At 43.5% G+C, this 71,629-nt stretch overlaps 1 protein-coding gene and 1 long non-coding RNA gene across 11 annotated transcripts; one reads left to right on the top strand and one right to left on the bottom strand.

Annotated features, from left to right (window-relative positions):
- Window positions 1-17,390: 17,390 nt before the first annotated feature.
- TRAF3IP2 (TRAF3 interacting protein 2) lies at window positions 17,391-57,422 on the bottom strand. 7 transcript variants are annotated; one of them, XR_006728407.2, is made up of 10 exons: window positions 56,692-57,422; window positions 44,091-44,927; window positions 34,666-34,858; window positions 31,528-31,706; window positions 29,330-29,418; window positions 25,600-25,668; window positions 24,348-24,464; window positions 23,447-23,577; window positions 20,727-20,801; window positions 18,218-18,247 (listed from the first exon to the last, which is right to left on the bottom strand). XR_006728407.2 is itself a non-coding variant. In XM_010965431.3 (9 exons), exons 2-9 carry the CDS (start codon window positions 44,917-44,919, stop codon window positions 18,101-18,103), a joined length of 1,692 nt encoding a protein of 563 aa, XP_010963733.1. In that variant the 5' UTR covers window positions 44,920-44,927; window positions 56,692-57,410; the 3' UTR covers window positions 17,391-18,100. The 7 variants fall into 7 exon arrangements, 6 of the variants coding, with proteins under 6 accessions (XP_010963733.1, XP_074224579.1, XP_045380369.1 ...); XM_010965431.3 differs by lacking the exon at window positions 23,447-23,577 and having other exon boundaries at window positions 17,391-18,247; window positions 34,672-34,858; window positions 56,692-57,410; XM_074368478.1 differs by lacking the exon at window positions 23,447-23,577 and having other exon boundaries at window positions 17,391-18,247; window positions 56,692-57,408.
- LOC123619758 (uncharacterized) lies at window positions 52,406-70,914 on the top strand. 4 transcript variants are annotated; one of them, XR_012508666.1, is made up of 4 exons: window positions 52,406-53,129; window positions 54,496-54,572; window positions 67,763-67,850; window positions 69,486-70,914. It is a non-coding gene; the product is annotated as an uncharacterized LOC123619758 (long non-coding RNA). The 4 variants fall into 4 exon arrangements; XR_012508663.1 differs by having other exon boundaries at window positions 69,481-70,914; XR_012508665.1 differs by lacking the exon at window positions 52,406-53,129 and adding an exon at window positions 53,396-53,505 and having other exon boundaries at window positions 69,481-70,914.
- The last annotated feature ends 715 nt before the right edge of the window (window positions 70,915-71,629 follow it).

Here is a 71,629-nt window from a genome sequence, read left to right as displayed (position 1 = left end):
GAGAATGTGTGTGTGCACAGATGCACACATGTACAGCTGCATTTGAGTATTCATGGTGTTAGAATAAGAGAGATGGTCCAAAAGGGTTTCTATTTTTCATAAACTATTCAATTTTTCCTTCCAACCCCTCACAACCAAAGGGACTAATAGTCCCAGGCTCAAGACTCCAGAAACTATATTATCAAGTGTGTGAAACATGAATACAAGACATTTTTAGTAATAATTTTTACATGGTAGCTATTTTGATGTTAAAACAACTAAATCAAATTGAATAAAGATCTTTGAGAGGAAATGGTTAAAAGGGCACATCTGTTCTTTTCTAAAAGGAAAATCACAGCAAACCATTCCAATTAGGAGTAAATTAAAGAGTGCTACACTTTTCTGGAAGACTTGAGAAGTCAAACCCTTGGCCTTGAGCTGCTTCTCACGCCTACCCCAGCTGACCCTGAGAACAAGTCACTCCTATCTCTGTGTGAATGCAATGGTTGCTGCCAAGTCTTGCCATTCCTCTGCAGGAAAGAGCCAGGGATTTTCACCAGAAGTCCCTCACCAGCATCAGAGTCAGAAGGAGGTGGCTGAGGTGCCAGGGGGCTTTCTGTAGTGCCCCAATGACAGCTTTCTGTCTACAAAGGAAAATTCACTAAACTCACTTAAGCCAAATCAGACATATGAAAAAGTCTCCAAAAGAAGTTTCATAAGCTGCTTTGCTACTAGAAGATTAAGCTCTCACTTCCCAGATTATATTTTCTTAAATATAATTTCCTTGAGTCAGCAGCACTTTTAATCCATGACACTCATTGGTAGACAAGGAAAACAATTCTGCTGTCTTCATAATCAATTTAAAGCTTACAGATGTGACATCTCAGTGCTTTATGTTATGGTTAACTGCCTTATACTAACATCTGATGACTATATATATTTTTAATGTTCTTTAGATAACCTGTGCAGCTGACATGTGGTTAGTTAGGAAACTGGGGCTAGAAGTGAGGTGCCTCAGACAGCTGAATTTGATCAAGATAGCAGGCACTCTTGACCTCTTTAATAGAGTATTTTGCTCTCTTGACAACATCTAAAATCTGCCTGTCCTTCAAAGTCTAGCTCACTTCCTGCCTTCAGCCCAAAGCCTTGCCTGACAGTTTAACTTTACAGTGAGATCTCCCCTCTGGGGCCACCTAAAGCCCTGTTATCTGTGCTGCTGTCATGGTATTTGGAGATGTCATCACATAGTGACATTTATTCACTGACTTTTTTCAAGTCAGGGCCTACTTGCTCTCTCTTCAGCTCCCCGCACAGTGCCTGGCATGGTGCTGAGCACATGTGGATGCTCCGTGGTAGAAGTAACTAGAGTTGACTTATAGCCCTTTTCATCATTTCCCCTGTGATCATATCTAGGGCTAGAATTTGCATTGTTGCTTTTTATTTCTCCATTCACTGGTCTTTAGTGAATTTAGAAGCATCTAGAATGAAAAGCAAATTGGACCACTCCTGGAATAGGTTGGTCACTTGTGTTTTTTGGCTTGGACATCACTGTTCTGTACCATCCATGGAAAACGGGAGAAAAAGACCATCCCTTATGATTGTGAATTAGGGAATTATCAATGAATATAAAGAGAAAGAATAAGCTAACGGAACAGAGAAAAAAGAAATATAGAAAAGGGTGAGAGGAAAAGAGATAGGGAAGAGGTAAAACCCCCCCAAAAAAACTAAAAACAAAAACCCCAGCAACCCTGCTCTCTGATGTAAATATGTGTTTCCTTTTTTAATGACAAAACATAAAGACTCCTTGCAAGTGTGCTTAATGGATGATTACTTGCACATCTTAATAATGTTTGCTCTTTGGGGAATCGTATGCAGAAACAACTGCCTTTCCAGCTTGAATTAGGACTAAGCTGCAAAGGCAGTTACTCTGGGAGAGAGTAAAAGCAAAAGCCTAGTAACACTGACGCATTGTACGTGGCAGTAAGAAATGACAACTCAGAATGAGGCAGACTTCTCTCTTATGTGATCAGCTTGCTCTGCCCTCAATGAGTCCATGAGATTTCGCATTTTATAGGTTGAGCTTCCCACTGGCAGCAACTGAAGCAGTTCATTATACACATTGGTCACGTGATCCACTTCATCACCCAAATGGAACTGGGAGAATAAGTCACCCTAACAAGATCCTTCAGTACACTCTTAAAAACTACTTACAGATGTCCTCTTCCTCTAAGGGGATACAATGAGTTTCCTTGTATGGTGCCACATGATACAGGAAATGCATTATCCCCTTCCAAATTCAGGCATACCAGGAGGAAGCACGTGAAAAGAAAGCAGCTCACAAAAGCACACACAGCTTTTGCAAAAGTCCTGAGAGGAGCTCACACACCAATTTATGATAACAGCAGATAAAATCCCAGGCCTCTGAAGCTCAGTTCATTACAAATGCTAATGTCCACACAGGGAGAGGAAACCACATCAGCATTCAGCATCGACACAAACATGGCTAACGCTTCTTATTTATGGCTGTCACTGAGTCCCCTCAGCAGTACGCCAGATCTCCATTTGTGTTGTAACTTTAACTACTTTATGTGCTTTCATGACTAGCTACGTTACATACCCATAGTCGATTTGTGCTTTCGAACTGTGTCTGGTGAGATCAGCGGCCACACCTTCAGTCTTGAATCAGGAACCATTTTGTTCACATTCAGATCAGGTAGAATGAATGCTTTCTTAGATGTGTTCAGAAATAGTAACACCTGCCATTGTTAAATCTTCCTGTTCCAGTTGGTGTGATCAACTTATCATTCATTCAGTCAGCCAAGAGATATTTACTGAATACCTACCATGTGCCAGGCACTGTTCCATGCATTGGAGATATAACAGTGAGCAGAGCCCAGCCATCATAAAAACTGCATTGTAGAGGGGGCTGGAGGGAGACAGCAAACAAGTAAATGTGTAATATGTCAGAGTGTGTCAGTCAGGAGAGGCTAGTTATTTTGTGGTAATAAACAACCCAATATCTCAGTCGCTCAAAACAAGTTTCTCTCTTACACTGTGTGTTCCTTGCAGGTCAGCTAGGGGCTCTACTCTATGCAGCTTCTCTCTGGGACCCAGGCTGCCTGGAGAACCACCATCTGGAGCGTGGTCAACCTCTGTGGGAGAGGGAGAAGACAGAGTGGTGAACTATGCACCAGCTTACACCTGAAAGTGACAGTGGCACTTCTACTCACATGTCACTGGACAAAGCAAGTCACATGGCTGCACCCAACTTCAAAAGATGAGGGCGTGTAATCATACTGTGTGTGTAGGAAAATCAGACACACTCGAGCAGAACTGTCCCAATGATGACAATTGCTGTGAAGGAAAAAAGCAAGGTAAAGGAGACAGTGTCTGGGTAGGTGGTTTCTACTCGACACAGGTGGTCAGGAAAGGTCTTGACATTTGAGGAGAAATCCTAATGGAGAGAGAGGCCATTTCACTGGGGGTGGGGGCAGCTTCCTGCACAGGATACAGCAGGGGCACAGTGTGCCTGGCGTGTTTGAGGAACATCAAGGAAGTCAAGACGGCTAGAGTGGGGCGAGCAAGGGGAAAGTGGTAGAAAATTCCATCAGAGAGATAAGAGTGTGGAACACAAACTAGCGCCTCATTATTAGGGCTATGGCCGTTGTAAGTTTTTGTGTGAAGATATGATCTGAATTAGGTTTTAAAAGGATCCCGTGGCTGCTGTGTGGAAGATATACCAGAGGACCAGAGGTTGAAGCAGGGAGTAGTTGAGAGGCACTTTCGAAAATCTCCAAGTAAGGAAAGAGAGCGGGTAACGGTCAGACTCTGGATATAGTTGGAAGGTAGAACCAACAGAATTTGCCAATGTCTCGCTGTAAGAGAGAGGATTCAAGAATGACAAGAAAGGTTTGTTTCTTCCAGTAATCCCTAGATACACGTAAGGACTACTTCATGTAGTTTTTGAGAATCTTCAAATTTGGGAAAATCACAGAGCATATAATCTCCCCACTAAATGAATTGGATAGCCAAGTGCAGATATGGATGCTGGGCAGTCTGCTTGATTCATGGACCAGCCAAGGGACTTCTCTGTCACATTGGCCTAATATCTGGTCTCACTTAGGGTTTTGATCCACGTTACTTTATAAAACCAGAGAAATGAGCTTCATAATTACAGGCAAAATAGGAGCTTATGACCAAGTCATTCCAACCTCATCCCGCTCCCCCATTCCTCTGTGAACCTCAGATATCACTACAAAGGAACCCAGCTATCACAACACAAGGTCTGTCCTCAAGAGATGCTGGTATAGTGATGTGTCACCAGTTCTCCTAAAAATAGGTTGACTAGACATCTTAATAAATATAATACAACAACATTGTGCCATTCTTTTGAAGAATGTCTCCCCTCTTTCTGCTCTCTCTGTCCTCCTGCAACATGGCTCTCCCCATCACTACCACCCATTAAATGGCAGCTAGTGCTCCCTGCTAGTGTCCTCTCCAGTGTGGGAGAGCACAGATTGAATGCAGAATTTGCCAACTACCCTAATGAACAGATATGGTCAATGCTGGTTTTAAAAACTATATTTTTGGGGTATTTGCACTCAAAAGCATTCATTCATTCAACAAATTCTTCTTGAACTCCTATTGTGTGCCACCTACTCTTCTAAGCACTGTGTCTATTCATGAGACACAGCCAAGAACAGAATAAGTAATACGTATTGTTGGAAACTGGGAAAACATAGAAAAGTATTAAAAATATATAACTCACTAACTCACCACTGAAACATAACTGCTAGTAACATCTTGTTGCCCAGTCTTTTTCTAAGCATATATATTATTCCTTCCCATTCTTTTGAATAAAATTTACAACTTTGGACTTAGTACGTTTAAAAAAATTTTTTCTTCTTTTAAAAATAAATTATAGCAGATGCTCAGTATTTGTTGAATGAATGAGAGAATTAATTATAGAAACAGTAAATTACAGAGAAGCAAAAAAAATAAAAAGGAAAGTCACCAATAATATCATTGCTAAAAGATAATATCACTATTAATAGTTTGGGTTGTTCAATATGATTTTGAATAATCAACATATTTTTATACCATCCCTCCACAACAAGTGATTTATTTTGTAAATGACAATCTTTTATCCTAGTTACAAAAGCAACATGCCATTGTAGATATTTTGGAAAATAGTGAAAACTGTGAAAGGGAAAACTAAAAGGTATTCATAGTCCCACTGCCCAGAGACTACTGCTATTAATATTCTCCAATCTTTTGGGAAATTTTTTCCAGTTTTTTTTTTTTTGAGCAGTACAATAGGTTAGTTAACAGCCTGGGCAAGTCACTCAGCCTCTCTGAGCCTCAGATTCATCATCTGTAAAATGAAACTAATAATACCCACTTGGTGAGATTGGTGTGAAATTTAAATGAAATAAAATATATAAACTACCTAATCCAACATCTGACATGTAATAAGTGCCCAATATTGTAACTCTTACCATTTTGCAAAATAGTCCTTCATAGCTGGTCAGACTTTATACCTGAATTTTTATCCTCTTTTTAACTTAACATTGAATCTCATTAAATTTTAAAGTTTGAAATGATCTCACATTTTTAGAAAAGTTGCAAGTAACGTACAAAGACCTTTTCTTCCCTGAACCATTTAAAAGGAAGTTTCCAATCTGATTCCTCCATCACCCCGAATATCATAGTGATAGTGCATACTGCCTCAGAGACATTCCCCTGCAACTCCAGTCCAAAGAGCAAGATTGGGAAATTAACATTGGCACACTGGGGTCTCAGACTCCAGTCAAGTTTCTCAGTGGCTCAGTAATGTACCTTATAACAAAAGGATTCCAGTTCAGAACGAATTATTCCTCACATCTCCTTAATCTCCTTCAATCTGGAAGAGTTCCTCTGACTTCCTTTGACTTTAATATCCTTGACACTTTGAAAGACTATGGTCCAGTCATTTTGCAGCACCTCCCTCAATTTGTGTTTGACGTTTGTCACAATTAAGTTATATGTATGTCTGTCAGGAATACCACAGAAGTGACGCTGTGTTCCTCTCATTGTATCTTAGGTAGCACACCTGCTATGGCTACAACAACCTGTGCTGGACCACCTTCCTACACAGAGACCCCTCTCATCCTGCCTGAGCTCTGAAATATCCTCTTCGCCCTGCCTGGACTCCAACACCTCACACTTGGCGATCCCTTTGTAAGAACACTCCCTTTACCCCACACAGACTCTGAAACCCCACACCAGGCTACTCCTCCCACCCCCAAACCTCAGCCCATCTGGGCCACCCTGCAGTGAGCCCAGCCTGCTTTGACTCTGACACTGAGCTAATCCGACTGTCTTCAGGGGTGGTCCTCTCGTCCTGCTTGGGCCCAACAAGCAGGATGCCCTCTTCACTCCACTTTTCTGTTGCTCTAATTCTTTAAAGATTTCTATTATCTATGTATATAATGTCAGTTTTTCCTTAAACTGGAGAAGTCTCTGGAGATACTATTGATGGTCCATCCATAGTAATGTGCTTCCATTTAAACAATGATCTAAATTTACATAATAAAATAGAAGCTTATTTGGAATGCTCATTTTATAGCCACCTACCTTTTTTTGTGTGTGTATGGGGGTAGGTAATTGGGTCCATTTATTTATTTATTTTTAGAGGAGGGGTGAACCCAGGACCTTGTGTATGCTAGGCATGTGCTTTACCACTTGAGCTATAGTCTCCCCCAATTATAACCACCTACTTTTAGTGTCAGTGCTTTGTGTTTAAAATTGCGTTGGTACCATGTGATTGTTAATGTGGCAATATTTAACTTTTAAAGTGTTGGTAGCCTTTAGATAGGCATTCCTGGCATCAAAATACAAAAACCACCTTGATTTCTGTTTGGTAAAAATTACATCGAGTTATCTTACCAATTATAAAGCTAAAACTGCTTTAGCTTTGGTTTAGTTTTGATAAATTAATTTTGACTTTCCATCATAAAAGTAACCGTGCTACTTTAATTGTCACAGGCTAATGAGAAAAGAACCAGGCTGACTGACTGACTGCATAAATGATGCACTCATGCAAAGTGAAGGCCAAATGAATCATGGCACCAGTATAAATGAAGCTTTATAATAGTTCAAATAGAGGAAAGTGGAGAGAAAATTGAGTCATTACAGGTCTCTTGGTAGCATAGGCTGGACTCAAAAGAAGCTAGGCAAAGCAGTCACTTTATTCAGGTTATTGGCAGATGTGTTTGTGTGTGTGTTATATGTATTTATATGACATACCAGCTTGCAAATATACTCCGTGAAGAACTTTTGTTAGGAGCTTTTGAAAAAAATGATCAATATTATATTTTGGAAAAAAAATTTTTAAATGAGTTAGACTAATTAAAATAATCAACTGGTGGTTTCAAATGAGAAAACTAATGGGAGGAAAAATTACAGTAATGATAATGATTGTGAATCAAAGCACTGTCCATCATGCTCAAAATCAAATATTTAGGTCAACAATTGAAACATAAAGTGCATAAAGCATCATTATTATGCTTTTATAACTACATATATAAATTGTAATTAAATCCAACCTTGGCTACTTAGTTTCAGCAAAATGTTACCACCTTTACCTAAATTAATGTTTTTATTTAACTTGTTAAATTTGATTTGTTATTATAGCTTGTTTTAATTGTGGTTCAAAAAAAAAAACACATAACATGAAACTTACCATCCTAACCATTTTGAAGTGTTCAGTTTGGTGGTGTTGAATATATTCCCATTATGTGCAACAGATCTCTAGAACTTTTTCATTTTGTGTTCCTATAGTTTTTTTTTTAATTGAAGTCTGGTCAGTTTACAATGTTGTGTCAGTTTCTGGTGTACCACATAATTTTTCAGTCATACATATATATATATGTTCCCTTTCATATTCTTTTTCATTATAGGTTACTACAAGATATTGAATATAGTTCCCTGTGCTGTATAGTATAAACTTGTTGTTTATCTATTTTATATATAGTAGTTAGTATCTGCAAATCTCAAACTCTTTTTTAACCCCTTCCCCCTGGTAACCAGGAATTTGTTTTCTATGTCTGTGAGTCTGTTTCTGTTTTTTGTTTTTGTTTTTTAGTTTTTTTGTTTTGTTTTGTTTGGTGGGGGGGAGGTAAGTAGGTTTATTTATTTATTTATCCTTAGAGGAGATACTGGGGATTGAACCCAGGACCTCATGCATGCTAAGCATGTGCTCTACCACTTGAGCTATACCCTCCCCCTGTTTCCATTTTGTTAATAAGTTCATTTGTGGCTTTATTTATTTTTTTTTTAGATTCCACATATAAATGAACCATATGGTATTTTTTTCTCTTTCTGGCTTACTTCACTTAGAATGACGATCTCCAGGTCCATCCGTGTTGCTGCAAATGGCATTATTTTACTCTTTTTTATGGCTGAGTAGTATTCTATCGTATAAATAGACCACAACTTCTTTATCCAGTCATCTGTTGATGGACATTTAGGTTGTTTCCGTGTCTTGGCTATTGTAAATAGTGCTGCTATGAACATTGGGTTCATGTATCTTTTCAAATTAGAGTTCTCTCCAGATATATGCCCAGGAGTGGGACGGCTGGATCACATGGTAATTCTTTTTTCAGTTTTTTGAGGAATCTCCATCCTGTTTTCCATAATGGCTGCACCAAACTACATTCCTACCAACAGCGTAGGAGGGTTCCCTTTTCTCCACACCCTCTCCAGCATTTATTGTGGACTTTTTAATGATGGCCATTCTGATTGGTGTAAGGTAATACCTCACTGTAGTTTTGATTTGCATTTCTCTGATAATCATTGACATTGGGCATTTTTTCACATGCCTATTGGCCATTTGTATGTCTTCATTGGAGAATTGCTTGTTTAGGGCTCCTGCCCATTTTTGGATTGGGTTGTTTGGTTTTTTTATTATTAAGTTGTATGAGCTGTTAATATATTCTGGAAATTAAGTCCTTGTCACAAGGTCACATCATTTGCAAATATTTTCTCCCATTCTGTAGGTTGTCTTTTTGTTTTGCCTATGGTTTCCTTTGCTATGCAAAAATTTAAAGTTTAATTAGGTCCCATTTGTTTATTTTTACTTTTATTTCTATTGCCTGGGTAGACTGCCCTAGAAAAATATTGCTAAGATCTATGTCAGAAAATGTTTTGCCTATGTTTTCTTCTAGGAGGTTTATAGTGTCTTGTCGTATGAGTTTATTTTTGTGTATGGTGTGAGGGAGTGTTCTAATTTCACTGATTTACATGCAGCTGTCCAGCTTTCCCAGCACCACTTGTTGAAGAGACTGTCTTTTCTCCATTGTAAATTATTGCCTCCTTTGTCACAGATTAGTTGATTGTAAGTATGCGGATTTACTTCTGGGCTCTCTATTCTGTTCCGCTGATGTATATGTCTGGTTTTGTGCTAATACCAAACTGTTTTGATTACTGTAGCTCTGTAGTATTGTTTGAAGTCTGGGAGGGTTATTCTTCCAGCTTCGTTCTTTTTCTTCAGTATGGCTTTGGCAATTCTGGGTCTTTTGTGATTCCATATAAATTTTAGGATTATTTGTTCTAGTTTTGTGAAAAATGTTCTGGATAACTTGACAGGGATCACATTAAATCTGTAGATTGCTCTGAGAAGTATGTGGCATTTTGACAATATTGATTCTTCCAGTCCAAGAGCATGTTATCGTTTTTAATGAGCTATAAGCACAAAGCATTTATATACCTTATACCTATTGGCACATATTTAAGGAACAATATAATGAAAATTGTTTAAGTCAACATGGGGAGAGTCTCAGGAGAACTTTCTTCTTTTGAGAGGAAAAAAAGAAGAGGTTGAAGAGGTTTAAGAAACACTAACCAATATGGTAACTATCTTTCAATTTAAATGTATGCTTAACAACTCCCACCCTTTCCTACCTGGATAGATAGTTCAGAGCGGGCTGTGAGGAGGTGACAGTGAGATCTCATTTCTTGGAAAAGCAGAGCCAGAGGAAAGCATAGCAGTTTTCCCAACCTGAATTCAAAATTTCCTTTTTAATAATAGGTGTAATATGAATACAATGATGCCTTTCAAATTATTTTTCAAAATAGTTTCAAATCCATTATCCTATCTTTGAGGCCCCATTGTGAATCTCTAAAGTTAGTTTTCCTTTAAAGTCAAACACCATTGCCAAGTGTGATATGTTGTACTTTAATCATCCTAGCCAGTGCTGGTGGGAGTCTTGCTCCTTAGCAAGATGTGAGAGGGAAGAAGGCTGTCTCCAGATGCTGTGACTCTTCTGAGTGTGCTATGGCCTCTCATAGACTTAAGAAAATAAACTGCTGATCAGCTCCTCTGAAAAACTGGCTGGAACTTTGCAGCTTAAAAGCTCATATGCTGACCTCTGCCAAGGCTTCATTTTTAAAATCACAGTTTTTTGTTGCTGATAGGATTTGCTATTTGACTTTTTAGAAGTACGAAAATATTCATGGGGGAGGGTATAGCTCAGGGGTAGAGTGTGTGCTTAACATGCATGAGGTCCTGGGTTCAGCCCCTGTGCCTCTATTAAATAAATAAATAACCACCCCAAATATTCAAAGTTTCCATAAATAATCATTATGAAGTAGAACACAAGAAGGAAAGGGCAAGAAAGGAAGGAACATTTATTATTTACTATGTGCCAGGCACTGTGCTAGGAGATTTATATCACCTATCTTACCTTATCCTGACAACCTCCCTGGGAGTTGATTCTCTTGTCCCCATTTTATGGCTGAGACTCTGAGAGGTAAACTAACTTGCCCGAGATCACACAACTTGTAAGTGAACTGGAATTAAAACTCAAGCTTTGCCTGATTACCGCTCACTCAAGTGAGAAACATGTCAAGACACATCACAGACCAGTGTGGCCACAGATTTTGTTTGGGGAAATGGAACAAGACCAATATTCATTCATGGAGAGAGTCTCTCTGCCCATTCCAGCACATTATCATTCTCTGCTTTCTCGCTCGGTTATTTGTATATTTGGCTGACAGGCTCACCTTCAAACATTCCCCACACCCTACTTAACAGAGTGCAGAAATCCATTTGCTCTCTCTCAGCTGATCTCAGCACTGGCCAGGTTTCTGCCTTCCCAGGTGTGGAGGCTGCAATGTGAGCAGCCCATCCTCACCTTGCCGCTTCCCTTCCCGCAGTGTTGTCTGGCCCTTCCTGAGGACTGGGGCTAAGCCGCTCTTTAGAGAGGCCTGATGTATGCTCTGTGGGCTGCATTGTCACTTATTGGTTTAAATATGCACACTCTGTGGTGCATTTTCATCCTTTCCCATTTCTTACATTCTGTCTCCTAATCTTGGATCTCATTTACATGGTGATTTATAGGGACTTTGAATATTAGAATCTAGAAGGTGTAGGTGGGGAGTGGGAGTGAGCAGATCTTCTATTTATTAGGAAAAATCTGCAGTCATCATTTCTTTGAAGATCTGACCTTGAAACTGCATAAATGTGAGCTCAGTCCCTGGTCATAGTGAGGGTCAGGGACAAGGGACCGGCTGGCCCACCTGCTTAGCATTTACTGTTGGCTGCCTTGGGTTTTCTCTTTTCACATGATGCCTTATCTCCCCAGCCAGATTTTAAATAATTGGAGGGCAAAAGCATGTATTACTGATCTTTGTGCCAAGCATAGCCGCTTGCACCAAGTAGGCACTTAATAAATAATTGGAGGTTGGTTGCTAATCTGTAGCTGCTGATCAACTACCCCCAACAAACACCCCTCCCCCACCCCCGACCATATTCTGGTTTAGCTTTTGAATGACACTTTCATTACAAATGGTAGCATGATGGAACCAGAAATTTCATGCTCACACTGGAGGGTCAGAGACATTGGCTTCACTTGTATTTTCAAAGAATATATGCTAGTATCCAACGACCTAGTTTAGAATCTTGAATTTTAAAAAACTTGAATGTGGGAAGGCCCTGCCCACCCACTCGGGAATGGTCCCCTTAAGCTTACCTCACAGCATCGTTTCGTGCCCAAACTTGGTGATTCCACTTTTCCTGGAAGGGTTAGTGCAGGAAATTCTTTCCACACTGACACCACACCTTAAATTCATTCTTCAGGCAGCCATTTTTCTTCTTATGAGGGTCAAAGGGAAGGTAATGTATGGAGGGGCAGCCAGGGCATCGTCTGGGGAGACAGGACAAGAGGGGCAGGGGCTGATGCTGGGCATCTTGCTGGAGGGAAGGAGGAGCCCAGACAGAAGCAGGGCGGGGGATTAGGTGCTGGGGCGCATTAACTGCTGCCTGACAGTTTTGCATTAGCTGGCTGGCCGGGCTGCCCAAGCTCTCCTCAGGGCGGCTGTTTTGCCCAAGCCTAGTTTAGACTATGCACTAGGAGCCCGTTATGAATGAGCATCTTGTTTTGAAAATCAATTTGAAGCTAGAGTGGAAGTTTTCTTTTAGTCACAAATTGAAAGCAATGAACCCAGGTCTAGCCTACTTTATTATTTTGGGCCTTGTAACAATAAAAAGGAAACTTTTCTTTCTGACTCAGGAGAATTTTTAGAAAATCTCCCCATTTTGTGTACCTCTGGGACATGAGAATCTGCCCCACCTGAACCCATCTGAGAGGGATTCAGAGCTCCAGGAATCAGCAGCCCTCTGCAAGTTTCTGCATAGCTGAACTTTGTGTCTAACAACAGTTTGGAAGATAGAATCAGTTAATCCCTGCACTCAAGGAACCCTTGGCTTGTATCCCAGATAACACAGATGCCCCAAAATTGGTCAGATCCCTGCCTCACCTAAACACATTTCTCCTCTTCCTTGGAAGAGTGCAGCTTGTGACCACCACCAGCGTGAGAGGTAGGCCTCACTATCACGCCTCGACAAATACTTGAACGGGCAGATTTCTGCACAGGGCATTGCCTGGAAGGTGGCAGAGGCCAGACAGTTACCTGCAGCCCAGCTGCTGCTCTGCGATGAGGCTGGCAGCCAAGCTGAATGCCAGCCTTTCAAAAGCAGCCCTTTTGATAACACTGATTACATTTCCCTCACTACAGCCGTGGGCTGATTGAGCAACAGCCAACTTCTCCCGGTAACAAAGAGGAGGAGAAAGTAATCCAAACACAGGTTTTATTATAAAAACCTGGGAGTGAGAGAAGTCTGTTTATTCTGTAAGATAACACACCTGCTCAGGGCCCCGGAGGCTCATTTCCATCGGTTGCCATGGCAAACTCATTATACTTGAAGGCCATGTGGCTTTGTTTCCTTTTGAGATCTGGTCCTTGTCCTACCTTTTCTAACAACTCCAACACAATGACATGGAGGCCTGCGACAGCATAATTGATTTCTCCTTCCCTCTATCAACGGTTCACATTTGTTGGGCACTGGACTGAGTCGGCCTCCTCCTTTGAACTCTCAGCTAACCATGAAGGCATGCTTCAGAGAGCCGTCCTCATTAACATTCCAGGTCCCCCTTCCCTGTCAGCGATAAACAAGCCCCACATCAATGGCCTCCTTCCTTCCAGTTTTACAAATGAGTGGCTCAGTTCCATGTTTTGCTGCTGATCCAGGTGCCCAGGCGCACAATGCGGGGCTAAGAAGCACGCGGGAGAGACTAAAAATAGAATAGCAGTTTTGGATGCATACCAGAGCAGCTACTTCATCTCAACTTGCTTTGCACGCTAAGCCTAATGGGATCTGTCGGGCATGAGTTCCCTCTCTCACCCTCCCCGGCTCTCCCCTTCCCCTTCCCCCCCACCCCATCGTCTACCATCAGCCCCTTCCTAGTGAAGGGAGCAAAGGGAGGTTAGGCAAGGGACAAGAAGTGTGTGCCCTCCTGGCTTTAGTTTACAAGTCCTGGGAGATCTGGGGGCTGCAATTACTCCTTACGTACAAGTATTTCTGGAAAAGAGCAAGTAGGTCCACAACATGGTCATCTTTGCCCAGGTGTGCTTTGCTCCAAGACTTTCATTGTTTACCAAAGGCTCAAATATCACTTCCTAAACACCCCAGCAAGTGTGATCTAGTCCCACTCAGACGCTCCTTGGGAAGTTAAATAGAGAACTAAACTACACTGCGTGTTCCCCCTTACATGTCCCACCTGCTTGGCTTGAGGCTAAGGATTTGGGAGCAAATGCACGGTCACAGATGGAGGGGCTGTGGCAGACGTGGGTGAGTTGGCAGCACGTGACTGCCCAGGGTCTGCGAAAGCCTCCCACCTCCCACCAGTATCCCGTGGCTCTATCTGAAAGCCTTTTCCAATGGAAAAAGGAGCAAATTAGTATGAAGTTTAGGAACACGCTGTCCTGCCTGGGTACCAGGCGTCCTCAACGCCAGCTGTACTGAATGAGCGGGGCTCATTTGTGTGTGTTTTTTTTTTTTTTTTTAACATTTTTTATTGTCATTTGTGTTGTTGATGTGCTTCCCTTCCTGCAGCCTCCCCCAACCCCCACCCAAAGGAGAGTTAAAAGACCCATACATTTCTCATTTCTTCATCTGAAAGGTAACACAGGTGTTCCAAATAGCTGTGTATGACTCCAACAAGTGCCACGTTTGTAGAATCAGAAAGTGAGGGAAAGATGAATATCACAGTATTAAAAATAAAAAAAATCTTGTCGTTGTTTTGGAGAGTGGTCAGATAAAACTAAAGAAATTGATCTAATGGTGGGTTTTGTCTGCAAGCTCCTGGAAGGTGTCAAGATCTTTCCAGTTGTGCCTTGGTTTCAGAGAATACCAGTATAAAATAAGTACGCCAAACTACTTCAAGAAAAGTCACACTCCATATAATCACAGCAATAATTAATCCCCCAAAGAATTTCCCACAAAACAAGTTGCAACATGATCATTTAATCCTCCAGCCACCAGAGGACAGAGGTGCATCTTCCCTCAGGCCTCCTCTGTTCATGAGGCTCAGTTTACCTCTGGGGAGACACTGGGTCATTTGTTGAATAAATCTACCATCAAAATCCAGAAAGCTTTCTAGGTTCCCAGAATAGATGTCTGCACACTGGAAGCCAGGTTACCTGAGTTGTAGCCCAGGGGTGAGCTTAGATGAGCCATAGTTTCTCTGCACCCCACTTTTCTCAATCATGAAATAAAACTGCAGAGATGTGTGATTCCTAAGGTCCTTGCCAGACTCAAGACTTCATGGCAGAAACAAATGATACGAGAATTAAATTTATTTTGGTGATTTCTTTCATCCTTTCTCATTTTTATCATTGTTTATTTGCCTGGTGGGCTCTTACAAAACTATTTATCTTGAAAAATAGTGCATAATTAATTCTTCAGAAGGTGAGGCATTTCTTCTTTGTGGTATTTTCCCACAGTCTAACCTTCCTTCTCTTTTCATTTGCCACTAGGAGGTGGCTCTCACTGATTTTTCTTGGTTCATTAAGAGGAAACAGAAAGATCCTGTGTTTTGAGAGACTCGTTCTGGATCATTTCCCAGTGATCATAGGACTCTGCAATTCACTTGGCAAAGGTGATGGTGACAATAGGGCATTTGGCAAAGTGGATGAGGTGGTTGATGAAATGACTGAGGTTAAGAAGAGTGCTGTTGGCAAAACATCATGAAACAAGGTCTGGAATGTTCAAGATGGAGAGCTGGCCTCCTTTGCTGACATGACTGAGAAAAACTATCTTTAAATAGGTGATTTATTTAACAGGAAGAAAGGAAAAAGGGTATCAACAATTTTTCAAAGCACTGAGCTGAGAAATAGCTAGTATAATACTTTGATTATAGTCATGAACTGAGATATCTTTGAACAACTAGAAGTTAAACAGGCAGATATTTTGAAACCAGTCACTGAAATTAAAAATTACATTTTAAAATTTAACTTAGTCACTAAATATTAGGCAAGAATCTAACCTTGCATTCTGCACACCTCACCCCTAAAATCCGTCTAGGCCTGAATAAAGCCTTGAGGCTAAGAGGTTATTTTCGCTGAACCAGCCCTACCCCAATTCCACCCCACCACTTGATAAATATCTACAGATAAATATCTGTATGATGAATGCAAGAGGACCCAGGATAATGTCTAAATAAATCAAGTGTTAATCTTAGTGTCTGTGCTCTAAAATAGTTGTTAAAATCCTTTTATGTTCATGGTCATCAGATTTCACAGAAACTCTAAGGGTCATCCATCACTTGGCCAGGTGTTTCGTGTGTGTGCATGCATTCTTTCTGTTGTGTTTAGTTTTTTTTTTTTCTTTCTACCAGTATTACCAGCTGTAACACTTTGATAACTATTTGTGGAACACTGGGGACCTTCTCTCATCATTCACCTGGGGGAGGAATAGTGGCTGAGGACCCAGGACAAATCTCTGAATGGAGGAAGGGTAATAACATCACATGATTAAACCTCCACAAACTAGAAACATTTGAGAGTAATAAAGCTGATGCCATTTTATTTACATCTGTGTGTAGAATCCTGTATGACGGTATCACCTCCAAAAACGATAATAAAAAGCAAGAGAGAAAGATTTGATGTTTGTGTTTGGGGTGAGTTCCAGGCATTTTGAGTTAATCCAACAAGCATGTCAGTTTTACCAGGTCTCAAATGCTACGGGTCTAAAAGTACCTGTCATAGAGTCTTACAAATGAGTATTTCAGGTAGACTAGCTTTTCTTTCTCTAGTTTTTAGAAACAGAGACATTCACTGTGCCCAGTAGACATTTAGGTTACAGCATAAATAAAACTAGGGTTCTTTGCAATTCATTAGCAAAGTTTCTTATTTAACATTGACAAGTATTTGTCTTCCCTATGGTGACACATAAGGGTTGAAATATATTGTAACACAACTGAGCCTTGTTTAAGAGGTTAGATAGACAAATAAGGGAAGAAATAGCTCTCACCCACCCTCCAAAGACTTCATATTGGCTTATTATCTTGGGCCATAATTGAAGCCATTTCACCTTGTTCTATGTAGTAGAATATATATATATTATAGATATTCACACACATGTAGAATGTATTTTATATATGGGTATGTTTCTGTGTGTTTTTTTCTTTGGAGATCAGATGAACAAGATATATATTTTTCCCCCAAATTACTAATGTGAGGATATTGTTAAAGATATTTAAAAAAAGAAGAAAATGTCCCTGTTAAGAAAATGTGCTTCTGTCCCCTAGGAGATTATTATGAAAATGAAAACTTAGTCATTCCTCAAAAGAATATTTAGAATTTAGGCTTTAGGCCTTAAACCTTTTAGGGTCATTAGAGATATTTTTGTCCATGTGATTATATGAATGAGTCCCTGGAGTTTCAGGAAAGTGAAAGGACTTGCTTAAGGTCACACAGCTAGTTAGTGGCAGACCCAAGACTAGAACACAGGTCTCCCAAACCACATTCCTAGCCTGCATTATACAGCTCATGTCACTTCATACAATACCCAGAAATTTTGACACATACAGTTCAGACCCTAAGAACTAGGATTTTATTTAGAATCATGGTTGTGTGTGGTACAGAGTTGTTTTGTTAAAAAGTTCTGCAGGAATAAAACTTCCAAGAGCATGTTAAAAGGCACTGTTTAATTATCTGGCCTTACTCCTTTAATACAAAGTAGTCTGTTACATTTGTCTAGTATTATATTTAAGCAGCTCTATTGATGTCTCTGGAAGCAGCTGCCCATATAAATTAATATATATCCATCTCCTTTGAGATAAGTGAACCACAATTTTACAAAAGAGTAAACATTTTATTATTTGTACATGGATCAGTTTGGCCTGAGGACACACAACATCTGGCTAACCCTGAAAAGCAGCCCTAAGTGATGGGAGAGTGTTTGTGGTCGTTTACATTTATTGCAACGTCACTTGTACTATCTACTTGCTAACTGCTGAGAGCCCGTTCTGGACATGGCAGACTGTTAGGAGGAACATGCGATGGGTTTAAAAAGCAGGGAATGCAAAGTAGCCGTGGCCTCTGTTTCAAAGACAAGGTCTCTCGAGGTCTCAGGAGGAAGAGTTCCCCTGCAGAACAGGTTTTCTGGGGTTCGAAGGCCCCTCAGAGAGGGACTAAAAACAACAGCCCTGAATGCTGGCAGCCAGCCTCAACTGGAAGAGTGCTGGACAGAATAGGGCCCACATGTGGCCTGGCCCCGAGGACCTGGGGATGGAGGGAGTCACAAGGGGACCACTTGAAGGGTGGGCAGAGGCCCCCGGGGAGGAGCCACATATTCCTCCTCCCTGAGCAGCCGCAGCAGGATATTTTTCTTATTCTTGGGCCAGCTGTAGACGTGAGTGTTCTGAAGCCAGGTGGGCACGTGCTCCTATGGGAGAGAGAGTGACAGGAGCAAAAGCCATTAGAGAGAAAGCTGGATTCCAGATCCCAGGCTCAGTTCCCAAACATCCCTGGCTTTCCCTTCATGGGGTGTCACGTACTAAACTCTCCTGAGAGTTGTACTGTTTTGCTCTTGGAAGGGGTTCACAGGTACACTGCTCTTGGCTCTGGGTGCAAGCTGTATAGCTCATTATGGAAAGCACATGTGCACCGCATCTTGTCAGCCTCCCAGGCTATGTGCCCCTTGCATTTCAGCGTGTTTTCATCACCCACCCATAAAAGGGGTATGACAGAGGTCATGCAGAGTGAGCGAATTCCTCTGTGGTTTCAGAAGAAGTATGCTAAGGCTTTGGGCTTAATCTAATTCATTATCCTTTCACTCTAGCCACAGGTCTGGCCTGCAGTAGAAGCAGCCCACCAGATCTCAGTCCTCAGGCAAAGGCAGAACCTATACACCGGGGATCACGAGGGCACAGTTTCAGACTGTGCTCATGGAGTGGACATTTTGTTGGAGAAAGACAGATAATGGATAGGTAAAATATATAGTATGTTCAACGGTAATACAGGCTGTGGAGAAAAATAAAACAGAGAGAGGGTAGAGAGTGCTGGGCAGGGATGAAGATTTGCACTTTTAAATAAGGTATTTAGGAAAGATCTCACTGAAACGAGAAAACAAGAAAAAATGTAAAAGAGTAGAATGAGTAGATCATGTGGATGTCTGGGTCCGGGCAGATAGGAGATCCAGTGCAAAGGCCCTGTGGTAGAAGCATGCCTGGCCTATTCAAGGAGTAACAAGCCCAATGTGGTCAGAGAAGAGTAAATGAAAGAGAGTAGGAGAGGAGTTCTGGAAGTAGATGGGGCTGTGTCAGATAGGGCCTCACAGACTTTTCTCTGAGCAGGTAGGACTCCTTTGAGGATTGCAGGATGAGCTTAGAAGCAGTACCTGCTATATGTCAGGCATCACGCTGGGTATTGATGATACTCAAATGAAAAAGACACAGTTACTGCCTTGAGGAGTTCATGGTCTTATGATGGAGTCAGAATGTAAAGAAATACTTTCTTGGCACTGGCATACCAAGGGGGCAGGCAGTGGGAGCAGTCTGCCCTGAGTGCAGATGACAAGGGCATTGTTTGAAGAAGTTTTAAAAACATGAGTAAAAGCAACTGAAAGTTGGCCTGCTTTTTTCTGTCATCATGCTCCAGTAATTCTAAACAATTATTCCCAACATCTGCCACTCCCAACCACATACCATTGACTCAAGGCACTATAATTAAGAGCGCTCAAGAGAGGGACTATTCGCTCTGTGGGCACTGGGGAGGAGAGGCTAGAGAGACTGGGTGCTGTAAGGACACGCAAGAGTTCACTAGACAGCTGAGTCAGGGAAGGGCACTGCTAGCAGGGGGAACAGAAAGTGCAAAGGTACAGAAACGTGGACGAGCGTGTTGTGTGTGAGGGCATACTGAGTCCAGTGTGACTGGAGCAGAGTCCTGTGTGAGCTTGGGGATAAGAGGGGAAGCAGAGCAAGTGGGCACAGCCCTCTTCTAGGGGCCTCCGGTCATAGTAAGAAAGATGGATATGATCTTGTAGTCAGCAGGAAACCACTACATTTCTAAGCTGGAGAGAGACAAGATCTACATTTTGGTTGTTCCTTTTTGATGGCAGAGCAGAGGATGGCTGGTACAGGGTCAGAGTGGAAACAGGGAGACCAGGAAGGAGGTCTTGCTGTGAGAGCAGAAAGAGCAAGGAATAGAAAGCACACTATTGGACAAGTTGTGAACTGTGCAGTTTTCAGTGTCCTGTTCCCATAAATCAAACCCTCTGTCATCCAGGGCAGAAGTCTCAACGCAGTCTTGACATCTAGGATCCCCCAGGGTGGGGCTGGGCCTGAGCCTGAGCTCAGGGTGTTGAGGTCTGGTTCCCAAGACGTTTACTATACCACAGCCTTCCCTTCTCCAAGTCTGGTGCTGGGCCTCAGGATGTTTTTTGCCCCCATTCCCCAAAAATGCTGGCAGGCCCTTCTGGCACAAAAACACAGCAAAATTTGAACACAGCAAAATTCCCTTTGGTAACTGCGTAGGTTTAATTCCTGTGTTCTACAGCTTTGACAGTGGAACTATGCAACAAAACACTCTGTGAAACAGCCAGCAAAAAATGCACACCTCTTGACTTATATACAAGAGATAAGGAGTATCAGGTGAACAGTCTCTTTTTGTCTCATGAGTTAAAACGCAAACTACTTCTTTGTGTGTAATGACTATCTGAACAATTAGCACAGCGATGGTCTATCAGATAAAGCTTTAAATCCTTCCTGGTTCATGCTGCTGAACTGAGTGGTACAGCCTGTTGATCTTTCTGGTAACACTGCTACTCTTGAAGGACTGATCAAGAGTTGACAATGTTTTCCACTTAAAATCCCAGATAGCAAACACACCAAAGCTTGACTTATAAGATTTGTTTGTTTGTTTACCTTCTTAGCATTTGGGAAGAGTACGGGGATGAATCTGAAATTCATGCTTCCTTGTTTTATGAACTCAATCTGCATCTGGAACAGAACACACCTGAAGGTTTAATTTCAGGAATGAGGATGAGGAGTTAACGGTACCCACAATCATGCAAGCCCACACAATATTTTGTGTGTGTGTGTGTGTACGTATTGGGGATAGAAACCAGGCCTTTGTGCATGCTAAGCATGCGCTCTACCACTGAGCTATTACCTTCCCCCACACGCTGTATTTTTATTCTGATTTCCTTCAGTGCCATGCATTTATAATTTTAAACTCTCCATCACACACCTATGCCATTCATTCATTCATCAATCATTTATTGAAGGCCTATTAAAAGTCATGCTCTGTGCTAGATTTAGGGTTTCAAGGACTAGGATACTTTCCAGGGTGTGCTGAGCTGCCCCATATCAGCTCACAGAAGCCGATTGTGGGCATCCCTTCCCAATTCTGTGTCAAGTGACTTCACATTGGTAGCTTGAGATTGGTCACAGGAGAGTATTCACCCCATAGAAATGCGCAAATGTTAGCTACAAATCAGGAATTTTTTTTTTTTTCAGAACCAGTTTACTAGGTACCACGGATAGAGTTTCTCTCCTCACAAAGCCAGCAGTTTAACGAGCAGGCAGAAAGGAAAACTCCCCACCACAGTGCAGTGCGAAAAGTATGAACAAATTGCTGTGGGAGCCCAATGGGAGCCATCCTTTTCTACATCAGTGGCTTGAAGGAGTTACAAGGGAGGTGTCATTTGGATACGAAAAGGAAAGAAGAATTTGGTCAGGCAGGGAAAATAGGGGGAGAGGGGAAGGACATTCTCGGCAGAGGAAACAGTATGATCAAGTATCTGCAGGTGTGAAAGAATGTTCGTGGGGCTGGATGAGGAGGGACGGCCAGGAAGACGAGGCTGGGAGGTCAGCGAGAAGAGCTCTGTCTGCCAAGCTCTAGGTTCCCCACACTGCTTCCAACTTGCTCTGTGGCGGCCCAAAAAGATCCAGCTGCCAGGAACTCTATCAAAACCAGCATTTTCAATATGAGGGGAGTTAGTCTTCCAAATCCTGTGACCAGCACAAAGCTTTCAGTCATCTGCTGACAAAGGAGATGAGGAATTATGTGTCCCCAGCTATCTCATCTTCCAATTGATTTTTATAACTCAGAAGTCTTGGGAATAAAAACAGAACAGAGAAGAAGATGACAGTGGTGATGACTGAAATCACCATACAGATCACCTTATAAACACACACTCTTACACACACATACACACAATCACAGCACACACAAATCCTCCATGAGGTGTTTTCTTAGAACCACCTCCCTTTAAAAAGCAGCAGACAAGACCAAAAACATATTTTAAAATGACCCAAGTGCGGTACAACTACAAGCCCCAACTACACCAGTACCAACACGGGAAGGGAAGGGCATAGGGCTTATAAGTGAAAAATGGAGAACTGGATTTGGTTTCTGACTTCAGGACACAGTATACTGTACAATTTTGCTTGTCCACAAGGCCACCCATCTGTTGAGAGGCCAGCCAGCAGCGGGGCGTTTTTGTATCTCTCACATTTCCAGGGATGGGCCCTTTGGGAAGTCATTGGCTCTCTGATGCAGTTGCTCATGTGTACCTCTTCACTCCCTCTGTCCTGGAGTTTTCTGCTCCCTGGAGGGAACCAGGAAGTCAGCCAGGTGGGCAGGAAGGCACTTCTGCATCTGGCCTCTTCAACTGCTTGAGTGATGAGCAAGGGCCCATGACATCATGGTTCCAAGAAGCCGAGTTTGGAGACAATCTGGTTCATGGCTGGGTACCATCGGACGAGCTCTGAGGTTGAGCTGCCTACGACTGCCTTGTGCCACCACACACCTGCAGAGTATGACGGGTTTCCCCAGGAACTGGCAGGGACCCAGAGCCCTTCATGCACAAAAGCTGTCTGCTCCAGGCCTGGCAGTTTCCTAGAGATCCAGTGCTTTGGGGCCATGCAGACAGCCAAGGCGTGGCGGTACCCGGAGCAGGCTGTGAACTTTTAGGGCAGAACTGGGCCCTTTTCTGGGCCCTGTCCAGGGGCTGTCAGACTGGGAAAGAATGGAAGAGGAGGGACACTGATCTCCCAGCTCCTCGCCCTGAACCTCCGACCCCGCCACCTTGCTCCAGCTTTTACGTTGGCTTGGTTCCGAGCTCAAGTACGTGGTCGGCACTTGGGAGAAGAGGCATCAGAGACCCTGAGGACCCAGATGGAGAGCATCCACCCACCTGCCCTGCCTATTTTCCTATGCTTCTGACCCACATCACAGACCTGGATTTCAGTCTGCTTACCTTGAGGTAAAGCTACATGTCCCTTGACTGCCTGACCACCTCCTGTCTTATGCTGCTTACTTATTCTGTCTGGGCCACTTCTGCTTCCTGCCCCATCTTCTTGTCTTAGTCAGTGACCCTTTATGCCCATTCCAAGTGCCTTCCCCTCTTGTGGAATGTTCGAGCTGAAATGGAGCTTCCATGTTCTTAGTCCAGTGAGTTTCAAGCCTTTTTAAGTCTCAGAATCCTTGGTAAATAAGCCTGAGAGAGGCAGACCAGCTCTAGGTCAGGTGGGGTGGGAGGCCCAGAGCCACCCCCAGCCCCCAGCAGATATGGGCCAGCTCTAGGTCAGGTGGGGTGGGAGGCCCAGAGCCACCCCCAGCCCCCAGCAGATATGGGCACCTGGAGGGGCGCCACAGGAGAGTTTGAAAGCCACAAGTCTAGTCCAGCATCCTGGCCAAGCAGGCCCTGTCTCCACAGGCTCTGTATGATCATGGAAAGCAGGAAGATTGCTCATTCAGGCTCCACAGGCTCTGTATGATCATGGAAAGCAGGAAGATTGCTCATTCAGAAAACAGTCAACAGTCAAAGCTGGAATGTTCTATTAGATACTGAGTTAGTCTAACTTCCTATAAATTTCTCCCGCTGGTTTTAGTTTCACCAGGCCCAACAGTTCCGGTGTTGCTCACCTATCATGAGCTAGAACAATCCCTTCCCTCCACCCAGCATCTGCCACCTGCTCCACAGACGTTATTTCATTCGGTCTTCACAACACTGTGCTAGTGACCAATTTTCTGAATAGGGGCATGGAGACACAAAGAGGTTTAAGTTCTTGGCCCCGCGGTCACACAACCTGAGCAGCAGGAAGCCAAATGTGAACTGAGTCTACCTGATACAACAGCCTGTGTCCTTTTCACTGTGCTATTCTGCCTTCTGAACAGACAGGACAGAACAGGATGCAGACGCAGGAGCCGCTCTGCTCACAGCACTGTCTCCCATTCCCCAGGACTTCCCATCAGCTGGTAAACAACCAAGCCAGCAGAGCACTGCTTTCCAGAATCCTAGAACTTAGAGATCACAGATTACTCTCCCCTGTTACTGATAGGAACACTGAGTCCCGGGGGTGCGGTGACTTGCCCAAAACCCCAAAGGTAGGTGGAGCCAGAACTGACACCGTGTCTCTTGCCTGGGTTCTTCACCCATCATCCTGCTGCCTTCAGTTGGTCTCTAGTGAAGAATAGGTCTTCAAAGAAGAAAGAGCCCGACTCTGAGGGGCGGCGAGGTGCTTGGTTTCATCACTCACCATTCGATGAATGTACTTAGTATGTAAGCCGTGCTCATCCTCGTCCAGCTGCGACTCAGTGCCTTCCACATCCTGTTTGTATTTGGGGCTGATTGCTACGATTATCATTACTGTCTTCTGTTAATGAGAGGGAGAAAGCATGTTTATAGAAGTGTAGAGTGTGGTCCATTTGGTGAAGGCAGGCTGGAAACTGGCCAGAAGGACTGTTCTCTGATATCCTCGAGGATGGAGGACTAGGCTCCATCCACGGAAAGCAAAAAGCACCGCTGCCCCCACCCACCTCCACGCCCTCCCTGCTGCACCAGCAGCCTCCCGTCTTCCCTCCTCCCCTCTGTCTTCCTCCCCAACTCCCTTCAAACACGGGGATGGCTTCAGCTCTGAGAGAAGCTCTCCTAAATGAATGCAGTTCTGCCCACTGTTTTCCACAACCATCACTAATAAATGTCTAATGAAAACCGGAATCGCCAAGTGACTGCATTGTGGCAAAAAGGTTCTGCAACAGCAAGGATGAAAACGCCCTCCCTCTGGCAGCTGGATCTCAGCTGTCAGTTACTGCACCCTTGACTGCCCTGCTTGCTGTGGACGCTAAGTGCAGTCGGGAGGAGCAGACCCTTCAACACAAAGCAAACATCAGACTGCAGACAAAAGGAAAAGCCTCAAAACCCCAGCCTGCTGAGACTCTGTCCCCCACCGCTCTGCTCCCTCCAAAAGAGGCAGCCGACACGAACAGGCTGGCAGCAATCAATTTCTATCTTGTTAAAGCACAAAGTGTCCCACTGGTCCGTATAGATTCTGTCAGTGGAAAACAAATCACAAGGCTGTGAGGGGGCGTCTGGGGGGCGCGGGGGGTGGGGGGAGCATGTGCTGCACGGCCTGCGAGGCTGTCCAGAAAACCTCTTCAGCCTGATCCTACAAAACACTTGGGGTGGCCTCAGATTAAATTGAATTCTGCCGCTCCCTCCCCACTCTCCGCCTTCATTTCCTCCTTTCCTATTCTGGTCAAAAATTGTTTGCTCTGATTGTTATCAACCACCTGTGTCTGGTTCGACAGTTATTTCCTGCCTGTGCAAGTCCAGGAGGGCGACCCCATCCTTCCTTTCCAAGTCTGCTCGGCTGCCAGCAAGGGAAGCTTTGTTGGGACTTTGTCAGCTTTGGACTTGGTGGGTATCCAGTGCTTCTTTCATAAAATAACTCCACAAGCTAATTGTCTTTCTCACCAGAAAACAAGCTCAGAATTTTGCGATGTACTTACATCCCTAAGGTAGCGTTCCATCCACTTAATAATATCAATGCCTCGGATTCTATCCTCAAATATGTCAATCTGCAAGACAAAGATGTGGAAAGCGGCTCTTAATGAGAAGCTTTGTCTAGATGCAAAGAGAAAGCCCAAGAGATTATGTACATTTAAGACTGGAAAAGTTACTAACTTTTTTTGCAGGGAGGAGTCTGTGAGTCTAAGAAACAAGACACAATTTTCTTTAAATGTTTCCCATTTTAAGATTAGTAGGCATTTAAGTTTTTAATACTTGTAATTCTGTTTAAAAAAATCTGAGAGACATGGTAGACCACCAGGTTGGATATAAACCAGCAAACATATGCACTATATATACATACCTGTAATTTGAAAGGCAAACATGATTCTGGAGCATTTCAATGGACGTGTGGTGTGCCAAGTACTAAGATACAATGTGGTGCTTTATTGTATTAGCCAGGACATTATTATAGTATTATATGTCCAGTTTCAATCTATATATTTAAAAAGGATTGTGTGAAACTTGAAGCAAATCCGAGGTACAATCACAAAAACAATTACTGAGATGGTGGGGAAACGGTTTATGATGAAAGTCAGGGAGTAGAACTCTTGGGCCTTGAAAAGACTGGTATTAAATATCAGTTTTTGAAGGAGAGAAAAACCAGTTATTTTCTGTTTTACAGAAGATCAAGTAAGAAGGCCTTTCTTGAGCTCAGGCTCATCCTGCAGCCAGAGAAGAGTGTGTGTGCACAAGGTGCTCTTGATTGGAAGAGGGATTATATATGGGAATGGGTGATGCAGGGAGAGTGTCCTTGAAGAAGGGTTATTTGATTCAGCCACACTGCTCCCAGATCAATTGTCCTAAAGGTCACGTTGCCATTTAGGGCCAATCAAGTCAAGCCCCACCCATTCAGCAAGATTTCCATGCCATCCCTGATCCAGCCTTACCTCTCTTTTCCCTGCATGTCCCCACATTGGTGTCCCCCTAAAAGCACAGTGCAAGCCCTGCCCCTGCTCTGTGAATCCTCCCCACACACTGACTTCCTCCTCTTCACCTCAATGAACTCCATCCCATTGTGACCACTGGTGGTACTGGGCAGTAAATACATTATTATGGCATTCTTTCATTTACTAAACATCTCGTTGATGTCTGCCTTATCTCTTCAACCTGATTCTAAGCTTCCTATAGAATAAGATCCTGCCTTTGTATACCATACTCAGACATATACAGAACAGAATATGAGTTCAGACTAAGTTTCTTTACTGATGGGACATCAAAATGGAATGGCTTTCCTTTTGGTTTGGATGCTTCCTGTTTCAACATGTCCAATGGCCAATGACTACATTAGGTAATCTTGAGAGAGATTTTGCAGCTCTCCATGGCTGTATCAGTCATCCATTTCTGTTCTACAGGAGAGAAGCAACGTGACGTCGGCTGAGAAGAGATAAACAGCTTGGCTCTACTCTTGGCTCCTGCACTTCCTACTTGCATGACTTTGGAAATGTGCATGACTTCCTGAAACTCTCTAAGTCTTACTATTTTCATTTGTAATATGTGGTTAACAAACCTACTTCCTAGGGTGGTTGTGAGGATTAAAATGAGTTAACATGGAAAAGGCACATCATAGGGCCAGGCATGAATTAAAGTTCTCAATAAATGGTCATCATTATTATTATCCTAGCACCTAAATTCTTCTCTCCTAGTGAGGTGGACACTCTGGGAAGCACCATGTGCTTAGAAAGCTTCCATTTGTCTCTCCAAATCTCCACTAAAATCCACAGCTCCTGTCAGGCCAAGTTTTTCAGCCAGCCACTGTTATGAGCCGAATTATGTCCCTCCAAATTCCCATGTTGAGATCTTAACATCCAGTGCCTCAGAATGTGGCTGTATTTGGAGATAGGGCCTTTGAAGAGGTGATTAAAGTAAAATGGGGACATATGGGTGGGCCCTGACCCAATATGACTGGTGTCCTTATAATAGGAGATTAGGACATGCAGAGGAAAGATCACACGCAGGTAAAGACAGAGGGAGAAGATCTACAAGCCAAGGAAGAGACCTCAGAATGAAACCAACCCTGCTGACTCCTTGACCTTGGACTTCTAACCTCCACAACTGTGAGGAAATAAATTTCTGTTGTTTAAGCTGCCCAGCGTGTGGTGCTCTTTGGCAGCTCTGGCAAAACAATACAGTGCCCCTTTTGGGTTGTGGTAGTCACTACTCTCTTGCCTCTTAAGACCTTGAGTTGGTAGGAACTTCCTGCTTTTGCTGGTCCCGGGATAGTGCATTATTTACTCCCTGTGGATGCCCTAAAACTCACCTAGAATTTTGAAAACTGTCCCTTTATGAAATTACCCATTAAGTTTATTTTTCTCCACTAAGGGGTTGTTGATGCATCAATATAATAATTCAGCTGTCCAGGATGGGGCTCTGTGGTTCTACCACAGGCTTCATAGGGATCAGGCTCAAGGTCAACTTTAAATTTGGCCTAAGCAGCCTCTGATCATTAAGGTCACAGAAACTGGCCCTCTTCTCCAGAGGCAATCAGTATGCTTACATAGAAAGGACCAAAAATAAGATCTTTTCTGAGATGTCAATCTTATATCCTGTAATTTGATTTTATGTCTTGGTTGCCACAGTGTTTTCTTATTCCAGAAATGAGAAATTGAAATGTTGGTCTCTATATAGTCATATATCTATATAGTCATGAAGTTGGAGAGTATAAATTGTTTGCATTTTAAAACTTTCATATAATTCCATTTAAAAATAATTCTAGAATAAAGAAAAATTCAAATAAAACTCTTGTTAAAAATGCTAAATAATCTTTAAAATTGATATTTAATTATTATGTATTCCCTCTTTATCCTTCAATATTCCTATTTGTAGATATTTCCCTTAATTTCCCCCTACTCTTGAGAATTCACTGTTACTAAATACCCAGAAGAGGCCTCTGGGAAGGAAGAGACACAATCGCAGTCTTTGAGGAAAGCCAGTCCTCCAAGTAGCCTCCTGTGGTATTTTATTTATCCTAAAGAAAACATACATGGGTTTAGGCTGTGCTCTTTCAAGGCACTGCAGGGGACTTGAGGAATGTGTGCTTCCTGAGATTTCTTGGGCTAAGATCACAGTGAAAGGCATGTAGGGTTGGGTTATCTACTTCCCCTGAACTAGCCTCGACCAGCCGAGAACCTGGCCAGGTCCTCCCTGTCCAGAAGCATCACGGCTGCATCCCGGTGTGGACCGTTAGCTGTGCACGGTGGGGCCCCAGGCTGCGGGGCTTCCACTGTCAACCTTACAACCCAGTGCAGAACAAGAGGACCTTGTAAAATGAGCAGGTGACCCAGTGAAGCCTGTAGCCTCCTGCAGCACAGAAAGCACAACCAAAGCAGGCATGACTGATGAAGGCGGGCAAAGGGGCCAAGTGCAGCAAGAGCCTGGCGCTTCCCTCAGGCCAGGCGCCAGCTGCATACGTGGTTGGCATTAAGGCCATTCTGGCTGTTCAGAGGCACCTGGGGTCACTCAAAAGGCATGCAGGAAAAAACATGCTGGAGACTTTGGCTCGTTTAAACTTTAGAAGATTATTACCTCAATCCATAAGCATTAGTTCATAATCACATAAATCAAATAATATAGTTTAAAACATCAACAGCTATTTCTACTTTTTCTCTTGTTTTTCTTTTCATTGTACTCACTTTAATTGTTCAGTCTTCTCTTTGGATTCAAGATACTTACTGCAGTTTGGAAGCCATTTACCAATAAAAAGTTCACGAATTTCACCACCTCCATGGCTGTGTCCATAGAATAAGTGATAAAGACCTTTCCTAAGAGAGATTTTTCACATTTATTAGAAATTAGTCAAATGAATCTCTTCTACCCAACACTTGCAAATTGTATGTCATATCTTTTGTCCTAGAATAATGAAGGGAAGCCTCAGGACGGGGGGTTGTCTAAGGGGCTTATGCCTGCAGCAGTGCGGATTGCAGTCCTCAGGCCCAAAGGGGCCAGGGGTCTGTCCAAGGGAGTGCAGGCTGCCCAGGGTGCATGGAAAGGAGAGGCTGGAGGGAGAGCTGAGACACTGGCTGGCTGAGACAAGCAGAGGAGGTCTTCTGAAAAACCACATGATGCATTAACAAAAAATCCATCTCCCAGAACCTATGGGTCCTTGAGATCAGACCACCCCCAGTATATTAGAGACACTTGGCACTGTGCCCAGGGAATGCTCTCACAGCAGGCCAGGAAGTTGAGCTTTGCTAAGGGGCCACCCAGCAGTGTCCTCTTTTGATCTCATGATGTTCTCTGCTACCCTGAACTTGACAAGAGCAAGTGAGGAGAAAGGTTTTCCGCCCTTCCTTCCCCTCATCTACTCACTGGTGGGGGAAAGGCCGGGAAGTTGGAGGAGACTAAAGCGGAGCTCAGAAATGTTACTAAGAACTTCAGCTGCTTGAAGGAGAGACCCTGCCTCTGGGCATCCCAGCATCACTGATTCCCTTGCTCCTCCCTAAATCAGCTGAGAGCAGCAGATGGTATTGTGCCCACAAGCTTAATCCAGTCAAGATAAGAGCCCATGTTTTCTCAGGCTAAAGTCTTGAGTAAATTATGTGGCTAGCATGTTAACATGGTAGATGGATAATCTCTCTGTGCTGGCTTTTAGTCTGGAATCCACTGGCTACATCTCAGAAAGCCCTGGGGTAGAGGGTGGAGAAGAAAGGGGGGCTGGAAAGAACCCCTTCATCTATTCTTAGCCTCTTGTATTTTGAAACACACTTCTCAAATGGAAGTAGGTACAATGGTCATATTGACTCATTTAATCAGCCAGGCATACTAATGGCATTCAATTTATTTTCTTATCAACACCTAATATTCAACCAATTCCTCTGTAAGAATTTTAGGACTACTTCTCTAGGTTACGGTAAGATAAATATGACCCTACAGACTGACAACCAGACTATTTCCTAACATTGTCCGTTCTCTAGAAATGCTCAAAATGTCTAAGATTTTTTTTTGATTTTAAGAGTTTTTTTCAACTTTTTTTTTTATTGAGTTATAGTCATTTTACAATGTTGTGTCAAAAATGTCTAAGATTTTAAGAATTAAAAAAAATTTTTTTTAACGAAAAACAAAAGATCGTTGTCATACAAATCTTTCAGAGTCTTAAATGACTAAAGAGCATAGATTCCCTTAACTAGAATTAGCTAATGCAAAGGGCTTAATTTTAAGTTTGGTTCAAAGCAGTGCCTAGATGTGGAAAGGGCTTATTAGAATTTTAGCAAGCACAGTAGAATATAATAATTTCTCAAGTATTGACTGTTTTCTAAAGATTTCTGGAACTTACTGTCCTGACTGACCTTAACATGAGAATGCTTTGGTGATATTTCAACATTTCTGGTTTTGGCTGCAAAATGTGGAAAAAGCATCGTCACCTGACACTTAGTTGAATGTTTCTTTAAATAAAAGGCTTAGTTTGCATTTGGTTGTAAAGCAGTACGGAGAATGTGAGACCGCTTTTTCCAAACAAGATTGCTCATTCCTACAGGAAATGACCTCGTTCTTGAAGGCTGCTACTAATTTATGGAGAGACGCTAAGTCCTTGGCCAATACCACATGGACATCCAATCAATTTATCCAGGGACAAGTCCACTCAAGAGCATCATTTAGAAGAGGTAAAAAACATTGAGGTTATTTGTTGTTGGAGTATATGTTGAAGAAAATCTAGTGCTAAGTACTTTGTGAGTTTGCCGGTAGGGTCAGAATCACTACAAACATTCAGACAAAATGCTAGTTACTTTTTTGACAAAAAGCCAAAAAGGAAATTTTATTTCACTCTGTAGTATACGAGAAGTATCCAAGATTATGGATGAATAATCATCAAGTACTCTTAAAGTATAAGGCTTGACAAGAAGAAGGAAAAAGCAACGCTGCAAACAACTTACGCAATTCTTCTGGCAAATTGCTTGTTTTCAGAGTTCCTCTGGCTGGAGGGTTACTAGGGGGTCTAGGGACAGCAACTGGGGATGGAGCCTGGGGACCCTGTGGTCTCAACTCTGCAGGACACTCTGTGGATTCCTCAGGAGCACCAGCTCTATTAGGTGGCTGGTTATACAGCTGATCTCTGGAATGGAATAGAGTCACAGTCAATTTCATGTTCTACAAAGGCAAACCTGGGGGGACAGAAAGCCTTTAATACCTATGGGAGACACCAGTGAGCTGTTTCTCTTCTGCCTCCATTTCTTTCCAAGCCAGTGGGACAAGAGTTTTTCTACAGAGTTTTGGTTAATAAGCAATTCAGCTGGCTGCTATTTATAAGGGTTTGTACTAGGGGTCAAAAGAGACAAGCAGGATTTGATTTCTCTATTTAAGGACTGTCTAATTGGGAAGAGAAGTCTCATGGGCAGGGCAGACACGATCACCAACAAAACAAAGTAATATCACGGGTGACATATAAGGTTTGGTGTGTAGACATTCAGATAAAAAGATAGGACTTTCAGCTCATGATGAATAACATTTAATTATGTTTCAAAAGATAGAAAAGACCATGTAGTTTTAAAAATTTATGTTGTTAATATACGAATGAAAATCTAATTTTGAAGACCCTTGAAAGAGGTTTCTACCATATTATAGTATGGGGTTTTCATTATTATTTGGGTCACCAGTATTCCCATGAATAGGCTGCTGAGAAGAACCTCAGATGCCCTCCTGTGAGATTTGGGAGGAGGCAGGAAGTGGAGGCCATGCTTCTGCCACTTCTGTGTGTTCTGTTGGTTAAGTGCTGTCATAAGGTACTGAGTTCCTGAGGAAGCATTCTGGCATCCCATTACAGCTTCACAGGGTCAAGGGAAGGGCATGGGCATCCATTTCTGGCCAGTGCAGGTCTAGCAGGCAAAGAATGGATCCAGTAGTTGTGGTGGTGGCAGCTTCCTGATTCTGGATTGCGCTGGGGCAGCACGGCCCAGCTTGGCGAGTTCTGCCATGGCTTTCTGATCCTCTGCCTCACTGACCCTGACCAAGGAAGCAGCCTCTTGGGTCCCCTGTTCTGTGACGTTGCTCTGGGATCATTCCAGGGAGCCCAGCCTAATACTCCAACTTCCAACAACAGTGTAAGCACCCAATTCCCTCTATTAAATCCTTTTACTTATAATAGCTGGGGTTGTTTCTGTTTTCTGTAACTGAATTCAAACTGATAGGGGTACAAAAGCTGGGTCTGTGAGGTTTCATTTCTTCCCCCCAAATCTGGTGTAAATGTGGCATTATATTAACATTTAAAAAATCTAGGTAGTTGAGAACATGAATGTTTGTTATTTGTTATGTGTTTGAAATTGTTTTATACTATAAATTGTAAAGATGTTTTGATTATAAAAATCTATGTGTATATGCCTAGTTTTAATAGATTGTTGCTTATGCTTTCATATTTTTACCCAAAAGAGTAATAAAAAATTCTGAAAGTCCTATGTAACAAGATTTAAAATAAAATTATACAGAATCTCAACTATACTATATTTCTAGTTGTGAATGTTTGAGGAAGTTATTTTTATTTTATATTAACATATAGAGAAAAAGTTTCTATAAAATATACCTTCATTTAATGGAGACCCATTTCCGTACCCTTTTTGCATTAAATGCCTTTGTACTCAAAGTTGCTTGGTTATTATAAAAGGTGATTGCTCATTTGATAAAGAAATGTTAAGGCCTTGATAATATTCAAAAACTTTCATATAAAAACAATATCGAAGAATAATAACAGAGTGAACTTTCTGTATTGAGTCTCTTTCAAAAGGTCAGTAAGAGGACAATTTTCTTCATTATGTGAACTTATTTTTCAATAGCCTAAAATGATAAAATAAATCCAAGGAGACCATAGCAAGCTTAAATTGATGTTACAAAAGCAATTACTCAGTACCCTATTTGCAATTCTTCTGTAAACCTAAAATTATTTCAAAATAAAAGTTTTTTTAAAAAAAAAATTACTGTTGCCTCTCCTATTCAACACCAAACATAAAGATGCTTAAATTTTGTTTGTTTTCTTGGAATCTTAGATATTTCTTCTGCAAGAGTGCTTATCTGGCTGTAAAATCAAGATTTAATTCCATTATTTAAATTCCATACAATTTTGTTTCTTAAAAAAAAAAGGCATCTGTTTGCAAAGAAAATGTGAGGGCTTGTTGGCTTTGGAGTGAAGAGGAAAGGCAGATGTGCTTTATCTGCCGTTGTAAATAGATGCGCTTTTTTTCTTTCAATAAACTTTTAGAGCTAATTACTGATTTCTCTATTTCTGAAAAATCTGCTTTAATAGGACTTTCATAGCTCATTCCATTCTCAAAACAGAATATAGACTTACTGGGAGTGGTATATAAAAGCTGTGCTTGAGCAAAAGCAAACATTTTATCTACTCTCTTTCCCACTTTGTCATATATTAGGAAGCTCCATTTAAATGAGTTTTTCCTGTATATTTTAGATCTATAAATTAAGAGGAACAGAAAACCTGAAGAGTCAAAAGAGAACAAAGAAGAGAAATAGGACTAAAGGATTAGACAATTCAAGTCAAGAAAAATTAAAATTGTTTTTCTGGAAGAAGTATTGGAAAGACCTAAAATGGTGTTCAACATGTATGAATGCTTTTACTACAAAAGAAAATAACAGGTTATTTTAAATTTCTATTGAGAACTAATTGAATTTAAAATTTCAAAGTAAAAAATGAGTTTATAAACAGGTGTAGAAACTAAGGGTATAATAAAGAAATTTGCAGTGTTGGAAGTCAGTTATAGTAAAAAAAAAAAAACCTATTTCGTGGGCTAAAAGGCCAGGTGATCAGGAAGTAAAAGAAGCAGGTGTGACTTAGCATCTTGGGAGCCTTTCCTTCAAAAGAATTCTGACCAGTCACCAGTGGCTTTCTGTGGCTGGTGCCTCTTATCAACCAGCTTACATTTCCTCCTGACCTGAAAAATCTATGGGGGGGTGGGGGCTCAGTCAGTAACGTGGGTAGCAAAACAACAGAGTTCTGATAGATTGTGACTGCATTGGCATCATTCTTTTTCATGTAAAAACTGTCTGAAATTTGGCCCCAACATACTTACTGATACCTCGGGAGGCCTGGGGAGGAGTAGTCTCTTTGTGTAGGCCTCTCCTCTTGGTCCCAGGGGCTGGGATAATTCAGGATGACCTTCTGCACAGGGTGCAGTCCTCTCATGCTGGCTCCAGGTGGAGCCTGCCCAGGTACAGCTGGCTGGATTACCTGCTGGTAGGCTGCTCGAGGGTAGTTGTGGCCATCTGTGGGTGAAGACAGCAAAGAAAACAGGGAAGACTGACTCTAGCTGCTTTGTGTGAAAGGAGCGGTAAGCTCTGTGCAAATTTTTGTCTTGATACCAACTGAGGGTTCCAGATATCATTTACCACCTTCATGATATTTGCCATATTTCTGTACTATTATTTACTTGATAGTTTTCATTAAATTGAGTCATTGCTTTTCTTTTTTTTCTTTTTCCTAAATAAAAACATCTGTGAAAAACCATCTGTGAAATCAGGAATTTGGTGTTCTAATTGGAAAGCACAAAATTCCACATAGGTCGTTATTTAAATAAGATGCTTAGAATAATCCAAACTGAGCCTATCCCAGCCCCCTGGTTTATAAAGACCAGGAATTGGAGGGCACCTCTAAGAACTGGGAGACAGGACCACAGAGACCCCTAGGGGCTTTGCTTTTACAGACTTCCTGGGGGCAGGTCAGATACATTCCAAGGGGTCCAGATCACCACTATTTCTACCATAATTCCCCAAGTTTTTAGACTCCAAGGCTAGGAGAAATTTTCTCATGTTAATTACAGAATCACTACTCTCTCCTTCAGTGGATACACATACACACACACACATTCCACTGCCTCTTAGGAAGAAGTAATGAATGAAAACTTGGCTCATATCTCTGGGAAGTAGCCAATCAGTTGGCAACACCCCCCAACTTTCTTTGTCATCTCTTGCTAAAAGCTACATGAACTTGGGGGCCGAAACAGTTAGATGAGGGCAAGTCTCACAGCAAAGCCAGGCCTGGCAGTGACTTATAAGAAATAGCAACCTAGGAGAAAGTTGGTCCTAGCCAGGCCCAGGAGCAGCAGGGTCCCAAGGGAGGAAGGGCAACCTGCCTGACCGGTGAGAGAAGAGAAGTGGAGGCCAGAGGAGGGATATGGGGAACCCAGGAAGGGTGGAAGAGGAAGGCTCTGAGGGAATTGTCCAGCCCAAGGGGGCACAAGTGTGGGAAAAGTGAGAGGTTGGTTGCACCTTACGGGTGGGCCCAGCCTATAGAGGGGCTGGAGAGAGCCAGGTGGAGAAACCGCAAAATGAGCTATGAGTATCTCCTGGTGATCTGAGCATTGCCACCCTGCCCAAGAACTTGGATGATCCAGGAGGCATAGCTGATTAGGGCAAGACGGGCCCCTATTGTTTAACAAAATCTTTATTGGTCTTTATTCTTTTTCTGTAACAATAATAACCAAGCCTGCCTGCTGTGTAGTAGGGTACACGCAGGGATGTAAAGTGAAATGGAACCAGCCAGCGAGCAAGAAAATAACAGATAAAGCAGGTTGGAACCAAGATGTGGAGGGTGAGAATGTGGATAAGAATTTTATCCTTAGTTTGGGAAGTAGTCAGGAACCACTGAAGTTTCCAGAGGAACATTTAGGGGAATGTGGCCTCAAGGACAGAACAGAAGACAAATAATATGTGTGCTGACTAGTGTGGCCACCTCCAGGTCCCCACTGTCCGGACTCGGGAAACTTGGCTGAGTGACCCTGGAAATGTGCCCAAGCCGGTCTCCCGACCATGGTCAGATTCACTGGGTTCAATTTATTGTCTGCTTTGACCCATGACACTAGCTGAGTCCTTTCTGCCATGCCTCCTCTGGCAAAAGTGACCACACCTCCCTAACCCAGGTTGTCTCCTGGTCCTGACCGTGACCCTTGCCCTTCTATTGCTTAGGCCTGGTCAGGATATTAGGGGCTTAAGGAAGGGGAGGAGGATGAAAAGATCTGCCTGGGCCTATCTCAGGCCCCTGGCTAATAAAGACCAGGACTTGCAGGGCATCTCTGAGAATGGGGACACAGAACCACAGAGACCACTATGATCTAGAACAACACATATCACACAGGTTTTATGTTTACAGCCTTCCTGGGTCAGGTCAGATACATTGCAAGGGGTCCAGCTCACCAGATGGAGTTTCAGGGCTCCAGGACTGGTCTCTTCTGCTGCTCTTTCCCCCAGCTAGAACAGGGTAAAAAGTGCCACTGTCATCAGGTCACCAGGCAGGGGCCAGCTGTGCTTCTAGGTGAGTCTTGCATAAGTGGACCATTTGCAAACACAGCTGTAGATAACAACCCTCCAGAGATTTCCCATTGCATTTAAAATCCACCTTGCACCATCAGGTTCCCTGCTCTTATTGATTTCATCTCCTATGACACTCTCACAAGCTCACCAAGCCCCATCCACCCTGTCTGTCTTTCTTTGTCTTTAACACCCCAAACTCTGGGACCCTAAGTCTGCCATCCTCTCTACCCAGAATGTTTTTGCCCTTTATCTTTACAAGTCAACTTCTTGGCATTCAGGGCTCAGCTCAGATATCACTTACTCAAAGAGGTTCACCAGTCGCCTTATCCCATCTCTTTATTTTATTTTCTTTCTAGTGCTTATCATGTTTGTGTAAGTAAGCATGACTCTTACTTGTCAACTTCTTGCCTGCCTTCCATACCAGAATCTAAGCTCTGTGCAAACACGAACTGTGCCTGTTCTCCACCACATCTCCAAGCACAGTGCCAACATCCAGGGGATGCTCAGTAAATGAATGAATGGTTACAAAGCCAACTTCACTCACACACACACACACACACACACACACACACACACACACACACACACACGAGAAGCCATGTAGAACTGCACCATCTGCTTGCTAGGTCTTGGGTCTTCTAGGCTACCTAGTTCTCATCTGTTGTCCATTTCAGTGTCTCCTCTGGAAGCAGGAAGAAGAAAGACAAGGTAAAAGAGGAGCAACTTTGCCAGTGGCTTGAAAGTTTTTAATGCTTGGAGTCATTCTTGCTTCTCATATCCATTAATAAGTGGCTAATAATGTTTTATTTGCTTTAGAAGAACTACCAAACTCTAACCATAGGGTTTGTTTCTTTTCTAGAAAGTGGATGTTAGTGCTGTTAATCAAAAGCCTTTGGATCAAGGTCATATGATTTCTAACAGATTATTTCTCGCACAACATGTTTTTGTCTCATAGCAACAAATCATATCATTAAAATCACTAAGGCATGTGGGCTAAGTGTTTGATTAGCTGTAACTTTCATTTCTGAAATGGCCACCTGTGATAAAAACTTACACTGGTTTCTGTGAGCAGATGAAAACCATCCACCTCATGTATTTTTAAAATTAAGGTACTGACAATATAGTTCTCTATGCTGTCCTTTGATTGTTTAAAACAAAGAATATTGAACATTAGAGGGTCAATCAAAACTAAGGTTTCCCTTCTGTAAGTGAACTTGACTGGGTTTTGTCTGGAATTTGGCTGGTTGTGTGGAAAAGTTGTGAAATAAAAACCATGTTTGTCAGGCAAATGAGTATCGTTTCATTGCTCAAGTTTTGAGGGTTTCGTTCCACTATTTTGACCAGAGCTTGCAAGGTCGTCAGGAACTATATATATAAAATAATGGCTAACATTGATTAAGTACTTGTTACATGCCCAGCACTGTTCTAAGTTCCTTATTCAGGATTATAGAGTTCAATTTTCTGTTTCCCTAAAGAAGTTTAACTTACAAAAAAATCCAAATTCCTTACCATGGCCCTTCCCTCCTTTATCTTCTAGCATATCATTCTCTCCCCACTCACCCTGTTCCAGCCCCACTCACTTGCTTTGGGTACCTTAGCTATGCAAAACTCCTTGCTTCCTGGACCTTCTCATCCTTTAGATTTCAGCTCAAACGTGTCCTCAAAGAGGCCTCCTCTGGTCATCCTGTCTATTAATATCAGTTCTAACACCTGGTTATTTCCTTCAGAACACTTCTACTTTGTTATTTTGTTTGCTGATTTCTATTTATCTGTAGGCTTATCTCCAGTAGACTATGAACCCCACGAAGACAGGAATATGTGTATTGTATTCATTACTGTACATCCAGTGCCTAGCACAGAACTGAGCAAATACTTGTGGAATAAATTGATAAATGAATGGACAAGGTCTGTTTCCAAATCCCATTGACCTCCTTCCTTTCCTCCACCCTCCCAGAAGACAAGTAAAGAGGGTCTTTCCAAGGCTTGATATCACAAAAGCTCTACTCATGATTAGGGAACAACTCCTTTTTGCAGGAAGCAGGGAACAGATTTCTTTTTATTCATTCAACAAATATTTATTGAACTTCTATTGCTAGGCACTCAAGGAATAAAGATAAATAAAATATAGCTCTCTTGAGTAGCTCAAAATAAACGGAGAGAGAGGAAATTTGTGTGTCTGTGGATGTCTGTTTTGAAACACAAACCTACACTCATTAGTATGTGAGTAGGAGAGGCGTGCAAGTCAGCAGCCACCTACATGGTAGACTTCAGAATCATTGCCCCAAAATATCTCCCCCAATGACTTGTTTTCAGTGCCTGAAATTCCATCAGCAGAGTGTATTCTGCAGGAGATGGAGAATAGAAGGTGGTGGGGGATGTGATAGACCAATGATTTGTTAGCACAGTAACTGCTCAATTCCAAGGCAGTGTTAATCACAAAACAAAAATACGAATCTTGCACAATCATAAATGGGTGCCCAGAACTGTATGTTACTTGTCAATCTTATGATCCTCTTGGCCTGGGTACAAATGATCTTCACGTTACTGGGCTTTGACCACTTGGAATTTGTACACCAAATCCTAAATGAGGTTTTCCACTTATCTATCAAAACATTCAACATTTTTCTTCCTTATTAAGAATGGTATTAAAAGAATTTGAGACAGAAAATAAAATCTGATTTTCAAGTTGTCAAAAGAATATGATGATACAACACAACTACTCTAGCCAGGAAAACAAAATGGCCAACATAAACTGTTACAGAACTCCCACAGCTGTAACCAGCTGTAGCTCCTGAAAGGCAACTCCTTTCTTTATCATCTCTTCCATCTGGCTTGTTTTTTCCTTACTTTGAATTGTACATGCATTCTAGCATACAAATTGTCACTTTTGGCGTCCATATGAGCAATAGTAGGCCTGTGCCTACTGGTTTATTTTATTCAGTCTCCTTGCTAGAGAAAGCAAGAATTTTATGGTAAACTATGGCCACTTCCGATTTAATACGTCCTGTTTTTCCAATTTATTTGCATCTTGGGTTTTTATTTGATGGCACAGCCATGATCTCCTTTCTGATGACCTTCAGTGGGAAGGATTCTGAGGCAGTATGAGACTGGGGGTTGGGAGAGGAAAAAACAGGCTTTTCCTACTTTTTGTTTTCACCTGTTTTGAAAAAAAATTTTTTTAACATGAAAAATGTGACCAGTAACCATTTTTTTGCTTTAACTTGCAAAGGCTAAGGGATGGCATTTGCATGGCAATCATTATTTATTTATATTCTCATTAACGGATGAGGAAGCAATGCTCTTCTAAAACCAAGTAGAACCACGTAGCCGTGGTTTCCAACTGCACAAACATCGCTGAGGTGAACAGCTCTTTTGAAGTGGTTTTGTTGGCAATTAAGTGCAGTTATAACCCTAACATGAGACTAAGCATTTGTACACCTGCTTTGAATGCTTAAACTCTTTGCCAGCAAAAGGAATCGGGATGTAGGGGGCCACTCTACGGGGCTGGGCTGCAGGAGCCATTTAAATAATAATAATAACTAAGGGCTGCTAGTTATTGAGGGCTTAGTACAAGCCAGCCACCTTCCTAGTGTCTTTAATATATTATCTCATTTAATCCTCACAGCCACCTTCCTGGGAGACACTGCTGTTGGAGGCCTCATAAATATTCTGGGTTTGCAGTGCCCTGAATAAAAACTGTAAGCCATGGGCTTCCCTGACAAAAATCACCCGGCCTTGACCCCCTTCCCTGTGATTAGATGCCCCAGGGAGCCAGGGCCAAGCCTGTGCGGGATGGATTAGGGTGAGCCCACCTGTACACTCTCATTTCCCCTTACTTTTCTTTTTTCTTTTTATCTTTTCCTTATTTTTTAAATTATAAATGTGATGCCTGTTTGCTATAATAAATTTAACAAAAGTATAAAAAGTTAGAAGAAAAATCTCCCTGTCTCTTCCTAATTCACTGTCCTCCCTCCATGGTCACTATTAATGGTTGGGGCGACCCTTCTAGACTTGTTTAACGGAGTTTTTAAACATGCATGGGATCAACACTACATGCTTCTACCTTAATCTTTTTTATGTCAGGATGTGTATTTTATTCTACATAACAGGGGCCTGGTAGTCCATTGTATAAATAAATCACAAATTATTTACAATAATTTATGTTTTTATAATAATTTATATTTTTATAATTTAATAATTATATATAATTTAATAATTTATAATTATTTACAATAATCTGCCCCCTATGATAGGCATTTTAGTGTTTTTATTCTTATCTAATACAACAATGCTTTAATAAACATCCTTAATCATATATTTTTCTATGTTTGTTTAATGTGTGTATAGGATAGATTCCTACAAGTTAGACTGCTGGGCCAAAGAGGACACATTGAAATTTGATACTGAAATTGCCTCCTGGAAGATTGTACCAAATTATACTTCTATCAAGAGTAGATGGAGAAGGTGGGGAGGGTGTAGCTCAGTGGCAGAGTACATGCTTAGCATGCAGGAGGTCCTGGGTTCAAATCCCAGTACCTCCATTAAGTAAGTAAATAAATAAACCTAATTACTTTCTCCCCCACAAAAAAAAAAAAAGCAAAACAAACAAACAAAATCTAAAAAATAGAGTAGATGGAGCAGATACAAACTATATTAAATAGATAAACAACAAGCTCCTACTGTATAGCACAGGGAACTATATTCAATATATTATAATTACCTATAATGAAAAAGAATATGAAAAGGAGTATATAGATACATATATACGTATAACTGAATCACTTTCCTGTACACCAGAAACTAACACAATATTGTAGATCAACTATACTTCAATTTAAAAAAAGAGTAGATGGGAGTATTCATTTCCCCATTAACCCCACTGACACCAGATGTTGCCTGAGATTTTTTTTTTTATTTTTGCACACCTAATTAGAAAAAACATATCTTTAAAAATTTTGCATTTCTTAAATTCAGGAATGTTAAGCTTGGTATCATGTGCTTATGGGCTGTTTATATATCTTCTGTGAATTATCCCTTCTGGCCAAGTTCTCTCCTTTCTGCCTTTCATCACCTGGCTTCACTCCCAGGATCGTGGTTCTCCCCTTCCTCTCCCCCTTCAATAGAAGGAAATAATATAGAGGGCAAGGGGAGGGGATCTGATGAAAGAGAGCAGGTGTTGGAGACTAAAAGTGTTCCCAGCGGGAGTGTTTGCATTGTAACAGAGCCTGCCCAGAGCAGGCTTACCCCCAAAGACTAGATTGCTAGTGGTGCCATTTCAGGGTTCAATAGGAAAAATATTTTCAAGTGGGAAGATCTTCCTGGGACCCTCAAGTTATAATGAGTCAATGCTTTCTCTGTCTGTCATGATGAGGCTTTTCCTGTTGGTGGATAAAAGCAACTTTATCACAGAGTCCTTGACTAAGTATTCATATTTCTACACATTAACCTAAGGAATTAATCAGAAATGCAGGTAAAAACTTATGTACATGATGTTTGTCATACCATTGTTTATTGGACCAGAAATTGGAAGCTATTTAAAATGTCCAACAACAGAGAAGAAAACAATTTGGTGGATCCCTCTGATGAAATAATGTGCAGCATTTTTAAACAATGCTGGAAGTACACTGGATACCATTGGAAAAATTTTAAATTTTAAAGGAAAAAACCCACTAAATACATCAAACCCCAATAAGGAATGATATTTGGGTGACAGAAACATGAGTTGGGCTCTTGGGTATATTTCAATTTTGAGACTGAACAATTATTACTGTTATGATCAGAAAAATTATCTGTAAATGCAGAAAGTAGAATGTTAAAAAGTAGTTTGTGGTATTATTCCCACAAAATTATTCCCTTTAACCTGGAAATCATTGAGAAAAACAATGCAAATCCTGATGTTGCCAAAGTTCAGTTCTCAGTGACTCATACTGAAGGAACTCCGCCACCACACCCATCCTATTACAGGGCACTCAGAGCACCAGTGGCATCCACGCTTCCCAGTCAGCTGACTGCCCAACATCTAACACAAACACCAGAGTCCCAGCTGTAAGTCCCTTTCTCCCCAAGCCCTGCTGCTTCCCCAGCTGCTGGCCTCACTCCTAACTCACAATCATTCTTGCCTGTTTCTTCCAAGCATCATCTTCTAAGTGAAATTCCTTTATCTCTCTCTTTTTTTTAAAACTATGAATTACTCTACTGCTCCATTCACTTTAGGAAGATTTATACCAAATGTACATGTACAAATACATAACTTGTGTTTGATTATAGCATTTGTAATTATTTCTATAACATTTTAAAGCTAGACATCAGGATTTTGTTCAGACTCTTGGTCAGACCATTTGAACTGCTTTTTATACATTGTTCATTTGTTAAGGAAAATATTTCATCTCTCAGCCTGTGTTTCCTCTGTAAAGCCCGATCATTATTTCCCAGTGGCCTCATGGAGACATGACATCAAGAATTGTGATGACCCTTTTATCTCAGTCTAAGACTTCATCACTTTCAGAGATGCTTACTGCACTGATACATATTATTTATTCATTCATTCATTTAGAAATAATTACTGGAAGTCTAGTATATGCTGGACAAATGCTGGGGGATGTGAAACAGCTTGACAAGTTGGGGAGACTGCCAGTCCACAGATGTGGCAAGATCGTAGGGTAGATGTGAATGGCTCAATCTCCAAAAGGCTTTAAGCAACAGAATCACAGGAGTAACTGGATCTTCATGGAATGGCATGAATTCAGAGTCTGAATGACATTCTGGGAACCTTCGATTTTTTTGTCAGAGAGCCCCTTTCTGTGACAACCTGAGCTGGGGAAGAAGCACGTAAAGAAGGAAGAACCTAGGTACCCATGAATTCAAACAAATAAATTTTCTAGAAGTCATTTGGGTCATCTCTCTGCCTCTAAGACAAGTTTTACTTAAACTACCCTAGACAGGAATCTGTTTTATATTTCAAGTTTCCTAGAGAAGTAGGTTCCACTGGGACAGGCTTTGGGCTAAGATAAAACATCCTTCTAAAACCCCTTTCAAATCCAACCACACATGGAAAGCCACATGGGAATAGAATGCCCTCCCTGCCTTCTGACCTCTCCGTGCTGGTCCAGTGCTGCAAGTCATTGACGAGAGATTCCCGTTTAATCAGCGACCCAGCCCAGAATGTCCAGAAGAGGTAAAGCTCACTTACATGGCACCTGGTGATCGGGACCTCCAGGACAATAGTAGTGATAGTTCCACTGAGCATGCGGGGAAGGGTTGGGAGGCAGCATCTGTACACACGCTGGGTATCTCTGACGTTCAGACGGATGGAACTCCCTGGACCTGAGAGGTCTGGGGAGGTCCTGGGGGTAACACACGGAGGTGAGGGGCAGGGGTCTCTCCAGCTGCCGGATGCCCAGGACGTCCTGGGGCTGGGAATCGTACCCCGTGTCTATCGTAGGCAGATCTGGGGCTGCTCGGTTTCTGTGGTGCTGGGGCTGTTGCACCATCTCTTGGCTACTGCCCGGGGGGTCTGCGGAGGCATTAGGTAAACTTTGGTCTGATTTGTCTGAGTCATGACCAGTGTCAGGAGAAGCTGCTGAAAGCTGAGACCCCAGCCATTGATTATGTTTTTCCATAAGTGAAAACTGATGCTCCGGCGGGAGGGCTCCATCCACAGACTCAGGCTTAGGCTCACTGGCTGCAGAGGACCCTGAAGGAAAATCTTTGCCCGGGTCTGGGTGTCTCTTCCAGAAGCTGTCTTCACTCTCCTCCAGGACTTTAGTGCGCAGGCAGGTGACCTGCTGGGACACAGGCCACTGGTGATTTGAAAGTTTCAGGGGCAGGTGAGCCTGAGAAAAGTCTCCCAAGGAATAGTGAGAGGTTTGGGGTGCAGACAAGCTGTTGGGGGCCATGTTCCTTGTATCTGGAGCAGGTGGTTCTGGCTGCCCCTCCAGGGAATACTCTGAGACTGGTTTCAGCAACTGACTTGGGTACGGTTCTGATTCATCAACCTCTACAGGAATGCTTCGGTTCATTCTAGTTTCTGGAACAAGAGAAAAAAATGCCGGCCTCAGAGGACAGATCATTTCTTGGAGTCCCCCATTTTATGACCTTAAGGGACCTAGTTCAAGATGTGGTTTAAATTAACAAGAGTGTGGTACCAATGTGCTAGCAGAGCCCTGACCACATAAAACTGTTCACTTATCCTCCAGGCAAGGGCATTATGCTGATTAAAATATTTTTTATCCGGAAGGCAACTCAAAGAATGTGACTGAACCATCAGGAGGCAGAAGTCGTACACCAGCGAGGGAAAGACACAGATGAAAATCAACAGCTGAGTTTGAAGGAAGGAGAAATGATCAGAACAGGGGTTGCTTCATGTGTGTTTGGAATCCACAATGAAAGAAATCTCAGTAATGGATGTCAGTGATCTCCAAAATATGCAGTTAACTGACTGAAGAAAAAAAAAAAAAAAAGCAAGGTGCAGACCAGTGTGTACACAATGCTGCTATTTTGTGTAAAAAAATAAGGGGAATGTGTGAATGTGTGTGTGTGCGCATCTGCTTGTACACATACAAAATGAATGTGGAGAACACACAAGATATTTGTTTATTGGTTGCCTTTGAGGATGGAACTAAACTGAGGGAGAGGAGTGGGGAGGAGATTTTTCACCTTTTGAGCTTTTAAACTTTTGCTCTGTGTGATTATTGCCTAATTAAAACAAGAATTAAAAAAAACCAAAAAAACAAAAAAAAGAAGCCTGAGTTTCAAAAGCACTGGAAAAAAGGTCACAATGACATTTTCTACTTAACAACTTTAGGTTATTTGGAGGACTTAATTCCCTCTTGGACTGCGCCTGCAGTGCAGGTAGCCCTGACCATCTGGCTTGTGATGGAGCAGCTGAACAGGCAAGGCTTGCTAAACTAGCCTTTAGCCCACGGTCCAGGTAATATTGGTTTTATCTGTAAAATTAGAACTCTTAATCAACATAACAGAATGAGAAAGAAAATTAGCCTCCCCTTATCAGCAGACTGGTTGAGATGATGCCCCAGGATGCTCAGGCTCCAGGGGAAGGAGGGAGGCCGGTGGAAAAGATGGCCCGGGAGTGACAGGAGGCCTGCAGAAAGCTCTAGAGCAGGTGTAGTGGAGCCAGGGGGTGAGTGAAAAGGAAAAAAATCTCAGCAGCCTGTTCCGTGCAGGCCTCATACACAGCACACCTCAAATACCACACGGAGAGAAGGGGTGGTGCTGGGGATGGCAGATTTTTAAAGTAATTTATTTGTTTGGTTACTTATTTTTAATAGAGGTACTGGGGATTGAACCCAGGACCTCATGCATGCTAAGCATCTGCGCTACCACTGAACTATACCCTCACCCCTGGATTTTAAAATTCCTATTTTGGATGCATGTTGAATTCCAACCACAAACATTCACGGAGGGCTTACGGTGCCCAAAGGCACAGTGTCCATCAACGCTTGTTCTAAGACACGTTCTGAAAAATATGAATTCCCTTTCTTTTGAGCCTGGTACCCAACCCAATGGCAATATGACGGTGTACATTTAAAAATGCTGCCCCTCAGAGCAGACGTGGGACTGGTGGTTTCCCACCAAATTTATCTTCTGGGTCTATAGAAAGAGACCTCAATTTGCCTCGCACTCTCTGCCAAATGAATGCCCTCTAACACTTCTCTGATGCTCACTTGGTATCAGACTTCGCCATCTGCTGCAAACCACCTTTGTACCATTTTCAGACACAACAGAAAACCCCCTCAGCCTCCAAGTCCCTGCCGACCCCCACCCCACCTTGCCTCGGTCGTGGCTGGCTTTCTAGGCCACTGTCTAGGCTGGGGGCTTCGTGCCCCTTGGCTCTGCAGAGAAAAGACCTCATCACCTAAATTCATTAGGCCCAATAAAAATGAATGGGAACCTACCCAAAACACACATATTTCAACTACTGATTATTTAAAAATGCTCACCATTGTTTTCCTTTCTTTCTTACAATTTTTCTACGGCAATGAAACTGGATATGCTGTACAACATGCCCTTCAGCTAGTCAGGAAACTAAAGTGTTTTCTGAAGGGCTGGCTGAGTGTTGTGTAATCTCCTATGAGCATCTGTGGGCCCACAGCTGAATGGGGGGATTCAGGGGGGAAAGGCATCCAGCGAGCAGCCAGCAAGAGGACTAAATGCTGTCAGCTATTTCTTGGTATGCAATTCATTTTCATTTTCCACACTTCAGGTGCAATTGTTTATATTCTCCCTGGGTCTTCAAATGTGAATACCTTAGAAGTGCTTCCCTAAAAAAAATAAAATTTAATTTAAAACACTGCAAATTCTCTTTTAGCTGAGGAGCCCTCCAGGGTTTGGAGGAAGTTCATAAAAAGGGCGACAAGTGTGGTCCTCTCCAAAGGGCGGTCACACAACTGGAAATCTGAGGTCCATTCCATGGTAGGGATTCCAGAGTAAAAGCTGGTCTGAAAAGGAACAAATGGCCCCTTAGATGATAGTGAATAAACCTGGCATGGCAATGAACAGCCTTTCAGGAAAGCTACGAGATTAATAATCTTTAAAAAATAAAAAGGACCCTGATGTTTTCAACGTATCACTAGGAAATAATGCAAACAGCAAATAATTGTTGAACCCTACTACGTGTCCAGCTCTCTGATATGTGTCCGCCCACTTCTGAGACACAAGCTCAATTCAAAGACTTTCACAACAATCGGTAATACTTACAAGGGATACAAAATTCAAGTGGTACAAGAGGGTATACAGTGAAAGGTAACCAAAATTATTTCTAAAGACATATAAAACATTATTCCTACCTTCAAGTTCTTATGATTCAGCTCAAGAGAGAAAACGAATACAGGAAATCACAGACCCTACCTCAGGCCCTTTGCACTTGCTGTTCTTTCTTGGAACACTCTTCCTCCACATGTCTGCCTGGCTTGCTCCCTTTCTCTTTCAGGTCTTTACTCAACTATCACTTTCTCAATAAGGTCACCTTCCCTGTGACCCTCTAAAATTTGTACACACTCCTCTCACTTCCTGTCTCCCTTCCCTGCTTTACCATTCTCATTAGCAGTTACCACCATTGTATATACTAAAAAATGTGTGTTAAAATACAAATATCTAATATATTCCTGTTTGTTTACTGTGTCCTTCCCACAGGGTGTAAACTTCACAATGGACTGATTTTTTTTACTCTTCTGTTCACAGCTATATTCTCAGCACCTAGAACTGTACCTGGTACATAGTAGATGCTCAATAAATATTTGTTGAATGAATAAATGATTGATGTCTGTTTTGGAGAGGGGCCAGATCTGTGTAGCTGGAAGGATCACTGACAGTGAGAATGTCAGGTCCACGAGGGGTGTCAGGGAGGATTTGGTGGGCCAAGTCCTCAGAGTTCTTAAAATTATACCTCATGGGTACCCTTCCTCCTTCCTCTCTTTCTTCCTCTCAAATATTTATTAAGTGTCTGGCCTGGGCCATGTCTAAAGAGGTCCCCCACCAAGTCAGGGCTGACCTCAACCCTCCATTGCAGAATAAAGGTTAGGCTCCCACCCAGCGTGGCGGGACATCTACTCTTCCACTCCAGACAAGCAGGCAGCTGATCTCCTTGTGTGTCTTCAGAGCTCCGCCAAGAATGGCAGAGGGTGGGGCAGGTCTGCAGCCACCACGAGGGCCCCTCCTGGCCCTAGACTCCCCTGCCAGAACTGACAGAACAGCCCTGCCAGCCTCCTGAGGGTGTCACAGAGAACAATTACACACTAGTGCCACATCAGAGAGCCACAGGCAGATTAGTGGGTTGAGTCAGAAATGCCAGTTTTATTTTTTGGTCTTTTAGGTCAATATTGGAAAAAAAAATACTACACATTAAAAAAATTAACTTAATATCTCACGACTCCTAACCATTTCCATTTTTCCCTGTTTTATTCCAGGCCTTTTCCATATGGTGTCCAGGTGGCTGTCACCCTGGCACGGCCTGTGCTCCCGTCCCTCACAGAGGGCAGCACTTGGATTTAAGTGGAAAAGCCCTGTTTTCTAGTCATGACCTACAGGAGAAGTCTCAGGCCCTTGAGGGGGACAGAAGATCTGCCAGCCAGACCCGGGTGAGCCCTAGTGCTGGCGGTGCCCTGGACAGTCTCAGCTCAGCAGCATGAATGCTGAGCCCTGGATGACAGGGAGAGGCCGAGGCCTGTCAGGCTGGGAGGACAATGGCCATGTCTATCTTATTACAGCAAATTCCTGGGGGAAGGAAAGGCTGGCTGGTGAGGGACACCAGGAGAGTTTCTGGCTCAGAAGTGCTCTCTGAGGCTCACAGAAAAGATGCCCAGGCCCCACACCTAGAGTTTCCGAGGTGGGGCCAGGGTTCCTGTGTACAGGTAAACAGGTTCCCTCATGCTTTGCCAAGGGGAGTGGAATCTGTACCATTTGGCCATAACTATCAGAATTTTAAAATCTTACATCCTTTGACCTAGTAATTTCATGTCCAAGAATTTCCTCTACAGAAATACGCATAGATTGTGTGAAATAAAGAGGCTACAAAGACAGGCAACGCAGCAGGGTCTGCAACAGCCAAGACTAGCAAACACCTGCAAGTCCAAAAGGTTCTGCTTTATAAACCTGGGGTCCAGCCGTGCAACGAATACTCTGCATCTGTTGGAAGAGACTGAGGAAGTGCTGTGAGAACTGATGTGGAACTATCTCTAAGATTTACTGTGAAGTTAAAAAATGGAAAGAGCAGGACAGCGCACAGAACACGCTACCCTTTGTGCAATCTAAGACTGTGTGCTCACGCCATCCCATGAGAGAGCTGGGACAGAGGTTGCCTCTGGGAAGGGAAGCCTGGGGAACGGGGGCAGGAGGAAAACTTGCTTTTCAGAGCATTTTTTACCTATTATGTTATATTTTATTTTTTTGCTGGGGTAGGTAATTAGGTTTACTTATTTACTTATTTTATTGATGGAGGTACTGGGGATTGAACCTAGGACCTTGTGTATGCTAGGCATGCACTCTACCACTGAGCTATATACCCTCCCCGCTGCCTGTTACATTTTGTACCAAGTACTTCTATGTCTACTTAAAAGATAAAAAAGGAAAAGGAAAAGCTCCACTAGTATTTCTGATGTTCATAGAGATTAAGAACCAACGTGAGGGAAGCCCTGCCGAGACCACCTGGGAGAGAGTGAACTGGCCCTTAAAATACCAAAGACCACTCAGCAGAGGTTGGAGGCCTTTGTCCACGTGGGGCGCGGGTGGGTCGAGGTGGTCATGAGCTAGAAGTGAGGGCCAGACGCAGGGCCGCACAACCAGGTGCAGCAGGCGTGCACGTGAGCCTGGTTCTCACTCTGACCTGACCCAAGACACAGCAGTTTCCCTCTTCTGAACTGTCGCCTCCCTGCAGACTGTGAGCTGTGGTTCTAGCTCTTGGACTCTGACCAGCCCCTTTCTTCAAATCTCTCTCAGTTTTTCTGTCCCAGGCTCTCTCTTTGGCTTCCTTTCTGCCTCCTCAGGCCTGAGGCCTTCCTCTTTGCTTCCTTTCCCAAGTTGCCTGGTTCTGCCCGTAAGACCTCAAATGGACATTCCACAGTTCTGCCCTCCCGCATGACAATGCTCCTTGGTGTCCCCCTCTCAGAATTTCCCATTCATTCTCTCTCTCTCTCTTTTGCTGCCTCCAAGTCTTTGCTCAAGTCTGTTCCCAGCAACCTTTCTCTCCTCCAGCACCTCTCACACATCCTGCCTTACAGGACTAGGTTCTCCAAACAGAGCCTGCTAGCCATCACAGCTTCACCTTTCTGATTTCATAGTTCCCTTCCTTCCATGATGCCCACTTCTCTTTCTGCAGGTCCTATTAGACCTCGCCCTGGCCTGCATGGGACACAAGTCTCTCTTAGGGGACATATTAACACATCAGATGTCCGTGTTCACAGTTAACCGTGGTTTTAGCTGCCCAAGTGGGCTTACCCTGAATTAATACATATTTCTAGAATGTGGAAAGGATGCAGGACTTAAATGTATAGGCTCTAGATTCAAACTTCCTATGTTTAAATTATTTTTCTGACAGTTGCATGATTAGATGTATCACCTTGAGAAAATTACTTGACTTCTTTGGACCTTATTTTTCTCATCTGTAAAATGGGGAAAATAACATTTACCTCATAGAGCATAAAAGAAGATGTAAATAAAGTGTTGACTGTAGGGCCTAGCTCTCAAAATACAAAGGATCTTTTGTTATTATTTTTACAACGGCAAGAGATTTGGCTTTGGAACTGTTTTTCTAGACCATGTTCACTGTTTCATACCTGGATGCTAAAACTATTATATGAACCTAATATATGGAGACCATATCTTTTTAACCAATGTGTGTATTTCCAGCAGATTCCATACACATCATCCCATTTGGCCCCCCAAACAAGCTGGGTCACGGGCAGGGTACGTGGTATCACTCTACCACTCCTGTTGTACAGAATCGTAGGCACATTGAGTTGCTTTCCAAAGTCACAGCCAAATCTAACCTGTAGATCTCCTGACTCCTTCCATTAAACCACATGGATTAGGCAAACTTCTTCTGTAAAGAACCAGATAATTCACACTCGGTAGACCACATATTGCCACTGTCTCATCCTCTGCTTTTCAGTTAATTTGTCTGTTTTTAAACAACCCTTTAAAAACATGAATTCTTAGCAAGAGGCAAGTGCAGAAACAGACCATAGGCCACCTTTGGCCCAAGGGTTGTAGTTTATCAACCTCTGACTTAGATTATGCTGATAAATCAATATAAACCTTACAAAATGGATATACTTAAGAAACCTTACCCTTTGTTAGCAATAATTGTTATTAATTTTTTGAACAATTATGTCAAATATTGTTCCCAGGGTTTTATGTGCATTAACTCATCCTTGCAGTCACCCTATTTGTAGGTACTGTTGTCAGCCCCAATTTACGAATGGGGAAACTGAACACAGGGAGGTTAAGTAACTTTCCCAAGGTCACAGGACCAGCAAGCAGCATAGCTGGGGTTCAAATCCAAGTAGTTCGGCACCAGAGCCTGTGCCCTGAACCATGTGTACCTCGGCTGGGAGCACTGACTTGTACAGCGACTTGGGGGGAGGAGAGGGGGGATGGGGTCGCTGAGTAACTCCTAGAAGCTTCTGGAATAAACAGGTTTTGGAACCATTCACCTTGAAGCTAAGGAGGCGTGGCCACATGCCACCTGCGTTTCATAAAGAATGGCCAGGCTGGAAACCTGTGATGGCTTTTCTTCATGCCACTACAATAGAGGATATGGATGAGACCGCAGAGGCATCTTGATTTGAGAAAAGCACTTGATTGGATCTCATTAAATTTTAATCATAAACTGAATTCAAAATAAATTGAAAACTTGTTGACAGAGCACAAACAAAGGGTGATGATGAATGGTGATGCATCTGGAGACGGGTAGATTCCAGGGGACGCCTCTGAGGCAAGGACGGATGGGATTTAATGAAGGTGTTATGTCCCTGGAAGAAGACAAATAGCATAGCAAGAAACAGAGGACCGGCAGGAGTGAGCAGCCTGAGTAATTAATAAACCACATTACCAGCTCCTAAATAATCAAAGCTTGCTCTTACCAACTGCTTGGATTTTTTTAAAGCAATCTTTGGGTCGACAATAGGGTTGAAGAGTTCTAGAGACACGCAGCATGATCGTTTCAGGTGGACATAGTAAATATATAAATTTACAGCTAGGAAGATCCTCAGACTCAATTTGGATCAGATACTTGCAATTACAGATTCTCAAGGTCTTACTTCACTGCCTAGGGAGAAATTTTTAAAATAAGTGTCTAATAGTCCTGGATTTAAAAAAAAATCTTTAAACTCATTAAAGTTCTTGTTTACTGCCCAAATGCATGCAAAATTTCCCAACCTCAGTTTGCTTAGTGGAAGTTGGTTTTGAGTGAAATGTGTGGCTTAGGTTCAAATTCCAGTGAATAAATATTTCCAAGTTTACTTGCAGAATTTCCCAGACACAGAAGTTCTTCCATTTGGTTTGCCAGAGGATTGGAAGCAGTGGTGAGCCCTAGAGACAAGGGAACATTTACTGGCCCTTGTTCATACCCTGCACAGTACAGCTCACAGCAGGCTGAAGGCAGTGCAGCGTGACCTGACCTGATTTGCAGAAGTTCGTTCTGGAAACTCCTCTGAGCTGCTCAACTAGATGATGGACTAACGGGAACGGACTTACTCCACCATGTGGGAAGTCGGTAAAAAAAACATTTAGGGAGCAACCTCAAACCAGCCCCTAGGTTCTTTTGTCTGTTTGTTTTGTTTCAGATAAGGTTTCTGTAAGCTCACATTTGTGATTCTTAATTCATTCCAGACCCCAGAGTGAAGGAGAAGGGGCAGAAAGAAAAAGTCAGGAAAGGAAGAAGAAGGGATAGAAAGGAGGGAAGGAAAATGGAAAAGGAGAGAGGCAAGGAAAGTGGGAAACCTTGAAGGAAAATTTTAAAAATGTGTCCTTTATTGGCATAGGAGGGAGGGTTACTTAAACTGTGATTGTCACGTATTGCTGGATCTGAGAAGGGGCACTCAGCAAGAAAGAGGAAGAACAAATACAGACAAAAGGCAAGAGTGTTAAAGGTGAGCTGGCGAGCTGGGAAGAGTCTGGGAAGGCAAATCGGAAGAGAAAGAGAGATCAGAGGTGGGAAGGAGACCTGGGGACCCTGCCGAGGAGAGGAAGAAGGAAAAACACTGGAACCAAGCATGCAGGAACACAGAGAGGCAGGGAAGAGCCAAGCTTCCCTCATGGCTGAGGGAGCTGCGAAGACCCCAGCCAGCCTGGGTCTTCAGGGTGGAAGGACGGCGGTCACGCGGGCGGTGGGGGTGGTGGCTCCCAGCAATCCAAATAGCTGGGTTTCAGCTGCCTTCTCAGGGAACTGTGCCAAGCGGGCACAGCTCTGTGGGTCACGAGGGGGATGAGAGCCCACCTTCCTCCCTCAGCCACTTTAAAACCTTCAGTCTCTGGGAAGCCCTGTGTACACATCTGTGCTCACATACACACGTACACACACACTGACACAGAGGCACAGAACAAATGAGCTGAGCGCTCGGGCATCCATGCACACACGGGCGAGTAGGAGGTATGTCGGGCACTAGGCACAAAGAATGCGAACGTCGGAGGGAGAAGGACAGCCTGGGTTTCTTGAGCTAAAAATATCTTGGTGACAATGCACTAGGAAGAAACAGGAGAGGCCCAGGGTGGGGGTGGAGCGGGGAGAGCTTCTTGATTCTAATCCTCAGATGCTTTCTCACGGAGGGATGGCAGGATTGTTTTGATAAGGAAATGTGATCAAACATTAGGGGTCATTTCGTTGGATCTGAAAGGAATTTAAAGTTTAATGTGCTGCATCTGTGCTCTTTTTTTTTTCCTGCAGCAGTTGCCTGCAATTCATGTGTGTTTTTAAGGGCTAAATCTAAAATTGCCTGTAGCAGAAAAATGATTCAAATTTCCGAGATTTTGATTCTTCAAGACATAGATTTAATTTAGACAAACCACCCGCATAATCGATCTTTCCAAGTGCCTTTCAAAGAATTCCTGCAAATGTAACTGCCTTCTCTTCTTATTTCCAGGAGCATTTGCAAGTCACTAACTCCTTAATCCTGAGAGAAGCAGGCTTACATATGTTCCATCTTTGCACCCTCCAAAGGTGAGCATCCTCGCATTAAGGGTCTTCTCCCTAACACAGTGGTTCACAGCCCAGACTTCACTCCCAGGTAGCTCATCCCCGGCAACGAGCAGGGCAAGGGCATCTATCTCCTGACACTCCATCGTGGAATGTCTGGGTGACCTAGCAATCCCAGGTGAAGAATGACTGTGGGTGGCCTTTCTGGATCAAAGCTAGGCCGGCAGCCAACAACAGTTAGCCTGCCTTCAGATAATGTGCGTGTTATTGGAGAATTGAAATCAGTAACTCATCACAGGTGAAACCTCTTGAAATTCCTATCGTCTCATGCCAGGGTGAGAGAGAGCGCCATTTAAAAACATGACCATCCCAGCACCTTGATATTCCACAGAAACACCTTAGCAATACTGAAAGCCCTGAGTCAGCCCATCGCACTCAGCCAGGGTCTGTTTGAACTGGACTGAGGGAGAGGAATGGCTCAAAAGAAACAACAACTTTTTAAAAAGTAATGGTTTGGAAAAGGTTAAGGATTCTGGATTCTGTGTGTCCGCCATCTATTAATGTGTCATTAATCCTAGTCCTTACCCTTACATGGTATCAGGATGTGCTTTACAGCTTCCTCTCACCTCCCATTAAAGGCCCCACAGACAGTGACGGGTCTAGCCAAGCAGTGGTTTCCAGCTCCAGCTAAGTCAGTAAAACAGCTTTCTGGAGCCAGGCTTGTCTGCCAGCAATCTGGCCTGCCTTGACTCTGTGGATAAGTGCACAGGCCCGTTCTTCCTGGGGAACCCAACTGGGATATAAACTGATTCAAGAAACCCTCTGTTTTCTCCTGTTTAGCTAGAGCCAATAATAATGCCTAAATTCCAGGCAGCCCTCCCACAGAGCCACACGGCTGCCCAACACTGCCCTCCCCGCGCCCCCAGCCTTTCACCCAGACCATTGCTTTACCTTTTGTCTTGACAGCAGATGAGCAAAATGGAAATCGGAGTATTTATGGAAGGAGCTTGAGCTAAGAGCTGTTTGTTATTATACGGAGTGCTAGGTGGTGGAAAGGATTAAGAAGCAAGTCCTTTTCCTCCAGGTACTAACCATCTAGTAGCCAGAGGTAAAATTAATATATTTAAATAATCAGTAAACAAAACACATCTTCTAAAGACCACCCACTATGGCTACCCCTCTGGAATTCCCATCACCTAGCCTTATTTAGTTAGAAGGGAATTTAGACAAAATCTTCTTAGTTCACGGCCCCCACCCACATGTTGGTGATGAAGAAATCCAGGCCTCGTGAAACCAAAGTGAACTGCCTACGTCACAGAATCACAGCAAGGGGTGGAGTGAGAACTTGAAACCAAGTTTCTTGTCCTCTTTTTTTATTATTTATTTGGTCACTCCCTCCACCCTCGTTCATTTAAAAATATCCCCCTATGCTAAGAGACCATGTTGAACTTGAAAGACACAGGAAGCTGATTAGCTTCTAAGATTAAATAATAGCACTTCTCCCCTTCTTTTCCGTGAAGGCTGCCTACCATCTGTGCCAGAAAAAGGTGTGGGTTGTTTGGGAGGGCGGAGGGCGGTGGGAGGAGGGCTGAGAAGGCGGCTCACAGCCAGCACAGAGCAGGGCTGAACTTCCTGGCCCAAGATTGTGGTGTTGCTTTTTTTTCCCTGAGTGAAACAGGGATCAAGAAAACTTGGGAGTTCTCCTTCCATCTCTGCCACTGACGTGTCCCGGGGCCGGAAACCAATTCCTTAATCTTTGCCATCCCCCACTTCCTCCTGGAGAAGTGGGGCTTGTCCTTTTAATCAAAACTTGTGGGGACACTAAGTACGCCAACAAATGGTTCCCAGGCGGCTCGGAAGCACACGGGGGTGAGGGGTGGGGGATGTGTGTCCCCACTCCTCAAAGAGTTAATCTATCGATCCTCCCGGCTGAAATACTAAACCGCCACACTTTCTCCCAACAGAAACGTAACTGTCATTTTCTCAGCCCAAGCTGGTCTCTCTGTACACGAACAAATGAAAGGTGGGAAGATGAAGGTGGAGGAAAGGCAGCACATTTGAGTAAAGAAGAAAACAGTGTTTTGGAAAATGGGTCAGAGGTTAAGAAGTAAGGCTAGGCAGGCACCGACTCTGTACGACTTACCTTAGAGCCACCACGGACAGACAGACCAGGACACGGGGTGGTTACGCTCTCTCCTTCTCTGTCACTCCACCTTGGGTTGCTCCGGCCTCTCTCCACCCTCTCCAGGCCCAGGTAAGGCGTGGAACAGGCTCTGAAGCAGGAAGTGGAAGTTGTATGCAAATTTCTACCGAGGCTAGGAAGCCTCGGCTCAAAAATCTCCCTGTGGGCAGTGAATCAACAGCCGCTGAGAAGTCACTTTATTTCTTAAAACAGAAACCTCCTTCATTCACTAGGAAAGGCCACTGGCCAATTAGGCTGCATTTTTTTTTTTCACCACCCAGCTAAGTAACTGTTAAGGAATGTCCCCACTGCCCTAGACCTCAGCCTGATCATAGCAGCCTGGCCTGAGAAGGTGCCGGGAGGGGACTGAACTTGGGTGTTAAGATCGGTTATTCATTAGCAGCTCCAGAGGAGGAAACTGGGAATATGAAGCAAGAACTTCTTACTGTCTTTAACTGCTTAAAGCAACAGCATTTGCTGCCATCACAAAGGGAGGACTCACTGCCTATCCCCTAAGAGTGTGTGGGTGTGCGCGTGCACTCTGCCCCATCCACAGGCATAAGAAAGTGACTACTTTTAACAAAACTCACACACACAGTTCTCCTCTGGCTGCATTTCCTTGCCTTTCCTTCTCCTTGTTTAATCAGTGCCTAGAGAACCTGTTGCCAAAGGAGACTCTGGAAAGAGAATGACCAGGACAGCAGACTACAATGGGAGCTGTGGTGGCCAGAGCTCTGGAGTCAAAGGGACCCGGGTGTGAACTTAGTTACCCACCGGCTAGCTGGGTGCCCAGCTGGGTGATGGGCAGGTACACTGGTTCCTGGTGCTGGCTTTGCCTGCCTGTTGAGTCCTGAGGTTCAGCCCATTAGGCTGGCCATCTCTCCACCCTTGTGCAGCAGACAGGCTCCAGAGCATCCCTCTCCAGAAGGCTAGCTTCTGTTCAAGTGATTCATATGGAGCAGGTTTCTCTTTATTCTGCCAGCAGAGGGAATGCAGCTTGTTTTTAAAACAGTGTGTATGAGTTGTGTACATTTTGGTATATATATATATATATATATATATCCTGACAATGGAATATTATACAGCTGTTAAAAATCATAAATATTTATGTATGTATGTATTTATTTCTACATATTAACATGGAAAAGTGGCTCTGAGGTATTACTTATTGAGAAACATGATCTTATTTTTGGCAATAGATAGGACAGATAAATACACAATGTACATGTATAGATTTATGTTCATTCATCACTGGTCCTAACACCTAACAAACTGCCCAGAACACAGTAGGCAAGTACCATATATCTGCCAAATGACCCCAAATGCAGAGATGTCTGGAAGAATGCATACCAAACCGTTAAGTGGTGGTCACCTCCAGGGAACGGGATTGAGGGGAGTGGGTGAGCATGGAGGGCTTTATCCCATTTACACATATGGGTTGTTGGATTCCTTTCCCACAACAAGGATGTAGTACTTTATTTGTTGTAGAGAAACAAGATTTAAAAATTGGACTTACTACCTTGTCCTTGAGCTTTCTGCCTCAAAATGATTATTATTATAATCATCTTTTTTAGTTTAGGGGGAAATAGCATTTTCCTTGTGGAGCAGTTGGCACCAGGATACTTGAAAAAGCTGTCAGAATTAGGAAAAGAGAAGAGGAATGACAAGGGGAGGGAATGAGAGGGAGAGCAAAGAAAGGGCGGACTGAAAATATTTTTCATTTCTCGTCGATGCCCTTAAATGGATGGGGAGAAGCCTGGAAGACACTTCGCTCAAGTACTGCCTTTGGAATACAACCCATCAGGAAGAACAAGAAGAACTTTTTTTTCCATTTCTCCCACCAGCTGTTTCCCCAGATGTGGGCCTAAGAGCCCTGTAGAGAGAGACGAAGGGCAGCAGTGCTCCCTTTTGTGGCTGGTGGCTGGTAGCTGGGCCTCCTTCCTGTCTCCACTTAACCTCAGCAGAAAGGCAGTACTTGGGGGAATGAGTTAATGGTTCCTACCTGGGAGCCCGTGCTGGGGCCCCCACCGACAAGTGGCTGGAGGATGTAAACTGTTTGGAGAGGGAGATCTGAACACGAGAAACTTCTGTCTGAACGTGCTTGAGGCAGTTACAGTGAAATTTGGAAGACAGGGAAGTGTCAGGGAGCTTTCCTTTCTCAGGAAAATGAACACCTCCGGCCTCCAGGAGTCTCCATTGGTGTTTTCAGGTTAATACACACACCCTTTTAGCTGCCATCACAGGAGAGGAATTCTTCACGGAGGACCTACCATCTACTACTTGTTAGCTCATGTAATCCTCCAAACAGGCCTGTGAGATGCGTTTGCTACTATCATTCCTATTTTACCTTTGAAGAATCTGAAGCTCAGAGACATGGAGTAACTTCTCCAAGGTCACACAGCTAGTCCGCGGAGAAGGATTCCAAACTGTCTTGCTGTTAGGTGGATGTTACTTCCCCTTTCTTGGTTGCCCTGCTGGAGTCTGTCCTTCCTATATGCTTGGGTGGAGCACAGGTAATTTGCTTTCTTTGCGCAACTCTTGACAATGCTTAAGAGAGAGAGAGAAAAAACAAAGGTGTAGGCAATAAAAGTGTGGGGCTGGGACTGTGCCAGTGACTGTGCTGCTGTGTTTATTTGGTGATGGCAGCTGTGTGCATAAGAGGTACAGTAGTCAAGATGTGGGCCAGTCCTCTCCCTCCAGTTAAAAAAGTCTAGGAGGGGAGGATTGGTGTTTGCCAGGTTCCAGAGTTGCTCAGTATTCTTGCAAAAGGCATAATTAGATAAAGGTCAGCTCTCCCCGCCTTTGTAAACAAAACCAAAGCAAACCATTTGGAGCTAATGCTCAGAACCCTCCATTCTACAGCATTAATCTATGACAAGAAAGGGAAAAAGAAAAAGGAAAAGATTCATACCTTGGACCAACCTTGGTTTTCCATTTTTAAATGCTGTGATTTCATGTGCTGAGAGGGCAGAGTGAAACCAGGACACACCACGAGGAAGAGAAGAACACTCCAGCCCGGCATTTCCCTGAGAATGGTCCTCATTCAAAGGGCCCCCAGTGTTGGCTAACTCTCCCCTCAGCTCTGTTCTGGCGTCACTGCTGGCACAGAGGCAGGGAGAGAGGAAACGTGTAGGCTAGTCCTGCCCTTCCGGGCTACTCCAGCCCCAGAACCTTTAGCGAGCACTTGCCTGATTCCAGACGGGGGCTAGGTGCCAGACATGCAAACTGAAAGATTCTCAACATGTTTTTGTGTCTCTTTCAGAAGCAAAAAATGTGGAGATGCAGACAGTTCCGAACCAAGTAGGCACTAGACAAAGCTGTAGTCACTAGTTGCTATTTCTCCGCTGCTTTGATGGGCTGCTTCTAGTCCAGAGGGGCTGCCAGACCCAGGCAGAAGCCAGAACCCATCCCGGCCCTCCTCCCCACCCCCACTGAGTGCCTGGACCCAGTCCCTTGCCCCTCTGGTCCAGGTGGCCCTTCCTTCTCGGTAAGGTCCCCTCTGGAACTGTGCCCTGTTCCATCAGCTGATTCAGTCAGGACCTCACACATCTAGCAAAGAGGTCCTGGTAACAGAGACTCCCACAAGGAAAGGATTACCTCTCAATCTTTTTCTTTTCAAGAGGTTCCTTGAGAACCCATACAGGTTTATTCATCTCCTCCCCCTACAAAGAAAAGTGTGTTGGGAACAGCAGCTTTTGTCAAGCTACCAAAGCTTGTCATTCCATTTCCCCAGGACAGTGGGTGCCAGTTCACTTTATATTTGCATACTTAAAGAGGAACACTTTAAAGCTCTGGAAAAGCCAAAGATTTTTTGCTCCAAGGCAAGGTGACTTGCTTCCTGGTCAGCTGGACCCAAAGTTGTCAGCAGCATCTCCTGCTAAAAAGTGATTAGATCCTCATGACCTAGGCTCCCCGTAACCACCACCACAATAGTAACGGTGGACCTCAGAGAGTGCTTATTAAGTGCCAGCGGTGTTCTAAGAACTTTGCGTGCATTTATTTATTCACTTAATGTTCATAGTACCCCTATGAGGTAGGCACTAGAAGATTCTAGAAGATTAGCTACCATTTGTTGAGTATCTACCATGTGCCAAGTGATTTTCATTATCTGTGGAGAAATTTATTTACCAGAATTCCAGATAGCTGCTTTCCAAGAGAGACAAGTGGATACAGACCAAATTCTGCTTCCTATGGAGGCCAAACAGAGCAGGGCAAGTCAGATAAGAGAGGAGTGCTTGGAAAGGGATGGTGAGGAATTCGCAGGAGCCGCGCAGAGAGGTGGAGGAGACACAGTGTGGTAGCGAAGGCCTTTGTGGAGCAGCGCGACAGAGAGAGCACAGGAGGGACCCTATGCCCTTCAAGGACGTCTGTGATAAATAACCCTGCCTTATTCTCCAAATCTTCTCTAGTTGGATGTACTTGACTGTATGACTTTTGGACGTGCCCATGGGCAGCTTTATTCAGGTTATATTTAAAAATTAGGATGGTTACTATTAAAAAAAGAATATAAGTGTCAGGGGAATGTAGAGAAACTGGAACCTGTGTGCAGTGGCTAGGACTATAACATGGTGCAGGCTCTGTGGGAAACAGGATAGCGATTCCTCAAAAAATTAAAAATAGAATTACCATGTGATCCAACAATGCCACTTCTGGGTCAATACCCAGAATTGAGAGTCTCAAAGAAACTCTCAAGAAAAGAGAGCAGGCTCTTAAAGAGAAACATGTACACCTTGTTCATAGCCGCATTATACACAATAGCCAAAGTGGAAGCAATGGCTGAAGGGATAAACGAAATGTGGTCTATACATACAATGGAATATTAATCAGCCTTTAAAAAGGAAGGGAATTCTGGCATGTACTGTAACATGGACAAACCTGGAGGACATTATGCTAAATGAAATAAGCCAGGCATAAAAGGACAAATACTGCATGATTCCACTTATATGAGGTACCTAAAGCAGTGAAATTCATAGAGACAGAAATTAGAAGAGTGGTTATCAAGGGCTGGGAAGAGGGAGAAATGTGAAGTTATTGTTTAACGGGTGCAGAGTTTCAGTTTTGCAAGAGTTCCGGAAATAGTGATGGTTACACAACCATGTGAATGTACTTAATGCCACTAAGCTGTACGATTAAAAATGGTTAAGATGGTCAATTTTATGTTACGTTATTTCAGCACAATCAAAATAACAATCCCCAAAGCAGGTCTGCATGGTGGGTAGGTTTTATTTCCCTCATTTTACAGGTAAGGGAGTTAAGGTGCACAGAGGTGAGGTAGCTTTTCAGGGCTGCACAGCTGGGTTTCAAACCCGAGCTGACTCCCTAAGACGGCCACGCCTCTCCCCTGCGTCATGCTGCCCAGGACCCACTGAAGGTGCTGAAGCCACACAGATCCATCTCCTTTCTGTGCCCTTTACCCTCTCGAGACTGCCTTTCCTCCAACGCCACTTTTTCTAGTATCCTTATTCCTTCTTCTGTCTTTCCTTCATCAAAAGAGGCTCTCAGGAAAAAACCTGATCACTCATTTATACCTCAGTTACATGGTGAGAATTTAAATCATTGTGCTACCTCTCTAAGGGGTGCTTGCATTTTAAGCCTCAACACTCAGTATGAAATGAAAGCCTTTGTTCCATATTAAGGGAATTTCAGGCATCAGGGAGCAAGGAAGAAGGAACTGGAGGGTGGTGCTGGCAGGGAGGACAATTGGAACCCAGAAAAATGCATTAAATGGTGAAAACTTTTGACACAAAGTTAGAAGGGAGATTAGTTTATGGACAGAATGATCTTTCAAGGATCCATGAAGATGCAAGGTGTGGATGCCCCGGAGAGAGGTGGACAATTATTGTTAAGCCTTTCCCATTGAGCAAACTCGGCTGCCTGACTTCACAACCCCAAACTCTTGCTTGTCATCAGAACTGGGCAAGTCTTAGAACTTAGAGGGTTGATTTCCTCAGGGTATCATTTCCCTGGCAGTGCTCGATGCCTCTTCTCTTCCTGTCTCCTCGTGAAATTCCAGTCTAAAGCAGCTGGGTGCGGCAGCCGGAGACCTCTGCCCAAAGAATGTGAGCGGTCATTCCTTCAGGGTCAAGACGCACTTCCTGCCCTCCTGACAGAGCGTGTGGTACAGAACCTAAGGTGACTCTTACGTGGACCTGAGTGCCTGTCTTCCCGGCACTCTCAACCTAAGACTGAGCATTCCAGGGGAGTAGAAAAGACGTTACACCAAGACATTAGCCATTACATCTGGGTTAAGAGCCTGGGCTGCAAGTCTGGCTGCTGGACTAGTCCTTTGTCCACCTTCTGCCAGCTATGTGACCTTAGGTATGAAACCATACCTCAGTTTCTTAACCTGGGTCATTGAAGTTGTACAGTATCTTTTACATTGATGATGGAGGCTCCAAATGCACTGATTCTGGCTGCTGCCTTTGTGTAAAGAAAACATCTCCTTTCCTCTGGGGGCATGACGCCCCTCCCCCAGCACAGAGCTTGGTGGGTGCGGACTAGGGTGGATTTTGCCTTCTCAGCCAGGCACCAACCGCATAACTACACAGCAGCCCTGTGAGATTGTTATGAAGACTAGATAAAATGACCTATGTGCAGTGTCTGGCATTGTGCTTAATAAATTTTAGCTACTATTATAATAATAAATAGTAAATAAATGCGTGACTCAATTAGTATACCAAGAATCAGTTATCAGTCGATACTGTAAGGGAAAAAAAGCTCAACAGAATAGTAGATAACATTAAAAAATTGCTGTGTAGCAGTAAGACATCCTTATGCTAACAGTTGAATAAGGGTGGACTTGTATGTTAGAGAATTCACTGCAAATCAGAGAATCCAACCACATGTGAGGATCCAGTTGAGCAAAAACCAAGGGTCAAACCACATACCTGCTGGGGGCTTTTGACTGCTCTGCTCGGCACTCCATTCTGGGGACGGACTGACCACCTCACGTCTCAGACCACTGGAAAGCTTAGGTACAGGCAGACTTGTCCTCGCTCTCTCAGTTTGCTGCCTTGATGTCCACACCTTCCTGGCAGGAGAAAAATTATGTATTATTTTAATTTAAAAGATCTTCCCTTTCAGCTTTGCCTGGTTGGTAGATTGCATACAGAAGTAAGCGTACACAGGGACAGCGGTGCTATCTGTAAGAAAGATGTTCTGAGAATTGCATCATAAAAATAGTAGGCCAATAAATTTTACTGTGTGTACGTGTGCCAGAGATTTTACTTTTAGATTATACCCCCAAACCCCCAAGACCCCACAACATTTTTTTCTATAGCTATTCTATCTCTTCTCATGAACTCCCATTCTACTCAACAGTGGGGGAAGAAAACATACGCTTGCCACTGAGAGTCATTCAGTCTTTCAGTTCGGTCTCTGGTAATTATTGACTCTTGCATTTCTCCCTCTTTATCTTCAAGAGAGAGTCTAGATGTAGAGGAGAGCCTGTGGGTCTTCGCGTCAGTGAGGGCAGAGCCTCGGGTCCACTTGGGGCTTTTCTGTTCTTTGTAGAAAGCCTTTGTCCCACTGGGCACCTTGCTTTTATCTGAAGATGGTGACAATGCGTGACCAGCAAGACCCTCTTAAGTGCTCACGTTGGCTCTCCTGGAAGAACAAGCTGACATGTTTTTCACCTTCTCTGGGAGACTCTCAAGGGCCTGGACTGAGCCTGGTGTAGCTCAGCGCAGTCTAGGTTGTTGATGTCTGTAGCAGAGGCTGGGAGTGGGCCCCAGGATCCACTCTCTTCTTCTGTCATAGTAATAGAATCTTTCATTGGGCAAATGGCTCCCCAGATAAAGACTTCGTTACCCAGCCTTCCTGTAGTTAGGGAGGGCCATGAGGACTAAATTCTGATCAAAGAGATATGAGAAGTGTCAGGCCCTTCGAGCAAAGGGGCATGCCTTCCCCTTCTCATTGGCTAGACCGTGGATTTAGTAATGGGCGTGAGCTGTTGAGGACCTGAGGTTGACAGCAACACCCCAAGGATGGGGAAGAAACAAGGGGAAAGAAGTCTGGGTCCCTGATAACACCAGAAACTATATCCTAGGTATGTAATATTATACAGGATTCTATTTGAATTTGATTTGTCTTATGAGGCTATTCCCACCAAAAGCGCATCTCAACCCCTTTCTCCCCAAGTGCTTTAGGTAGAAGAGATATTTTCCTTGAAGATTATCAGTCATCTTGAGAAGACCTCACCCACAGAAAGGATTTGAGGACTAAGGCGGCCGTGGGCCAGAGTGGGATAATAAGCCCTTTGCCTCTCAGGGCCTCCTGGGTAGGGCCAGGACCCAGGAGAGAGGGTGTGTCCTCTGAGGAGGGTAAGCTAGTCTAAGGGAGGGAGTTGCTGGCTAGGACTCCCTGAAGATGGGCTAGTTCTGAGTTGGAAACATACCAGCAAAGAGGAGCCTGCTCCCGACTGTCACTGAGGCTGACAAGGAAGCTGAAGCCATGAGACCAGGTCAACCCACAGGACAGCTGCTCTCTCCCTCATACACACACACACACACACACGCATAAGCAATACACACACATGCATGTGCAGACACGCATACACATATGCATAACACATACACACATGTACATACACAATACACACATGCACGTGCACACACACATGCACACATGGTGGAAATGTCAGCATTCCGGGGAGCTCTTAGGTCCTTTGAGAGGCTTGATTTCCAGCAAGTGGTGGGGTTCAAGCCCTCGCAAACTGATTATTTTAAAGGAAGCGTTACTTGACGTTTGGGTGAGAGGCAGAAGGCTGGTGCTAACAAGATGGGAAGGAGGTGAGGCTTGTCTTTGACCCCCTTTCATGAGTCATTTCCCTTCATCCGTTCTGAGTACCCCTCTTTCAGGGTACCATATTCCCCTGAGACTCCTCTCCCAGAGGGGCTGCTGCCTGTTCAGTCTCACTGGCTCCCCCTCCAGGCCTCCTGCATGACTGCCACCTGGCCCTTTGCCCTTCTTGACCCTATCCTGGCCCAGATCTGGCCAACTCCCTGCCTTCTGAGGGCACGCTGGCTCCTCTGACACACTCTTGGGGCTGATGAGATAGACACAGAGCAGGAAATGGAAATTTAAGCCACTCCCCAAGGCCTCAAGGCTAGTATGTGGTGGAGCTGGAAATTTAACCCATGCAGTCCAACTCCAAGCTCTGGGCTCTTTGCCCTAAGTCCTCCAGACTTTAGAAATCATCCTTCCTTTAACAAATAAATAAAATGACTTATGTCCATCTCCCACATCCTGTGGGAAGTCCAGTACCTCCCCAGCATTTCCAAGAGTTCCTGCGTGGTGGAGATTGAGTTACACCCTCCTGGTTATACCCACTTAAATTTTTGATCCTCTTGCCTCCAGCATGTGCTGACCCCTGCTCCCATTCCCTCACCCAATACAAGAGCAGTGTCTCTCTCTCGATTCCCCAAAGCAAACCTAAGCCAAAACCAGCATGTTAAGCGTGTTCTTAGGGAATGGGGATGCTTGGTGATAACAGAGGCTCAATGTACCACCACGGAGCTCAGGAAAGGGCTGCAACTCAAAATAGGGCATGACTGCTCTGCACACCCACTCCTACATTTACAGGGAAGGGGCGAAAGGACACGGGAAGCCCCGACTCTCACCCTCTCTGCCTCACCCTTCCTAATACCAGCTGCATCCTGCCCGCAAGAGCCTCGTCTATGAACACTCTGGCTCATGTCTACTCCGTTTAGGAATAGGCCTGCATAGGATCAGGGAATTCCAAGGTTCTGGAAGAGGGGGAGAGACTCAATGTGGACACACCCCACTGGCCCCGTGCAGTGGTGAGCCGTCAGCACAGGCTCTTGAGAGCCAAATCATTGCCTCCTAACTCCACTTTCTATGGTATCACCCTGGTAGTTTGAAGTCTGCTACGGTATGGGGGGGATATTTACACAGTGGAAACTCAGAAATACTTCAGTCTCTCAAATCAATTTTTTTTTCCCCTAGAGCCTGTTTATTAGCGTACCACTCGCCCATGGATGCCCAAGCTCAGGGACACAGCCAGAGAAAGCCCAGAATGGAGCCCTCTAAGGCAGCAGTTCTCAGACTTTGCTACATATTAGAATCACCTGAGAGTTCTGGTGATGGGCTGTATTTTTTAAAAGTTTCTTAGGTAGTTCCAGTGCACAGCCAAAGTTGGAGACCAATGCTCTAAAACATCCCTTATGAAAATTTGATGGACATATAAATAAATTGTCTGGGGATCTTTGAAATGACAGATTCTGGTTCAGTAAGTCTGGGGCAGGGCCTGGAATTCTGCATTTCCAATAAGCTCTCCGGTGCTACTGATGCTGCTGTTCTGTGGACTACAATTTAATTAGCAAGAGTCTAACGCACAGGGCCCTAGGGAGGTACTGTTATTCTGAGGACCTTCAGTTTTGCCTGTCATGGAGAGGTTTTCATCAGAGTTACTTTTCTCCTTAAGTCCTGACTTTAGTCATTTTGGGGGAGCTTATTCTGATCCCTTTTACCCTATTCTGGGTAATGAGGGGAATCCTCTAATTCCTGCCACCTCATTATGCAGATTACTTCACTTCTAGATGATGCCAGGAGGCTCACCTTTCGTAACCAAACAGGTATTTTCCTACACAATCAAGCCATTTTTCTTTCTTTTTTTTCAAGCCATTTTTCTTCTGCTTCCTACCCCGCCTCCTACTCATCCTCCATCTCTAGAATTCAGACTTGTACCTACAGTGATTTTTTGGTATCATTTGTTTTCCTTTCCTATTATATCGGGAAAGACTGAGACTTAGTGATAAGGGCCTGATGCAGGTGTGGATGACCTGCACGAAGCAGATGATGGCGGAGGAGAACAAGGCAGGGCATGCAGAAGAGGAGCCAGACCGAGGAGCCCAGAGGGTGATCCATTAGTCATACCGGCTCTTATCCCCAGACCTTCAGCTAAGAGGAAACACAGGACTTGTCTCAGAACTGAAATGGTAGTGCATCTTTCATAGGTTAACCACAAAACCTGGTGTATCCATAAAACACAGTATTATCCAACCTCAAACAGGAATGAAGTATGGATACGCGTTACAGCACAGACGAACCTTGGAAACATGGGAAGTGAAATAAGCCAGATGCAAAAGAACAAATATCACGTGAGTCCACTTATATGAGATGCCAGGTGTAGTCAAATTCATAGAGGTAGAAAGTAGAGTAGAGGTTACTAGGGGCTGGGAGAGGGGAGAATGAGGAACTATTGTTTAATGGGTGCAGAGTTTCTGTTTGGGATGGTGAAAAAAATTCTGGAAATTGGTAGTGGTGATGGTTGCGGAGTATTGTGAATGCACTTAATGTCACTGAACTGGAAATGGCTAAAACAGTAAATTTTATGTATATTTTACTACCAAGAAAAAAAAAAAACCAAACAAATTAGGAGTCTTGGCTCTTGCATCTTCCATAGCCTCAGGCCAGGCCTTTCTCATACAAGTCCCTGAAGGGCCCCAGAGGGGACAGATGAGGCCCAAGGGCGGGGTGAGCTGGCAATCCAGACAGCTGTGCCTGGAAGCAGGAGGGGTAGTTTTGCAGATTCTGCTTCCTCTTGGGACTCAGCACCACCATTTGGCTCACGGGTAAGCCTTCCTTTGAAAGATCCCAAATGTTTTGCTGTTTTCAGTTTTCACCTGTCTTTTGATTGGGATGAAGCCAGCTCCCTCCCTGGGATTAATATTCACAACAAGCAGCGAGCGATTAATTTACCCAGTTGAAATTTACTGTGCATTCGCCTTCACTCCAAGCCAGCTTCTGCTGGGTGTTTCTTTTTCATCGTTGATGCATTGCACATGACAGCCCCTCAGCATCGGAATTTAAAGCACACCGTCGCGCAGAATTCCTGCCGCCCCCCTGCCTCTTGCCGACCCCCTGAAATCCACCGAGCTCTGAGTTCCACACCATGTCTCAGAGAAGGGAATTCTTGACTTCTGGCCTCTGGGAACATTTGTGAGTCTTGAGACAGTTAAAGATTGGGATCTCATGCCTGGCCCAGGGAGCTGGTGACTCATTTCATTTCAGGGGGCTTCTGTCAATAAATTCTGACTAACTTACAGGCCCATCCTCCCCTCCCACCAGCTGTCACAAAACCCAACCAGACGTTCAGGAAACTGTCTCTGCCGGGTCCATCCTCACCCAGGGTCACATATGGGCCACCGGGCACAGTGTAGCTTCTCGGGCCTAACCCCTCTCCTCCCACATCACCCCACTGGCCACCCTGCAGCCTGACTGTCTAGGGAGGACTCTACTGCGGGTGCCTAACAAGGCAGAACAAAGGGAACAAAGGCCCGCTTGCTTGTGGAGTTCCATTTGGAGTGCGCGACAATTTCAGAGCACAAATGGAAAAAAAAAAAAAAAAAGAAGGTTTGAAATCTCTATAGCTGGCTTTTATCAAACCAGAACTTGTAGCTCTCAGCTGACAATCTGCCAGCAGCTAAAACCCACGAGGGACGGTTCTTCCACGCAGCTTCTGGCTGGTTATGAGCTACCAGCAGCCTCCTGACCCTTTTTCCAGGGAAGTAACAGCTGGCAGCTGACAAAGGCGCTGGCAGAGTGGGCAACTTTCTCTTCTCTGGAAACAGAAATAAGATTGGCAGGAAACAAGGCATTTAAAATATGACAATTATAAGCATTTTTTCACTTGCCTTTCTTTATGATGCTTTTGGATTCTGGCTCTGATTGCTAAAATGTATTATGTGCTAAGGAGTTTTGATGGCTTTTTTTTTTTTTTTTTTGCAGAGTAGATGTCCCAGCTCTTTCCCTGTCACTAACACCAACCTAGACAAAGGTGCATTCCACCAGTGCTATCTATTTAGCTGTCGTTAAAACAACTGTCAGTAAACAAAGATAGTAGACTTATGGCCATGCGTGTAAAGGAGCTTAAATGTGGTGCTCCCGACTGATGAAAACACAGCTTCAGGTATTTGGGATCAACAGATACACATTACTATATATAAAATAAACAACAAGGACCTACTGTATAGCACAGGGAACTGTATTCAATTTCTTGTAATGAACCGTAATGGAAAAGAAACTGAAAATATACATATGTCTGTATGTATATGCATAACTGAATTGCTTAGCTGTACACCTGAAACTACCATTGAAAACTGACTATATGTCAATAAAAAATAAGAATAAAAAATTACTGCGCCCCCCCCCCCAGCTTTAGCTTGTCAGAGCCTGCCAGGCAGGGCCTTCTGCAGTGTTTGCAGCAGCTGCGGAGCAGAACAGCGGTGGTGACGCGACGTGTAGGTGGAGTCACTAGTGGTGGGTGGATAAAGATCAGCTTAGCCTAATTTCTCCTTTCAATGCACTGCCCAGTCCTCTGTTTTTCTGTCAGAAAGGGCAGAGGGGTGGAGATGCAGCGGAGGCCCCAGCAGAGGAGGGTGTGATCGTGGGAGGGGATAAGCAGCCTCAGGAGAGTGGAGGACGTGGTGTGAGGGTGCCACGCATCAGCCTCTTTGGTTCCAGCTGCTTTGTGCTTCCCTTCACAGGACCTAGCACTTTGGGGTTGTAGTCATTACATTATTAGCAATGTTGTTTTTATCCTGATAATAATGTTACAATTGTTATTGTAACAGTTGTCCTATGTAGAAAATTTTAATTAAAATGTAGATGTTCAAGGTAATGTTTGTCCAAAGAGCACCAGGTAGATGGGGACAACAAAGCCTGGGTTCTGAACTCAAGTGGCCCATAGGACAGAGAAAGACTTAGAAAGTCAAAAGGAGTAGACTAGATGGAAGTATCACATGTGTAATGTTTCCATTACACATATATTATTACAAATGATACACATACATATGCATTTAGACTTGGTAAGAAGAGAATTTTCAGAGCACTGGTTCTGTTTCTTACATTCTTGCCTAAGAAAAAACCGAGTCAATGTTGAGAGGAAGGCTGATTTTTCAAGACGGTGGACTGCACACATGGGTTTCTATCTGCTCGCTCCCATGGACCCATTAAAATGATAATGAAGGAATATGAAAAAGATCTATCCCATAACACAAAGAGAATTGAGGAGCAGGAATCAGTGGATAGTGAGAAAAGGAAGGTAAGAAAGAAGACAGTTGATTTTCTAAATAATTTGTTTTTTTAAATTGTATCACTTGGTTTTTAAATTATATAGGTATATTACTTTGATTAAAAAAAGTTTTGTTCTTTTTCTTTTAATTTGGAAGGAGCTTGGTTGTTGTCTTGTTCCTACTCCCGCTTTTACTCAAGATCACACATACACCATCCTAAGGACATGAGCGGCCATCCTATTTTTAACAATCGCCAGAGAAAGGCAATGCCAGCCTCTCCTTAACTGAGCCATTTCATTGTCTGACAATCCTCATGGTTTTGATTCACGTCTTCCTTGCAGTCTGAAGGTGATAATATCCTGTCTGAAGGAGCTAATGTACACCCAGGGAGTACCCCGGCTCTGTTCAATGAAATAAAATGTCCAGAGCTGTCCCCTCTCTGTTTTATATGGTGACACACTTTTATGTGTGATTAAGAAACAAAACAAAAAAGGGGGGAATGCACTGAACTTATCAAAGTACAATACTTGCTGTTTCCCCAGAAAAACTCGTGCTTTCATTCTATTTCTAGTGCTGTTAGGCTGACCCTAGGGAACCAAAGATGTTTTGCACTGAAACAGAGATTAACACTTAACAGCTAGAGTCAGCCCATGGCAATACTGTGAAGTAGGCAAAGTTTGTCATTAGGATTTTTACATCATTCCTTGATGGGTCTTTTTTCTTATTGTCCCCTCTCTCAGCTCCAAGGCAGTTACTGCTCTGTAGGTGCCAAGAAAACAAAACAAACTATTTTACACTACACTGTCATTGACTTTCTTGTGAATTCTACCCCGAGGACATTTGCATCTCATTTCACTCAGGAT

The sequence above is a fragment of the Camelus bactrianus genome, chromosome 8 (genome assembly GCF_048773025.1).
Source record: "Camelus bactrianus isolate YW-2024 breed Bactrian camel chromosome 8, ASM4877302v1, whole genome shotgun sequence".
Lineage (NCBI taxonomy): Eukaryota > Metazoa > Chordata > Mammalia > Artiodactyla > Camelidae > Camelus > Camelus bactrianus.
The sequence above is the reverse complement of the archived record's forward strand: the minus strand, read 5'-3'. Positions and strand labels throughout refer to the sequence as shown.

Bases quoted from the DNA above. Each gene is read 5' to 3' on its own strand.
- TRAF3IP2 (XM_074368478.1), bottom strand. From the start codon at position 44,919: ATGAACCGAAGCATTCCTGTAGAGGTTGATGAATCAGAACCGTACCCA. The intron at 34,859-44,090 runs GTAAGTGAGCTT...CTTCACCCACAG, and splicing joins TCCCGATCACCAGGTGCCAT to ATGGCCACAACTACCCTCGA. The intron at 24,465-25,599 runs GTAAGTACATCG...TCTCATTAACAG, and splicing joins TGGAACGCTACCTTAGGGAT to AAGACAGTAATGATAATCGT.